Source organism: Cavia porcellus, unplaced genomic scaffold (assembly GCF_034190915.1).
Source record: "Cavia porcellus strain 051 isolate PalLab524CR breed Dunkin Hartley unplaced genomic scaffold, mCavPor4.1 scaffold_342, whole genome shotgun sequence".
NCBI lineage: Eukaryota > Metazoa > Chordata > Mammalia > Rodentia > Caviidae > Cavia > Cavia porcellus.
Window position 1 is genome coordinate 1,261 of NW_026947825.1, and position 72,089 is coordinate 73,349.

General features: G+C 40.9%; 2 protein-coding genes across 2 annotated transcripts; both read right to left on the minus strand.

Annotated features, from left to right (window-relative positions):
- Positions 1–954: 954 nt before the first annotated feature.
- On the minus strand, positions 955–25,757 carry LOC134475165 (protein mono-ADP-ribosyltransferase PARP14-like). The gene is made up of 11 exons (XM_063244591.1): positions 25,625–25,757; positions 21,667–23,915; positions 20,096–20,326; positions 19,376–19,597; positions 16,940–17,015; positions 7,710–7,859; positions 7,327–7,389; positions 6,820–6,987; positions 3,112–3,318; positions 2,434–3,030; positions 955–1,118 (listed from the first exon to the last, which is right to left on the minus strand). Exons 2-11 carry the CDS (start codon positions 23,872–23,874, stop codon positions 970–972), a joined length of 4,071 nt encoding a protein of 1,356 aa, XP_063100661.1. The 5' UTR covers positions 23,875–23,915; positions 25,625–25,757; the 3' UTR covers positions 955–969.
- LOC134475166 (protein mono-ADP-ribosyltransferase PARP14-like) lies at positions 25,729–38,927 on the minus strand. Its single transcript, XM_063244592.1, has 5 exons — positions 38,679–38,927; positions 34,369–34,502; positions 33,400–33,433; positions 27,894–28,097; positions 25,729–25,861 (listed from the first exon to the last, which is right to left on the minus strand). The coding sequence occupies exons 1-5, from the start codon at positions 38,878–38,880 to the stop codon at positions 25,806–25,808; spliced, it is 630 nt and encodes a 209-aa protein (XP_063100662.1). The 5' UTR covers positions 38,881–38,927; the 3' UTR covers positions 25,729–25,805.
- Between the last annotated feature and the right edge of the window lie 33,162 nt (positions 38,928–72,089).

Here is a 72,089-nt window from a genome sequence, read left to right on the forward strand (position 1 = left end):
AATCAGGCATGAGTTTTGCTCAACGCTTTTAAATTAAGGGATGTTTTTAAAAAGTGATATAAATTTCATACTGAATGTATTTGTAAAGATGGTGTTAAAGTTATTCTTCAGTACTTGGTCCACACAAGAACTGTCTTGAGGATCAATCTCAGTGTTGTAAAGAACTGAGTTTTCCTATCAAAGCTTTGCTTTTTCCTATTATGGACATTATGATTGTATGCTAGGTGTTTCCTTCTTTGCTTTGTGTACTAGGAAACTCAAGGACAAATGTACAACTGTGTAGGTCTTCATGCTGCATAATATGTAATACATATTTAACAGCTGCCAGTGATAATGAAAAGAAAATCAGATAAAAGGAAAACGAATGACATAGAAGTCAGAGAAGAACATAATTCTAAAAGGCAATATTAATAACATAAAATGGAAGATGTGAAAATAATTGAGATAAATAAGGAAAGAGCTATTAAATTTATGCAGGTAACAAGCACACAGGCCTGCGAATAGGAGACAGAAGAATAGAATCCAGATTAGGAGCCTCTAGGTGTCTCTTTGTTGTGCTTACTAATTATCAAACCCAACTGGGAACTCATGGCCTTGAGTTTTTGTTGGCTTGCTTTACAAAGTAAATAAGGCATATCTTTATTATTCTAAACACACTGCCATTGAAGATCATATTGTATAAAGGACACAAAAATCTTAATGTCGGGCTGGGGGTTTAGCTCAGCGGCATAAGCGCCTGCCTTGAAAGCAGGCAGTCGTGAGTTCGATCCCTGGTACCGGTAAAAAGGAAAAAGACCAAAAAAAAAAAAAAAAATCTTAATGTCTCAGCAGTTATAGTGATGATATAGAACCTACAATCTAATTACTACAAATATCTAATTCTATATAAAAAATTTATAGGCAGCATCTGAAAGATATTTATACAGGACTATGATATTACTTATTTCCACCATCAAGAAAGTCCATTGTTCACATGGGACTTACCTTCTCAATGACAAAATTTGGGCAAGTCTGTTTAAACTTTCCTGCCACAGTGATGAATTCCTGGTCCCAAGGCTGCAGCAGGACCACACAGAGATTCTGCTGATTCATGTCACTCCAGTACGCAGGAAGGGTAACTGCAAAGCAGACATGAGAGGACTCCCCTGTGTATTTCCAAACTGAAAAGCTGAGTCTCGTCTGTGTTGTGTTATAATCTCCTGATTCTCTATGCTCAGCAAGTTCCTTATCTTTCTAGCAGAATGTATTCCAAAGAGTGGACCACAGCACACCCATATCAGAATCAGCTGGAATGTTAGATTTTCAGAAGGAGGTTCTGGTGGCAGAGCTTGGTGGTGGAGTGTTTGTTGGGCAAGCACAAGGCCCCAGGTTTGGTGCCCAGAACCAAAAAAGAAAAAGACAATGTCACAGACATATTGAATCTGAGTCTCAGCGGGCTGGGGCCTGGGTATCTGTACCTTAAATCTGGATCCCACTACCATGGCACAGTACACCTCATCTAGATTTTCTGTTCAACCCCCACTCCCGTAATGTAACAAAACGTTATTTCCATGCCATGTTTTAAATAGTAGCTGCTGTTATGCTTATGCATGGGTTTTTGCCAGACTGCCTCGTTACCACCATCATTTATTACCATCATTTATCATTTATCTTCACAACCTCGTTGAGACATAGGAGGTTTTATGTAGGTTTTATTATGTGACACATTAAGGTGGCAGCTCTATCTCCTTCCTTGGTAAGCAGAATACTATAGACAATGTGATTTCCTCAAAACCTGAGAAGTTTGTTCCCACTGCTTTCACCAGAGATGAAAACAGTGTGTTGGAAACCAAGTCACTGATTTCCAGTAGGAGGCTTATGTGGTTTGCTGGAGGAATGGCAGCCTACACAAGGTAAGCTTTGCCTTCTTGGGGAGCAGATGCAATCATGGAATCTCAGGCTCCTCCCTGATGTTGTGCAAAGCAACTTGGCAGCAGCAGTGTGACTCCTGGAAGGACAATTTGGACCCTCTCTGGGTCATCAGTCACCCATACACAGAGGTCACTGGCCACAGCCTGACTTCTCTGCTTTGTCCATTTGTCCTTTTGTTTAAAATAAAAAACAACCTTGAGCCACTTTCTTCTAAGGCTACAGTTTTCCCTCCTCTGGCCGGAGGAGCTATTACTCCCGAACAGAACCGGCTCTGGAAAGCTTACAATGGGAACAAATGCAAGGCTTGGTTATTGTCATCAGGACCCTTGGGATGCTGAGTACATCCACGCTGTTTTCCTGGCCATACTGCAGGTTCTTGAACTCAGAGACCTGAATGTTCTAGTATGTCTTATTAAGATTCCTTGAGTTTTATCTACCTGAAAATTTGATGTATGCACAAGAGTTGTTAAGTCCAAAGTAGCTGTGAAATAATCAAATGACAAGCATGAAAATTTCACTCACCTTCGAATTTTGTGAGGCGCTTAACAGTGAAACTGTGTCCACCTTGACTTGTGGCAATGCAGGTCTCCAGGTCCACCGTGTAGCACTGATTGTTAATTTTGATATCGATGCTCTTGTTCTTTCTATTCCTTGCATCTTCCAATTGCAGATTGGTTATTTTGTCAAAAGGATGAGGAGTGTTATTGTCATCGTATTGCCATTCTATAAATTCACTAACACAGTCTGCCCTCTTTGCTTCTTCTCTGGCCAATCTTGCCTTCTTAATCATCTCCTCAATTTTATCTCTAGCCTCCATCACATCTCTACTAATTCCCGAAACCTCCATGAAAGGTCTCTTCTGGTCCAGAGCAATGATAATATTTAATCTCTTCTGCAGCTCAGTCAATTCGTTACACTCCTTTTCCTCAAAATCTCTGAGACACTCATCTGTGTTAGTGAAAGAATACTGCTCCTTTGTGATCAGGTCCTTTAACCACTGGACAGCTTGGTCCACGCAGCGTTGGCTGTCACCACACACCTGGAAGACCACCAATTCTGTTTTCTTTTCCAAAATCAAAGGTTTCTCTTGTGGGTGAGGTTTTGAAAAGCCTAAGCGGGCTAAAGAGAAAAAAGAAAATTAGCTGTTTCCTATATAAACTCAATATTTAAAAAGGTATTTCATAAAAACAAAGAACTCACAGAAAAATTTAGATAACATCGATGGTTGCTGAGAAGCCTGAGACCCTTCTCTGTTTTTCATGTTGGCATAAAACACATTTAGTAGCTGGGGCTGAAAGATAACAACTTTAACCTTCTTCACATGCTGAACTGATCCTTTCTGGACAAAGTCTTCAATGGCATCAAGTATAGCTTCGGCAACCTTATTATGGTCTTGTCCAGCATTTCCTGGAAAATTAAATAAGAAAAATGACTGGAGGACAAAACCCAACTGGAAATCCCAAAAGCAAATTAGGAATTCCAGTTCTTGAAAAACAAATGCCAGCATCCCAGCTCTTTCATCCATGTAAATTTTTCTAGTGATGTAAGCAAAAGCAGAGAGCTTTGACGTCCTAGGTGCGGTGAGGAGTTTTGTTCCAGGATGTCAGGAAGCCAACCGCCCAGCAAGGAACAAGGGCCCTGAATCCTGACTTCTGGTCTCTGACCTTCTCTGACGTTTGCCTGTTGATCTGATTCCATATCACTGTTTCCTTTCTTTAGTTACAGGATGCTGGTAACTTGTCTTCCTAGGTCACCAGTGTCCTCAAAAGAGCCATAAGAGGCAAAAGATGCTAATACGTGCTAACACAGATCCCAGGAGAGAAAAGCATGTTTTTCTTATGTCATTGTGTGATTTTATGTATCATTATTTTCCCAAGTAACTCTGGGGACCGGATTTAAACTCAAACAACATTGTTAGACATACAGAGTGGTAAGCTAATTGTTACCATCTCTGATCCTTTGGATGCAAGTTACACTTGAGATTTTAGCTGATCATCAGGTCTTGAGGTTGCCACGGAGCAGATGCTCTTGTGTCTCCTGCACATGCCATCTTGTTTCTCATGCTATGAAAGCCACTGCCCTGGCAAGTTCATGAAAGGTACCTTTCCAGCCAAGGAGGTGGTCCCACATGAATGGCAGTTGGCACAGTCACATGGTATATGACACAAAAGCTTCCCGGCCAAGCTGATACATTAGATTAAGAGCCCATTCAGAACAATGTATGTGCTTATCTATATAAAATATAGTTAAGACAGTTATACTACTAATTTCTCTGAGTTTATTGTCTCGTACCCTGGGTGACTGATTTGGGAAGCATAATGTGCAATCTATGTGCAGTTGTTCCAATTGTTGTGTTTTGAAAAAAAATTTTTTTCTCTTTGAAACACAATGGATTTGAAAAAAAAAAAAGCCCATTCAGGTTATCCCAGTACTGCAGTCAAGAGAGCAACCTGGCCATCTGCACAAGTGTGGGGATGCAGCAAACCCCATACAGAATTAGCCAAGAGGGTTTCTTCGGGTTTTTTGTTTTTTAAACTGATGAACAGAGAGCGAAATTCTCATTTACAAAGTGTGATTGTCCCATGATATTTGGAAGCCTTTAAATGGAAGTATCGGATCACTGGTGTGCTCTCTATAAACATCTGCCATTCCCCACCACACGGGCCACTCAGCCAGCACACAGCGGTAGGCAGGAGGGACAGGTGTCAACAGGTAAAGTACAGGGAACTGGAGGTGGGGCTCTGCAGAGAGGACTTTGTGTCACAGAAGCACATATTCAGACAGTCACGGACGGGGCCAACTGGTTTCTGAGAAACATGAATCTGATTGCTCCTCAGTCTTCTGTCTAGGATCAAGTGGGCAAAGATAAATCTGGAGGGCCACATTGGAGGACACACAAGCGGAGAATATGTCTGTAGTTAGGAGAGAGAGAGGCGGCTGGAATGAAGAGCCTGGTGCAGGAACTGAGGAGGCCTTTAGGGAGAAAAGTCGGGAGCACCTAGTGATGTGCCTTGTGCTCTGGACATTTTCCTTATCTTTCCATCTCTGGGCCTAAGTGCAAAAATATTGACTCTCATATTGAGGTAATGAGTTAATGAGCTAGTGAATGTAGGGTTAATAAAGAGGGTGGAGTCAAGGATGCCAGAGAAAAGTGATGGTTTTCACACGACTGGGGACATACGAAGAAGGATTGGATTTCCAGGGGAGAACAGTGAGACGTTGGGGTCTGCATTGGGTTTAAGCCGCCTGCAGCTGTTGTCGACCCCCCATTCCTCCCACCTTATGCGGGGTCTTTACAGGACAAGGCGCTGCCTCTACTCCCACGGGCTGTCTTCATCAGAGTCCTAATTGGGCTCGTAAACACCACTCGGGTGAGCACCTCCACCTGTGGCTTTAAAGGCCAGCTGAAGCGGTGACCACGATGGCCGAAAGGACAAGCAAGGAAAACCCACCAACCCTGCCTTGCCTGTGCAGGCCAGCGATGCGGCCAGGTCCACAGGAGCGGCCACGGGCAGGCAGCACCCCAGAAATGCTGGAAGGTGGGCTGAGGGGTGGCAGAGCACCTGCCAAAGTGAAAGCCACTTCCTTTCTGTCTTTTGCATTTTGACTCCACCCAAGACTACCTTAGAAAGATCTGTGCCACCCCAGGCATGCTGTTTCCTGGACTCAGAGTAATTTAAGACTAGGAACAGGACCAACAGCCCAGACAGGTGGGGACAGAGCCTGGGTGGCCATCAGTCTAGATAAGCAGGTGGCCAGAAACCTAGACAAAGGCTGATTGCTAGGAATGGATGATACCAGGAGGGGAATAAAACATGAAAGGATCATTAATTATACTTTTGGTGGGCCAGGGGTTTAGCTCAGCGGCATAGACGCCTGCCTGGGAAGCTCGAGGTTGTGACTGCAATCCCCAGCACCTAAATAAATAAATAGATTATACTTCTGGAAACTGAGCAGTAAGTGGATACACCATTCCTTCCAGGAGCATTAAGAATTACAGGGTGCAAAATATGAGTGAGAGGATGAGAAGGCCCAGAAAGTGACAAGGACGGCTACGTTTACTAAGACTGAACTTTCCAAGGCCTGGGGTGCTGGTCCACGAACTCAAGCTGAGGCTTCTGAGCAAGGGAACGCCAGCTCCCGCGCTGAGTCCTCCCTCGCAGGGCCACTCGGACCCACTGTCCTCCCGGCCTGCTTAGCTCCCTCCTCGCACACACAGCCCTGGTTCCTGGGGAGACAGCATCGAGAGCACCTGCTGACTGACGTTTACCTGAACACTACACTGACAGATGAGGAAGCACACAACCCAGTCGTCACATAGTTTGAGGAAAACAAACTCAAAAGCAGCAAGCAGCCCAAAACAGGAAGTTCTGACGTGCCAGGTTTGAGTGACTGAGAGGCCTCTACAATGCAGGTGATGTAGAGCTGGGGTTGCCATGATGCTCTTCATGGAGGACAGAGGAGGAGGTGGAGGGTTAAGTGATGGAAGTTGTACAGGGAAGAGAAAAGCAGATGAAGCGTGTGAGGGGAGTCTTGCATACCCCTCCCTTCCTTCTGTTGCCCTCCCTTGCTTTCGTTCCCCTCCCTAACAACCCACTCACTTTCCTCTTCCTCCTCCTCCTTTTTACGAAGTCTTGCTAAGTGACCCAGGATAGCCTAGAACACCTGGGCTCAAAGTACCTCCTGCTTCAGCCTCTCCAGTAGCTGGGACCACAGGCACACACCCACACCTAGTTCACTTTTTCTCCCTTTATTTAAACCACCCACAAGCTTCACTCACTATCTTAAGAATGAAAAAGCTGTCCACTCAGATAAACCAAGGACCCTCACTCAGATTCGGTGACACCCTCATTAAGCACCGAATCAACGCCTTCACATTTGGCCTTGACTTCCAAAGAGGCTACAAACCTGTCCCAATGGCTGGGAGGCAAATGGAGGAGTAATTCCGTTTCTCAGATTCTTGCAGAACGCAGGAAACTGATTTCTTGACATTATTTTCACCAACAACATGAATAATGTTCTTGCACATCAGTAATCCACCTTTAGTAACTATGTACTCTTGTTTGCCCTGTCGACCTGGAAAACACAGACAAAAAGACACAACATTGACTGCTTAATGTACTCTTTGTTTAGAAAGCAGACTGCTTGATTTGTCAGGGAAGCATTTTGTAAATAAGAAATTTCTGAAATTTTATCTTTGGTGAAATTGTTCTCTTTTAATTTAATTTCTCTTTTAATTGTGAGATTACTTTCCACTTCTAATTCTCTACAACTGGAAATTCGCTCATAAAATGTGTGATTATAAGATTAATGTGTTTGCCTTCCCAACCCCAGGACTGTCCTCAGTTTCTTCACAACTTCCCAATTCTAATTTCTACTTATCGTTTTTACTATCAACATAGTATTGGGTCTTACCTAGGACAGCACATTCCCATTCCACTGCTTGTCCTGCACATTCTAAAATTGCTCTGGAGACCCCTGGATGAGAAAATACCGATGGTAACAAACATGACTTTAAAAACGTTACTACAGTGCATTTGGGTCAATAGACTTCCTCATTATCTAAACCCATGTCCAGCACTGAAGGAATCCTACAGCCTGAGTACTGCTAATAACAAACAAGCAGCATTCATACGGTAACTGTTGGCAATTATAAGAAACACTGTACAAATCATGTTAACATTTTTAGTTAATATTAATGGGACAATTTGACCCAAACCAGTTTGGCTATAGACACACTCTTTTGCAGGGTCTATCATGTTAATTATTAACTAATCAAAATCATACAAGTGAAGTACCTGCTTTAAGATTAAATTTGCTGGATGTTGAATTTACAATCACATCTGCAGTTTCTTTAGTGATATCCCCAGAGGCCACCTGGAAGAGGATGGGGCCAATCTTCATTTCATGTACTCCCAAATTAGGGCTAGAAATAGTCCCATAGAAATCTGCAAAGAAAAAGCTCGAGTCAGTCACCCAAGTCAGCAAGAGCAACAGTGTCTCGGGTCTCTGGCATCTCAGTCTCTCAGTCTTTCTCTCTCGCTACCTCTCTCTGAGCGCTGCCCTCTAACTTGAGTCCCAGGAAGTGTTTGTTTCCAGTACAGGATTACAAAATACAGTAAAGATCAAATGTACTTTCAGGTGGCCGAGGTGAAGTCAGCCTCTATAGCCAACTTTCCCACAATTATAAACAAAACACAGTCAAATATAAAATGCCACCACCCAAGAACTCTGTCAACAGCATCAAGCAGATTAGGGGAAGGAGACACAACTTGAAGAAGCAATCTGGACAGGGGAGAATTTCCCATTAGGTTTTAACTTTAAAATTTTTGAGCCCAGTGTGGCCCCAGTCACAGACTGAGAAACAGATTGCACTCTCAGATAATACCTGTCCTTGTGGCCAGAGGGTTAGGAAAGGTCCCTGTGAGCTGAAGACCACGGGAGGGAATCCTTGGTTTCCCCAGATGTAAGCACACAGCATTTCCATTACTTGGTTTACACTTCCTTTTCTGGAAGGCAACTCTAGTGATGCATTGATAAGACAGTACATCAGGCCACTTCAATTCAGAAAAATCCCTGTCTCTGTGGTCAGAGAACCTGGAAAATGGGCTCTGGAAGTCAGAGAGTCAAGAGGAATCATAGAAAGGTGGGAGCTGAAGAAGAAGATCTTCTAATTCTACACATGAACTAGAAAAAGTCCTAAGGCCCCTGCTCCCCAAAACTGCATACACGTGTGACAGGCCCAGAGCATCACAGCCCTAATTCTAGACATGGATGCCATGGTAATGGGGACCTCCATAACCCACTGTCACACACAGATCAACTAGACAAAAAAATGAACAGAGAACTATTAGAGCTGAACCAAAGCTTTGAACAAATGGACTTAGTAGATATCTACAGAGTGTTCTACCTAATAACAGTAGAATACATGTTTTTCTAGCAGCACATGCACCAAAACACTACATACCAACCCACAAAACACACTAAAATAAATACAAAAGAATAGAAATTATCCCATGTGTATAATCAGATCATAGCCCAATGAAATTGGAAATGAATGGAAAAAGGTTCTGAGGACCAGCCTAATGCAGTGCAGAACAGGCAGTAATTGATATTAATAAACTGGCACAAGAATAAATTAAGAGTCTGTCCTAGTCCTACGTGAGTTGTGGTGAGACTTGTGGCTGGCTTATAGGCAGGTCAATCTTTAAATCGATGGCCAGACTGAAGACTGGAAAATGGTCTGTGAAGTTCTGGTGACTGAAGCAAGGCAGAATGGCAGCTGAGGACTTCAACTCTCACAAATTGCTTCTAGCTCAGTAGTTGGCAGACAATCAGGTCACTGATTAACCATGACCCGTTCCTCTGTGCTTTTCCAAAAATGCATTGTTCCTCAATTCTTGAACCTTGATTGCCTAAGCAGTTCACTTCCACCACTCTCTGCAGCCCAGCACACCCCTGAATCAAGTTTACCTAATAAAGACCAAGGACGCTGAGCCTCATGGTCTTAGTTCTTATTGGGCTGTGACCATCCTAGTGCCTTTGTAATTAATATATATAACTAATACCATTATGTTGCAATTAATATAATATATATAATGACTGTGTTTTATTCTGTCATCCCACCCCTGAGCATATCAGTGGTCTTAAGCCAGGGCCCTGATAAAAGTGGACCCCAAAAATGACATAAACACATGGAAATTAAATAATACCCCCCTGAACACCCAGGGGGTCACAGATAAAATTAAAGAAATTAGACAATTTCTATAACGAAAGAATAATGCCAATATGACATACTGGACCTTATGGGATGCGATGAAAGCAGTCTCATGAGTGACAATTATAGTAGTGAATTCCTACATTGAAAAACGGAGTGAGCTGAAATGAATAACCTAATTTTAACCTCAAGGTCCTAAAAGAGAAGAGCAAGTTAAACTCAAAGTTCATGTGAGGAAAAATGTAAAGAGAGCAGAAACTAATGCAATTCAGACTAACAAGACAGTACAAAGAATGAATGAATCAGAGATAGTTTTTTGAAAGCTTAAATAAAACAGACAAACCCTTAGCCAACTTTATTTTAAAAAGAAAACACTCAAATCCATGCTGTTAACAATGAAAAAGGTAAAATCACAAAAAATCCTCCAGACATCCAGAAGATCCTCAATATCTACTTTGAGAAGCAGTATTCTAACAAAATAGATAATTAAGAAGAAATGGAAAAATTCCTAGATACATGCAAATTACTAAAGATGAATCAAGAAGGTATAAAAAATTCTAACTACAATATAACTCAACATGTGGCAATGAAATTAAAAAAGAAATAAAAGACTTCTGGGAGAACATGGTGGACAGATAACAGCAGCTATGGAGGCTCTCTGAGATAGCCAGCTTAGAATCCAGGAATGGTGTGGTGTGAGGAGTCCTCAGCAAGGGGAGATATACCCTGCCGACCCAGGAACGAACTAAGCTGAGAGAAACCAACTGGAAATGCAATCCCGGTGCTATAACTGGAACAGATAAAATCTCAGCACCGAAGCTGGAACCTGCACTTCTGGAAGCTGCGATTTGAATTTCCTGCTGCTGCTGCTACATCTGAATTGGCACAGCAAGGATAGAGATGCAAAAGCTCTGAGAGTGGGAATCAGCAAAAGGAGTTGAGAGCAGGACTGGCAGGGAGCCCTGCATCAACCTGCAGTGAGTGAGAGGAACGGGGACCCTTCCATAGACTAGGAGGCTCCTGGACATTCTGGGACCGGGCAGACTAGCCAGAACAGGATGCTGCAGTGACTTTAGTCACATATTCCCCTCTCAAGCAGGTTGATGGGGAGCATTTGGCCTGTATGACGCCGCGGACTAAGACCCAGTAGGCTAGCCCAAACCAGGTCCCAGCGCCTGGCAGTGCACGCTAGCAATGAAACCTTCAGTAGATTGACCTGGAGGGGCAGGCCCAGCAGAGGCTGCCCAGGTCTGTGTCTCCCTAGTATACTGCAGTAGATGGGAACACTAGCCAGTGCCATTCAAACTAACTGTAACCAACAAGGAAGAAACTGGGCCTCCTATATACACCTGTATGGAAGGAACAAAAAATATGAGAAGAGGCAGCAGCAATAAGAAAGGGTCCTCAGCCCCCAATCCTGAGAACTGATCCAGGAAAGGTAAATGCAAAGGAGAACGAGGACAGAAAACATGCAATATCAGACACGGCACCTATAGACATCAAGCGGTATCTCCGGAGCCTCATAGACGAGTTCAAAAGTGAAGTATTTAATGAAGTAAAGCAAGATATAAGTAGAACAGTTAGAGAAATGCTAAGCACTGCCCAAGAAAAAACAGATGGTGGAATGGAAGAACAGAAAAAAGGAGACAATTGTTTGATGGAGAAAATAGAGAAAACATAGAATACGTGAAGCAGGCTCAAAGAGATTATCAGGAAACTAAAAACTCTATTGAAAACTGGCATAACAGCTTGAAAGAAACTAAGGATAGATGATCTGAACTGGAGGACAGAATTGTAATGTGGGAGCATAAAATGAAAAACTTCTTAAAGGAAACAAACAGCAATAATACAAAGGCTAGAAGATGATAAGAGCATCTATAACTTAAGAATTAAGAATGTAAAAGAAGAAGTAGGTACACAAACAAATGAACTACAAAGGCTATTCACAGAAATAATCCAGGAGAATTTTCCTAATTTAGCAAAAGGTAAAGATACTCAGATGTATGAGGCATTCAGGACCCCAGCCACCTACAACCCAAACAGAACTACATCCAGGCACAATAATCAAAATTCCAGAAATCCAATATAAGAACAGAATATTAAAAGCCATCAGAGACAAGAAACAGATCACTTACAAGAGAACACCCATCAGAATTACAGCAGACTTCTCGGCACAAACCATCAAATCATGAAGAGTGTGGGGGGAAATAATTCAAGCTTTGAAAGATAGTAACCTCCAGCCAAGATTGATATATCCTGCACAACTGTCCCTAGAAATTGATGGAAAAACAAGGTGCTTCCAGGTTAAAGAGGAACTAGGGGAATTTGCAACCACCAATTGAACTCTACAGAGAATACCGCAGGACATTCTAAAAAACAAAAATACTAAGATTCCAGAAATAGTGGCAGAGAGGCCACAATGAATAGTGCAGAAAGCAAAATGAAGAAGACAAACTGACAACTACTGACAGAAAAAGAGCTCAACAGAAATGAGGCAGAGAAGGTTGGATGATAGGAACAGCTACTTTGGAGAAAACAAGACATCATAATAGGTAGTGCTGATTTAATATCATCTTGTTTTGAAGTCCCATCCAAGCTTTTGTTCTTCTGTCTCGAATTGGTCTTAACATGTTGTATCTTACTGGATTTTATTATATGTGATAATATAAACAAAAAATTTATAGACAAGGAGATTATACAGAAACCATTGTTCATTTTCTGTTAGTTGATTCTAAATACCCTGTAATATTGTCATTCTCTTGAATGGTTTTACATTGTCTTGGTATGTTTGATGCTACAGTATTCGAAGTTATACTCAAAGATTTCAAGGAAAAAGACACTATGGTAACTACTTTTTGTCGGGATATCTGGTGGTGAAACACTATTTTGCTTAAATGGTTATATTTTGACCTGTGTTGTTTGGTTGTTATGTTCTCTTTTATCTCAATCTCCCTTTTTTATTATTTACTTTTTTATTTTTATTTTTTTAATTAAGGGAAAATAAATAAAAAATAGCAGGATATATTATAGTAACCCACTTTGATTTCTTATTAACTTGATTTGAAACCCTGTATTGCTCTCACCATCTTGTTTTGACTGATTTTCCTCTATTCTGTTTTGCTTGATAGTACCAAGTTTGAAAGTATAGGCAACAGCTGTGACAATAATAAGATTCATTATGACGTCCATTCTGGTTGACTATTATCTTCTTTTGAAGACCTGTAATGTCTCCACAATGTTTTGGTTTTATTGGTTTTGTTCTTTACTCTTTTGTTCAATTTTATTATAACTGATGATATAGACAATTCTTTTTAAGATAGCAAGAGGAATTATGGTAACCATTGTTGATCATCTTGTATTTTGCTTTTACATTATGTATTATGTCCATCCTTTTGATTTGACTGACTCTGTTTTGTTATATCACATTTGGTTTTATTCTCTTCAAAAAAAGTAATAAGAACTGTGGGAATAATAAAACACAAAATGTGTAATTGTCATTGTACAAAAGAGAGGAAAAGAAACTGATTTAAAGGATAAAACTGCATGTATATTTAAGTGTATACGATAGATAACCACATTACTGAGTTTTGTTGGATCATTGAACAGAACTGTTTGCAGTCTCACTGTTTGAACGTCCATTTTAAATGCTTTAATTTTGTAACTTGAACAACTATTTCTAAGATGACAATATGTAATCTATTAACTAGTGATTTCTTACTGTTTATTTTTTCTGAAATGCTGCATAACTTGTACCTTTTTTCTGTTCTTTTTTTTCTCCTTAAATAAAATTAAAACAAAAAAATAGAATATCTACCAACAAAAAATACCTAAGTTCTAATGGATTCACTGCTGGATTTTATAAAAATTTTAGAGATGACCTAATATCACTACTCCTCAAACTCTTCAATGAAATCAAAAGGGAAACAACACTTGCAAACTCATTGCTGGAAGCAAGCATTACCCTGATATAAAAACCAGAGAAGGATCCAACCAAAATGAGAACTGCAGGCCCATCATGAACATAGATGCAAAAATCCTCAATAAGATACTAGCAAAAACAATGTAGCAAATCACCAAAAATAATTATTCACCATAAGCAAGTAGGATTCATCCTAGAATGCAGGAATGGTTCAACATACACAAATCAAAAATCATAATCTATCACATTAAGAGAATCAAGGACAAAAACCATATGATCACCTCAATAGATAAAGGCATTTGACAAAGCCCAGAACTCATTCATGATAAAAAAAAAAACCTACAGGAAATTAGAATAACAAGTCTTATCTTAATCTGATAAAAGCCAGCTAGAACAAAACATCATCCCATATCATACTAAATGGACACAAACTGAAATCCTTCACTCTGAAATCAGAAACAAGACATGGATGCCCACTGTCAATACTCTTGTTCAGTATAGTTCTGGGAACATTAACCTGAGCAGTTAGACAAAAAAAATAAATAAATAAGAAGAATGTGGATAGGAAAGGAAGAAGTTAAATGATCATTATTTGTTGACCCCCAATACCTCCATCAAAAAATACCCCCAAAACTCCACCAAAAGACTTCTTAATTTAATAACCAAATTCAAGCACAGCAGAATACAAAGTCAACACTCAAAAATCAATAGCATTCCTGTACACAAATAACAAATTTTCAGACAGAAATTAGGGAAACAACTCTCACAATATCATCAAAAAATAATGAAGTATTTATGAATTAATCTACTGAAGGAGTAAAAGACCTCTACACTGAAAACTACAGTACTCTGACAAAGGAGATTAAAGATGATATCAGAAAATGGGTAGGAAGAATCAATATAGTACAAATGGCCAAACTTCCAAAGTTGTTATAAGATTTAATGCAATCCCAATCAAAATCCCAATACTATATGTCACGGGGCTAGTGAAAATAATCTTAAAATTCATATGGAGCCAGAAGAGACCTAGAACAGCAAAGAAATTCTGGGGAACAAAGACAAGACAGGGGACATCATCCTCAATTCAAAATTATACTACAAAGCAACCATGATAAAAACAGCACGGTACTGGCAAAAAAGAGACCTGAGGATCAATGCGATATATTAAAAGATGCAGAAACAATGGCAGGCATACTCCACTACTTCATCTCTGACAAACGAGCCAAATACATTCACTGGAAGAACGCTTCTTAACAAATCATGCTGGGAATACTGGATTTCCACACGCCAGAGAGTGAATCTATGCCAGTGGCGAAAAATATGCTGCAGTGGGCACACAGAATCCTCTCTGTTGCCACCACAGTGTGTTTTCTAACTAAAACTTCAGTATTAAAGATGTAACTGCAGTGTCGGCACTGCACACTAAATCAGTGGTTTTGACTTACAATTTGGACACTGAGTCTCAAAGTTTCACTGTCACTGTCCTGGACTCATCCCTTACCATGCGCTAAAATCAAAAGGGATGAAAGATGCAGATATGAATAGAGAAGTAAACTCCTGGAAGAGAGAATAGTAAAACTCTTGCAGAGATTCATAGAGGCCAAAGACTTTATGAACAAAACTGACTGCACAGGAAGTATTACAAAGAATCAACAGCTGGGATCACACCACAGTAAAAAGCATTTGCACAGCAAAAGAAACCACCAACAGAGTGGAGATAGCCTACAGAGTTGGAAAAAAATTTTTACCAGCTATTTTTCAGACACAGGGAAAATATATAAAGAACTCAAAAAACCCAGACGTGAATGCACTTCTCAGATGAAGAAGTGCATAGAGCAAAAAAACACATGGAAAAATGTTCAGTATCACTGGTCATTCAAAAACTGAAACTAAGATGACACTGAGCTTCCATCTTCCTCCAGAAAAAGTGGCTGTCATCAAGCAATCAACCAGTAACAAATGCTGTGGGAGAAATGGATGCCTTTTCCACTGGTGGTGTTAATTGGTACAAGCACCATAGAAATCAGTATGGAGATTCCTCAAACAACTGATACTGGAGGTTCCGTTTGAGCCAGTTAATGCCCTTCTAGGTATCTTCCCAAGAGAGTTACAAAGTATCATACCACAGTGACATATGCACATCCATATAGCTAAATCTCGGGAACAGATAAAGAAAGTGTGTTAATTATATACAATATGGTACTGCTGTGGCATAAAGAGACATAAATGAGTCATTTTAAAGTACAGGATGCACTTTGAGACCCTAATTTTGAGTGAAGTAAATCAGACACATGAGTGTGTCTTGCATGGTTTCTCTTGTGTGGGAAACCCAGAGGGCAAGTACGGAGCAAAACGGGATAGACACCGAGAAGCACGAAGAAGATGTTCAAGTGGGAAGAGGAGCAGCAGAGGAAAGAAAGGCAAAGGGACTGAAAGAGGAAAAATGGAAACAAAACCTTTGTAAATGAGGAGGGGAAGAAGGAGTAAAGGGAGAGGAGGAGGCTGAGAAAAAAGCACGGAGATGTATTGTGTATAGGTACAGATTCCCGGGGATGAGCATCACCATCATGTGTGGCAAATATGTAATACTAACACCCACACAAAACAGAATCAAATGGAGATTTTAGAATTTAAAAATGCACTATCTGCGTTTAAAATTTCACTGCTTGGGTTGAGTAGCATAACGGACACAGAGAAGACTTAGTGACCTTGAAGGTAAACCACTATAAATTTTTCATCAGAAGAAAAGAGAAAAACAGCTCCTCAGAGACAGTTTGGAAGGATTCTTGGGCACATGACCAGACTAGCAAAAGGAATCAGGAACCGGGAAAAATAAAAAAAAAGCATTTTGAGTAAGTCATACTTATAAATCTCCCCATTTGATAAAAGATGTGCATTTTTAGATTGGTGAAGACTCAGTAACGCTGGGCAATGTGATGCATGCTTGTCCTACGAGAACTCTAGGAGGTGGATGATGCAGAAGGATCAAATGTTCAAGGCCAGCCCTGGCAACACAGCAAGACACCCCGCCCCCCACCATCTTAAAAACACAACTTTAGGGAAGTCTAAACAGGACAAACTCAACAACAGCCACAGCAATTTTGACACAGAGACATTTACCTGGTACTTATCTCTCAATGTCTCTACTTTGGAAAATACACATTTTTATCCTTTGGAAGTTATGGTCTCACCACTATTTAAAAACCCAGTGTTTGATGATACAACTTGGTCTTTTGCCCTAGGTCATATAAATATGCTCAGGTATATGGAATATAATTTAGTACAATATTCATCACTTAATTTTTTTCAAAATCATCATCGCTCTCAACTTCTGTCATGAATACTTAGCAATGAGAAATCATTTATTTGTCAGTTTAAAAATTTTAGCAAACCTTGCTTAGCTTCAGCCTTGGGAATTTGGTCACTGAGATTTCCACTAGTCCTTCTGGCAAATTCATCTGAAAATGCCTAGAAACAAACACAATTTTATACTCCTCAGTTAATGAATGAATTAGACTCATCAGAGCTCTAGATCCTGTACACATAATTTAGAAAAAACCAAATTATATTTTGTATAATCCTATTTTTGAAAGGACACTTGTAGCAAAGACTGGGGTGAGAGGTAGCTAACGAATTTATGCATTTTTTGGCACTGTTCAAAGTCCCTGCAATGAAAATTAGTATTTTCACAATCAGTGAAAGCAAATAACTTGCCAATTGATTAAAAAAAAAAAACAGTATTAAGAGAAAGACGAGTGCAAGGTCCCACATGTTTGAGTCCCAGTGTGCCAGAAAATTGGAGTTTTTAGATCACATCATTTTTGGACACCTAGAGTTTTATGTAAAATTCAAATTTCTTTTTTTTTTTTTTTTTTTTTTTTTTTTGTATTTTTACCAGTACCAGGGATTGAACTCACAACCACGGGCTTGCAAGGCAGGCACTTATGCCACTGAGCTAAATCCCCAGCCCAAATTTGAATTTCTTAAGCATTAACAACTGATTTAAAAACCCTTGTTAAATAGCCCACACAACTCACATCTTGAAGGCATGTTGAGATCACCATTTTGTAAACTTCATTAGCCCCCACAGCTCAATAAGTTTTGCTAATCTTTAAAAACGTCTTCCATGTGTAATAACCACATATAGAGAAGTCATAGTACTTTTGAATGGCATTTGAGTGTCTATAAGAACCAATCTTTTTTTACAGAATACTTTCAGAGTACTCAGTGTTCAGGAAATAAAATGATGCCTGCTGCTCCCTAGAAAACAGATTCAAGGTTCAGGGCTGAGTCACAGAACACACCCCATCTCCCAGCCATTCATTCAAAAATGCTCAGCATTGCATTAGCTGCTTTGTGTGTACAAAGCTTAGCTCCCAAAGTAATTATGATTTGTAGGAGGGGAAAGTATGTGCTGCATTCTGGTGGGAGGAATCACATCACCGCACATAATGCCAGTCACAGGGAGATTGCTAAAACTCCTTTCCTGAGCAGAAGTAACGGTAATTACACAGGCCAAGTACATGGACTGCTTAGTTTTCTCAGGTGGTTTGGCGTCTGAGTAAGAAGGAGGCTCAATTTACTTTGCTTCCCAGGGACTTAAAGGTATTGTCTAGATTCCGAAAAAAAATAAAAGCATGACCTAAAAATTCAGATGATCCAATGAACTGATCCATGGACATCTTGGGCTGCTGGCTCCAATCTGTTAAATTTCTGCAGTATCATACAACTTTCCAAACATTCAATGCCATCTACTCTACTGAATTTTAAAGTTTGGAGGGTGGTGCTCCCATGATACCAACTCTAGTGGCATACCTATAACTGATATTCCAAAAACGTGAGCTGGCTTGACAGACTGGAGACGGTATTTCTGGTCCTAAGTCTCCTACTCACGTGGAGATGTGCACATTGATTCCAACCACATCCTTCGCTTATAATCTACTGCATTCCCAGCAATACAAACAGAAATCACTTGTATCCCATCTTGATGTTTTCCCATTCAAAGGGCTACAATTACATTTTTATAATATGTATTAAATTTTTTATGTTCATGTGAAAGTAAATCCTATACACGGAAAGTCTTAAGAAATATGTTGTCACTGGGCATAATACAACACACCTGTAATCCTAGCACTTGGGAGGCTGAGGCAGGAGGATCTCTGTGAGCTCAAGGCCAATTTGGGTGACCTAGTGGGTTCAAGGCCAGCCTGAACTACATAATGAGACCGTGTTTCAAAAACTAGCAACATAAACAGCAACAAAAATGTTGTCAAGTATGGTACTATACACCCTAAACCCAGTAACTGGGAGATTGAGGCAGGAGGATTGCCGTGAGTTTGAGACCAGCCTGAGCTACACAGTGCACAGTGAGTTAAAGGCCTACACAGGAAGACACTGTCTCAAAAGCTAAAAATAAAAAAAAAATAAAAAAAAAACTAAGAAAACTAAAAGAAGAAAAATGAGAAGAGGAGGAGGAGGAGAGGACAAGGAAGAGCTATGTCAACTTTATTAAGGCATGTAGGTCTAATTTGGAGACTGACTCTACACACATCTGTGAAGACAAAGTAGCACATTTATGAGATAACTGGAAATTTGAACACTGACTGTTATCAAAGGAATTTACTTTAGGTATGATACAGTATTATTTATGTTACTCATTAAAAAAACGATCCTGTTGCTTAAAATAAATTGCTAAATTGTATCTACTTTTGTGTGTGTTTGAAATTGGCTTGAAAAAGAAGTTAATTTTTTTCTACAAAGAAACATTTGACAAAATCAGGTTCCAAACTAAGGTTGCCAGAACAGTCAGAAATGAGCGCAGAGCTTACCTGAATACTTTCATGATCACTTGGGTGCAGCAGAAACTGAACCTCTTGTAAAGTTTTTAGCTGCTTTTTGCTACTAAATGTGAGTACTTCTGAAAGCAGTAATTCGGCAAACTCAGTCTTAGGAAATCCCAAATTTCCTGTTCCAATTGCTGGAAATGCAATTGATCGTGAAGACAGTTTCTCAGTAATCTCCAAACAGTCTCTGATTATTTCTTTCATGATCTGAAAAGCACAAAGCACACCCTTATACCTACTCCCCAGAAATGAGCCAGAACCAAAAGAACAAGAACTTAGCAACTTTTGCTGTGATCTCTGTCCACACCACTTCACTTTCTGTAGGGTTTAAAGGCGAGCAGTAAAAGAAAGAAACACACAGGAGAGAAGAAGAGAACATGAGGAGCGTCCCCAAAAAGGACTCGAACTCACTCCACCCCTCTATCACGCAGGACACGAGTGACAACCATTCTCTTCTTTCATTGTCTTCTAATCTCCGGCCCCCGAGTCACTTTCCTCACTGCAGTAGCCACCCTTCCCGACCCCCAGGCACCAAGAGTGCGACAATGCATCCATATTATTAGCTAGTCCCCCAGAGCCAGGGACAGCTCAAAAAAAGGGCCACGATGGTAGAATGCGCCAAAGAAACAGGTCCAAACTGTAGTACACAGAAAGAAGACTCCAAAGAGCTCCTCCATCCTCCGGAGAATTTAAAGCTAGCCCTACCTTTTGTGCATCTCCGGTTCCCCATGCTGGAGCCACCACGTGAAGCACATGGTCACACTGTAGATTGTAGCCACGGGTTTGGAGAACTGTGCCCACGTCGACAGCTACCCCTTGTAGAGCTGTGTTCAACTCCTGCTGGATCTCTGGTCCAGCTTTTTCCAAAATGGCCTGACAAAGGGGCCCACTGTTCAGCGCAAGATCCGAAGGAACGGAATTGACCACAACATGGGTCTTAAAGACAAAACCAAAGATTTGTTTCACACCAGGAATTCGTTCATCAATGACCACTACACGCGAGCTGCTGGGCTTGATGTATTTAGTTGAGAAACATTCAAGAGCAAAACAGAACTGCCCAAAATAAGTTCTAAATGGTATGGGAATCGCGAAGGAGTCCAGAGGAAAGTCGCACAGTAGCTGATGAAGATGCCACATGCACTGTGGGGCCTGAGAGATGGGAGTGGTTTCAGCACGCAGACAGCACCAGGCAAAAGTGTGAACACACAGTAGCCCGGGAGCAGTGAGCATATTAGTTTGACCAGATCAAGACTGTCTGCAGTAAAACGGTGCCAACTGGGCTAGACGTGATACCCTGGGTGGCATGTCAGGTGCCAAGCCCCTGGATGCCATGCAGACAGTGAGTGAGCAGCTGTAGAAGCTTTAGCATCAGAGAGCACACGAGCAGGTGAATCAGGCTGTGTTAGAGAATCCAGGAGAGGAGAATATGACACACCTCACAAGCCACCGAGGAGGAAGCACTGCAGTCCATTACTAACACCAGTGTGAATAATTCCCATCAACACACAGTGTCAGGGGATTAAGAATAGAACCCATTCAGAGCCGAGAATTTAGCTCAGCAGCATAAGCGTCTGCCTGGCAAGTGCAATGCCATGAGTTCGATTCCCAGCACTAAAAAAAAAGAATAGAACCCATTCCCGTTCCTGATCCTTGTTTAAAACAACATTTGATTTTATTTTTAAACATGAAAAACAAATTATTTTGATGTTTTAAATTAGGACAGTGGCCAAGAACCAGAATACATTCCAGTCCTCCCAACGGTTGGTTATGGGACTTGGGCAAATTAGCTAAAGCCTCTAACTCTCCTGCCCTCGCCGGTGTGTGAGGATGATCACCCCACAGTCTACTTCATGGCACCAAAGCATGCCAAGCACCCAGCACCATGCCTGGCACAAATAATAATCCACGTTAGCTGTGACTCTTGTAATTATTACTTAAGCTTCTTGTAATTCCAAATTGAATTGATCTTCTAGTTCACTAAACTAAGAAAAAGTACTTTTTAAGAAGTAATATCTTGTATAAAATAGGAGAAAACTTGCCCAGTAAAATAGGACAAAATATTTGCAACTCAGATATCTCTTTTAAAAAAAATACTCAAAATGTATATTGAACCCAATAACAAAGAAATCCCTCAATTTGAAAGCAGACAATCTAAACGGATGTTTCTTCAAAGAACACATACACACATCCAAAAGCACATGAAAAGATGTTCAACGTCATGAGCTACTGGGGAAATGCATCACAGTGCCTGGGGGGTCGAAGAGAAGGATGCTCACCGTAGCATCTTGCACGCCCTTTTTCACCAGCAGGATCTTCAAGCCTCCTGGGGCTGTCAGACAGGCCACTTCCTGTGACGTGACAGGTTTCGCTGCTGGTCCTCTAGGCAGGGAAGTTGTATCCGGCTTGGACACGCTGACTGACAGAGTGTCTTTAAATATAGTTTCCACAGCTTTAGCAAAAGCCTCTGCTGTCTTCTCCGATGAGTCCACAAGATAAATCTCTCTCAAGGTGCTCCCAACCTGCCTAAATTCCAAGCTTTCCTTGATGGACAGAACAATGGTCTCCACACACCGCTGTAAAGGGAAGCCAAAGACTCCAGAACTGATGGCGGGAATGGCTATGGATTGGCACTTGTGTTTTTCTGCTAAAAGAAGACTGTTTTCCACAGCTTTCTTTAACAGGTACACACACCTCGGGGCCTCAGATTCAGACCACTTGGGCCCCACCACGTGGATCGCATGGCGGCAGGGCGGGTTCCCCACCCTTGAGAGGATGGTGTCGCCTGGCAGGAGGCGGCCGTCCCTCTTCACGGCCTTCTCACCACAGTCCTCCTGCAGTTCCCGGCCAGCTGCTTTTGAGAGGGCACCAGCAAGACCGCCCAGATGCTTGAGGTCTTCATTTGCTGCATTCACCACCACATCGACTGGAAACTGAGTCAAGTCACCTTGCTGGGCAGTCAGACTGACACCAGGAGCCACCTGCCTCTGGATGAGGTACTTTGACCGATCAGCTGTGCCTCTTACCTGTTCCTTATTCTCCAGTTCAATGAAACAACCGTACTTCTTCCTAATCTCACCTCTGCAAAACTGTGCTTTGTCTTGGAAGAACTGCCTGGCTCCTGGCTTGTCAATAAAGACTCTTCTCACAAAGACAGACTTCACAATTTCCCTGACTGTGTCCACAGCATCTAGCACTTGGTCCTTGGGGCCAACTAGTAAAATGCCTTTGGGTTTGTTCTCTGGATTGAAAAGTATCTGCATATCTCCCTTATTTATTTTTGACCCGAGGAGCTTCTTGTCTTTTTTTAAGTAGTCTACAATCAAGGATGTCTCTACTTCAACCAACCTCTCTATTTTCATGTGTTTTTTCAAGAATTCAAGAACCAAGCGGACAACTTCACTTACTTCTTTTGCAAGACCTGCCACAATGACTTCACCTGGGCTGCCTGCAGTGGATTTATTGATTAGGATGTTTGTGGAAGCATAAAACTTTTTTTGGACATTGGCAATAAACTGTTCCCATTTGCCAGTAGTAAGAATTTCCTTGCCCTCAACGTCAATGTGTTTACAATCTAAGGCACTGAGCATTTGTTTTTCAGCTTCTGCCAGGACTTCAGAAGAACAGCTGGTTAGGAGGACAGTGGTACCCTTGAGTTCATAAACTGTAAGATTCTTTTGTGCTATAAAAAAGGACTCAGAGAATTTTTTCGAGTTACCTTGCAGTAAAAACTGGAAGACCTCAGGAGAGACCTCAATGCTTTTCTGAGCCATAGTGTGCACTTTTTTCTGAATTTCACGCTTCGCTTTGTACACATCGATGTGGGGTCCTTTAAGGCACAGGTTCTGAGCATTCGCATCATAACGAACCTCCATGTCTGGGCATTCTGTGCACATACACTCCAGAACACCACTGTGGTGCAAAAGAAAATACTGTTCTGAAGAAATGGCCACTTTTTCCTTCAGACTTTGCTCTTCCTTTTGAATTTTTTGAGTAGTCTTTTCTATTAATTCCTTGAATTGTGGACTAACATTTTGGATATCGTCTGATTTTCCTGTTAAGGTTACAATCTCCTTAGAGGTATCAAACTCGATCAAAATCCTATCATCTTCTAAGTCGTTTTTTATGACGTCCCACACTCTTGCAGTCACGTTAAGTGAAGTGACTGTATATTTAGAGCTGAGGCCAGAGAGTGCTGACGAAGCATCTGTCTGCCATGTCTTGATTTTGGGTCTTCCTTGATTGACTAAGGTGGCTGCAGGTCTGATGGTAACTTTATTGTCCACTTGGGACCATGTTAGCGAACAGTGATGCTGTGCCATTTCATCATCCAGCTCTTTTCTCAGATGGGTCTTTTTCTGCAAGAAGTTCCACAAAGGCAGCACCAACGACTCTTGAAATGGTGCTGGCAGCTTGATGAGAGGCTGTTCCTTTCCGTACAAGGCTGTCCCCAAAGAGTGATAGTAGGGGAAGACAGAGAGCGGCATCTTATTGAAGTTGTGTTTCTTGGTCAGGATGGTGTCTAACACTTCAAAAGCAAAAGAAATTTTAAAAAGTGAAAATAAGGTGACTGTAATAATATATGCTTTAAAGTAAAACAAGACTATCCCATTCTACAGGGAAATAAATCTTAATGTTTGTAGAACGTCGATGACATATTTTTAAAAGGCAGCTCTACTTCCAAAGTGCTCAAATGTAGTCACAGATAGCCTCTAGTTAGTGCAATAATTACTTTAGAGCCAAGTCAAGTTAAAATTCTGTTTTCTGTTTTCCTGATAGCATGACTATATTGCTACCACACTAAGAAATACGAGTTTGGTCAAAGTCATGGAAATGATGTTCGCTACTGTGTAAACAGTATTTTGGTGTTCAAAGTGAAGCTTGTTTGAGCAGCAACCTGTTTTTTTCTTCTCCATTCCCACAATTTTAGCTTCAATAGTCAACTTACATTCCATTAGCATCTTCACAAGGAGGATAACTGCAATAGCTTCCCATGTACCAGACACCACTGTAAGTGCTTCACACAGATTCAACTCACTTAATACTTACAACAACCCTTTGCAGTAGGGAGCTATGAGTATGATCCTTTTTGATAAAATGATAAAACAGAGGCTGAAGAGCTTAAATTTGGTTCCATATCTGAGCTCAGATTTATCATCTGTGAGCTCCAAAGTTCACATTCTTCCAGCCTACCAAATGAAAACCATCCTCACAGTCCTCCGGGGCCCAGCCCATAGGCTACACCTCCCTCTGTCCCTCTACAATCCCCTTCTGCAGCATGTACTGAGACGGCCCCTCGCACATCTATGTGTGTGTCTGTGTGCTCTTCTCCTCCTCGGAGGCCCTCTTCATTTTGTTAGGCAGGTACACGGGACAGCATCGGGAAGGGAATCAGAATGAGGAACACTAACAAGCTGGATTAAAATAGTGTCCGTGGTGAAAAAGTTGTTAAACATAACTGCATTGTGTGTGATTCCTCAGGCTAGTGTCAGGCATGATGCAAAGCATGTGACCAAAAATATAAACCCAATTTCTCCCTACAGTCCTTAGGGGCTCTGCGGCTGGGCAATACCAGTGACCACTAGTACATTTTCGGCACCGATGCCAAGCACTTTGCATCTGTTACCTCACAATATTCTTGCAAGGTAACTAGAAATGTCATACCTAATATATGATAACAAATCAGAGGGTTTGGTGGGTTAAAGTAACTTACCCAAGACCACAAACCCAGTAAGCACCAAAACCAGAATTCGAACTTTTGTTGAACTAAGAACTATTGAAGATGTCAGCTGAAATGCCTGTCCCGGCTGTAAAGAACATGCCCTGAATGAGGACCCTGCAGATGAAGGGGAGTGGAGGAGCACTTCATAGGAGCCTGGTGTGTTTCTGAGTATGTCTTTACCGAAACTTGCTGAAATTAACTTGAAATGAATGTGAATGGCTAAGATACAGATCACCTCTTTCTAAATACGGTATTTGAAAGTGTTCAAGAATGCTATTTTTCAGTGCACTGTAGGTAGACTCGTGAGAGAATCTCCTTAATGTTTCTAAACCTTGAGAACTTCTCCAGAGTGTGAATCACTGACCTCATTAAGCATCATATTCCAGAAGGACAAGTAATTAACTCCATTTCCAGTCATGAATAAGCAAAGAAAGCACATCAGAATCTAACCAACGGCCAGGATCTGCATCACATGGTCTAGATTACGCCTGGTACACTAGGCTAAGAGATGTTACCTTTTCTGTCACAAAATTCAACCAGAGCTGAACTCTCTTCAGGAAAACACTCAATGTGGGCCACTCTTCCTCCTCCATGCAAAGGATTTTCAAAGAAAATTTGTAGCTGGTAGTCATCAACATCAGGGGGCACGTTTTCAACCCGGACTGTTTTTGTTTCTTCTAGAAGTCTTGGAGACAACTAAAGTCCTTCACTCAAATCATGACTGGCACAGTCAGAAACAAATTTCATAGTGTCTACAAAACAAAGAACATTAGGAAATTACTTGAGGTGTTTTTTTGTCCGTGGATGAATAGGGCTGGCAGACACAAAGGGCAGGGCCCTGAGGAGACAGCCTTTACAGGAGCGAGCTGAGGCCACTCGATTCGGTCCCCTTTCCTCCCCTTTCCCGTAGCTTGTGGCTCACAGCTGAGGGAGCCAGCTTTTCCCCTTTCACCTTCATTATTCCTATACAGAGGCTTGAGGTTCTCCAGAGCAGGAGCTGCAACTTATGCATGCTCACACCCCAGCGCCTAGATCAGTGCTTGGAGCACACAGCAGTGGGTTCTACAGTTGGGATCTGCATGTCCCCCAAAGCCCATGTGCTAACGGCTTGGCCCCCAGTTTGGCGTGATTGAGAGGTGGCAGAACCTTTAAGAAGTGGAGCCTAAGAAGAAGTTTTCCAGTCACTGTGTGGGGCGAAAGGGGACAGTGGGATTCTAACCTCCTCTTCTCTCTCTTTTGGCCACGAGGTGGACAGTTTTATCGTGCTGCCAACAAAGTGTGCTGCTCAGCCACAAGCCTTAAAGCAACAGGGCCAACTGACCATGGACTTATCCCCCAAAACTGTGAGCTAAAATAATCCTTTTCTTCTGATATGTTGACTGTCTCAGGTATTTGTGACAGTAATTGAAAGCTGGTTAAAATATTAGGTGTTCAAGGTATTTGACCAGTGAACAAGAGCAAAGCCATTTAGATTCCCCTTATAAGAATAATAATAAAGTTGTCAAATGTGATGGTGCACACCTGTAATTCTAGCACTCAGGAGGCTGAGACAGGAGAGTCACAGGTGTGAGGCAACAGTCATAAGTATCCCAGCCTGGGCTACATGTGAGTTCGAGGCCATCCTGGACTACATAACAAGACCCTGACTCAAAAACTAAAATAACAATAAGACAACAATATCAATAATAACAATAATAGCAAAAAACTTGAAATAAGAATAACTATTAAATCCTTACCATGTCTCAGGCACTATGCTAAATGCCTTTTAAACATTACCTACTATTTCATTGTGATGCTGGGGATAAAACCCGGGGCCTCTTACCTGCTGGGCAACTGCTCTGCCATTGAGCTCCCTCCCCAGGCTACCCCCATATTGTAGGCAAAGGACACGAGGTGCAGAGAGGAGAGTACCTTAGTCAGCCTTGTATAACTAGTTCAGTGGCAGAGCTGGAATTTTGACTCCAGGATCTCCGTTCTTGACTGACCATTACATAGCCATGACTGTGGACTGAGGCCTCAGAACTGGAAAACTTCCTGGTTTTAGGTGAGGATAATTCCTCTCCTGACAATGACCCTTAAGAATGCTTATTCACTGCATTACATGCACTTTCTCATTCCTGTGTATGTGAATGACCCTCAAAGTACTAAAGAGAAAAATGGTCAACTGGATAAGAGAACAGAACGTAGGCTGCTTGGATTCAGACCCAGATTTTCACTAACTGGAACCTCTGTGCCTCTCTCAACCTCCCGTGTATACTGCGGGTAATAAGAGTAACCTCATAATCTCACAAGGTTGTTGAAGGGAAGAAATAATTCAATACAGGTAAAAGGCTGAGCATAGTACCTGATTTACTATAACCACTATGTGTTTTTTGTTATCATTATTTTCCAGTAAATCCAGTTCGGAAACATCAATAGTTACTTCTCCCAGTGAGATAATACATGAAAATGTCTACTCCAAAGAAAGACTTATTCTGTCTGTCTTTCTGCCTCTCTGTCTCTGTCTCTGTCTCTCTGTCTCTCTCTCTCTCTCTCTCTCTCTCTGACACACACACACACACACACACACACACACTCACACGCTAAAGTTCAATCCATTAAACAATTAAAATTGGTGAGAATTTATTTTCAAAACTTAGGTACTTTTCTTCTAAACAGAGAAAGAAAAGCATCTATATTAGCTCTTTTACTGCCACCACAAAAAGCTGGACGTTCCTCGATGTTCTGCTGCTGAGTATCCCAAACCCAAGGTGCGGTGCAAGAGGAAATGTCACTCGCGCTTACCTGTGTGCTTTTTAAAGGCAACCACAGCAACAGCAAAATCTCGTATTATTTCCACCTCGAAGTCATCACTGGTCAGGCCAGTTACGTTCTCCACTAACAAGGTTAACATCATGTCAGTCACATTCGTGTGGAGGTTTTCAAATGCCACCAAACTGGGAACATGTTCACATTCTCTTGGGATATCTTCCACCTCTTCTGACACACCTAATGTTAGGCGGACAAAAAAGAGATACGAGATGTTCTTTATCCACCATAGTCTTAGCAAAGTAAATAATCACTAGGCATGCCCGTTTCTTTCCAGACATCTTGGCCAACTCAACTAAAAATCAAGCCTTAGGTGGGTTTTCCTTCATTTAGTTAGAAATGAAATGTGATATCCCACTGTCCACTGTTTGCAGCTCAGGTGTATCACATCCTTTCCTGCCTTGTGTGTCTGACGAACCTACCTTATCCTTCTTAGCACTTGACACATGCCCCTATCACAGCTCTACATTAAAATGATTAAACTAAGCTTCTCAAAAGCGAGGTAGCGCCGACTCGTCCTTGCATTGCTGGCCCATGGCACACAGCTGAAACTCAGGAAAGGTTTGCTGAACTGGAGATGACTGCTTGGCTCTCTGGAGGAAAACAAAAGTATCCAATCACACACACACATGCCAAACACAAGACAGTTTAAGGGTTCAAGAACAACACAGCATTAAAGAAATAACTATGAACAAAAAGAGTGGGTACTGGGCTGTGATGAGTGATGTGTGATTGATCTCTGAGTGCCACTCTACCACACGAGACCACGGACAAGTGTTTTCACAGTAAAATGAAAGTGCTGGCCTGTGTGAACTACACAGTAAGTCACTCCAGCAGCACAGTTTTATAACACTGTGATCAGCAGCTTCATCCTGAAAGAAGTGTGGTGAACTGATAAAGAGCATCCAGGAGCATTTCAGGAGCCCAAGAAATTTACAGAAGGCTGGTGTGGAAAGGCTTCTGTGAAGAGGAAAGGGTACAGATCGTGAAAGATCTGTACCTTTGTAGAATTGGGGAAACAAGCCAGGTAAAAGGTTTGCTAACCACTCAATAGAAGACCTCTTCTTCCTCTCTTAAAGGAGCCAACATAAAGGTCTATGTAAGACTACCTATTTAAATCCACCTAAGTTCCTAGATGCTTGCTATCTTTGGAGTCTGGGTCAGATAAAAACAGGTTAGAAAATGGGTCTAAAATCTTCATTGTTGGTGAGTGGCTAGGTGGATCTCCCTGACAATATAATTTGAATTTTAAGCAAATTTGCAAGAATGCTTAGTAAATCAGTTAAGACAAAGTTATGGTAAAATTTATGAAACCATGAAAAACAAACCCTTCATTAAATTTTCGATCTAATATCCTGCAGAAATCCACAAGATCATTAATACCTAATTTGAGAAGCTGTACTCTGATAAGGTAGAAAACACAGAAGAAATGGGCAGATTCCTAGATTCATGAGTTACCAAAGCTGAATCAAGAAGGTATAAAATTTCTAAATAATCCAATATCAGTTAATGAAACTGAAGAAGTAATTTTAAAATTGCCAACAAAGAAAAGCCAAGGAACTGATAGATTCACTCCTGAATTTTGCAAGAATTTAAAAGAAGACCTAATGCCACTACGCCTCAAACTAAAAAAATGAAATTGAAAGAGAAGCAACACTCCCAAACTCACTCCTGGAAGCAAGAATTACCTGATACAAAAACAAGAGAAGGAGCCAACTAAAAAAAAAGAGAACTACAGGCCAAGAAGGAACATAGATGCAAAAATCTTTAGTCAGATACTGGCAAACAGAATGTAGCAAATAATCAAGACGATTATCACAATGACCAAATAGGATTTATCCCATATATGCAAAGATGGTTCAACATGCACAATAAGTTTAATACATCACATGTACAGGACTATGGACAAAAACCATATGATCATCTCAATGGGTGCAGAAAAACCGTTTGACAAAGTCCAATACCCATTCATGCTAAAAATCTGACAGAAAATGATAATGGAAGGGTTTTACCTCAATCTGATAACAGCCATCTATGACAAACCAATAGCCAAAATCATACTAAAAGGACAAAAACTGAAAGCTTTCACTCAAAAATCAGGAACAAGACAAAGATGACCAGTATCATCATTACTACTCAACATAGTCCTGGAAACTTTATCCAGACCAATTAGACAAGAAAAAAAAAAAACGATTAAGAAGAAGAAGAAGTTAAATTATCATTATTTGCTTATTACATGATACTCTATATAGAAAGATCTCAAAAACTTCACCAAGAGACTTCTAGATTTAATAAGCAGGATACAATGTCAACACTCCAAAATCAATAGCGTCCCCACACACAAATAGAAAATTCACTGAGAGAAAAATTAGGGAAACAATACCTTTCACAATAGTAGCAAGAAAAATGAAATACATGGAATCAATCTAATAATAATAATGATGAAATATCTATAGATTCAAAACTACAATACTCTCAAAACAGGAAACTAAGTAAGATATAAAGAAATAGAAGGCCCAGGGATATAGCCCAGTGGCACAAGCACCTGCCTGGCAAGCACTGGTCCTGAGTTCAATTCCTGGTACCAAAAAAAAGAAAGAAAGAAATAGAAATAGATATCATTTTCTTGGATAGCCACAATAAATTTAATGCAATCCCAACCAAAATACCAATAGCATACCTCACAGAACTAGGAAAATAATCCTAAAATTCATTTGGAACTAGATGAAATCTCCAATAGCAAAAGCAATTCTGGGTAACAAAGGCAAGGCAGAGGCATCACAACCCCCATCTTGAAATTATACTACAAAACTACAGTGGTAAAAACAGCAAGGATCCTTGGGTCTAGTTTGCGTTTTTTTTTTTTATTGTTGTTTGTCTGTTTTGTTTTGTTTTGTTTTTATAGCAATCTTGTTTTGGACAAAGGTACCAAACACCTTCACTGGAAGAAAGATAGCCTCTTAAATAAACTGTGCTGGGAAAATTGGATTTCCACATGACAAAGATTAACGTAGATCCACATCTGTCACCCTACACTAAACTAAAATTGAAATGGATCAAACAGATAAATATTAAAACAGAAACATTTAATCTCCTGGAAGATAAAAGAGATAAAACACTTGAAGAAATAGGTATAGGAAAAGACTTTATGAACAAAATCCAAATAACACAGGAAATATTACAAAGAATTGAAAACTGAGATCTCACCATCTCACCATAAAAAGTCTTTGAACATCAAAAGAAACTGCCAACAGAGTGAAAACATAACCCACAGAAAGGGAAAAAATTTTTACTAGTTGCTCTTCAGACAAAGAAGTAATAACTAGAATATATAAAGCATTCAAAGCACCCAACTCCCCCAAATTTAAAGTCCCAGTCAAAAAAATGAGCATGGAAAATGAAGAGACACTTCTCAGATGAAGAAGCACAAACAGCAAATAAATACATGAAAAAAATGTTCAACTTCACTGGTCATTCATGAGATGCAAATTAAAATGACACTGAGATTTCATCTCACCCAAGAAAAAATGACTACATTAAAGAAATCAGCCAATAACAAATGCTGGCAAGAAGGCTGTAAGGAAAAAGGACCCTTTGCCATTGTGGGTGGGAGGGTAGACTGGTACAACCAGTGTGGAGAGTCCTTGAAAAACTGAAACTATACGTTGCATTTGACCCAATTATTCTCCTTCTAGCATCATGGCATAGGAATATACGCACACCCACGTATATAGCACCACAGTGTGGAACAGCTAAATCTGGGAAACAGACCTGATGCCCATTAGCAGATGAGTGAGTAAGAATATATGGTTTTTATATACAATGGAGTGCTACACCATAAAGGATACACTTGAGACATTTTTAGGTAAATGGACGAATCTTAAGACCGTACTCTTTAAGTGAAATAAATTGGACACAGATGTTTAAATATCAGTGTTTTCCTTGTGGGAGAAACCAAAGCACACATGACACACACTGGGAAGCAGGAAGGAAGTGTTCAAGTGGGAGAGGACCTAGGAAGGGGGAGGAGGAGGGAAGGAAGGCAAAAGGAAAGAAGAGAACAGAAGGCAAAAACAGAAGCAAAGCTTTTGCAAATAAGGAGGGTAAGAAGGGGTGAAGGGAGGGAGGGGAATGGGGAGAAAAGAAGCATGATCCGTCCTGTCCGGGTACAAACTCCCTGTGAGGAATGCAGTCATTATGTGTGTCATCATGTATACCGATAAAATCAATTAAAAAATACATTTTAGATCCAGGATATACAATAGTAGGAGTATACATATACAAATAGCTACTTCCTCTGAAACTGAGCTTGATTCTACAGAAGTTAAGGCAATTTCTCAGAAAATAATAAGGCTTTAAGAGATCACAATAATAAACACCAGGATTTGAATAAACAGTAATGAGCCAATTTCAGATCTGAAAGATGGAAAGCAAGAATTAATCCAAGCACACAAAAAGATTCCTATTTCATAAGAATCTTAAGCTTTTTATAAAAGGTGCTTATTGGATTCTATAATGGAATTGTAAATTCACATCAGGTGAAAACAGTCTGCATGTTCCTAACCACTAATTAGTCATTTTTCTAGGTAATGGAAGCTCTCATTCTCATGCTACTTAAAAATCAACAAATAAACAAAAAGAAGGCTGCAGGAAACTACCATTCTTGTGACCAGGACAATGTTTTTTCCAGATCTCTTTTTCCCAAAGATGTGGGTACTTGTGTCACTGTTTCTTTCTTGCTAGGTTCACTTAGCATAGTTTCTCATTTAGCAGCAAGCTTAATCACGTGAACGTGCTGCTGCTTTGATCAGGCAGCACCACAGACTAAGGCACGATAGTGTGTTCAGCAGCAGAGTCCACGCCATCTAGTTGTCTGCTGGCTTTTCCTACAGCAGGAGATCAGAAGAGCTCCTGCCTTTGGGAAGACGGGACCTTCCCTCACAGGCCACCACCTCAGGGAAGCTGTGGCCCACAGAGAAGTCACGCCTCCCTGAAGCAGGTCCAGAGGACAGGTCTGCACACACAGGGCTCACTGCGCAGTGCTGACTGACTGACCACGCACGGCGCCCACAAACACGACATGCTTGTCCTTGTTTCTCACTGGGCAGTTGGGCACACGTGGGCTTGAGAGTTCAGTTCATTGCCACTGCCCCGGGAGTCTTCTGTTCTACCCTCACTGCAACACATTACTGTCTCCAGAGGGAACTGTGCCCATCCTGTGAACCAACCTCTGAGAGCTCAAGGAGTTCTCATTGCCCAAGTATGAGGATCATGCATCGCATGGCAGCTCCTAGGTGGGCAAACTCTGTTGTGTATGTCACAAAGACAGGATAGGTCCTCCAGGTGTCTGTCTGTCTCTCTCTCTCTCTCTCTCTCTCTCTCTCTTTCTCTTTATTAATTAACTTTATTGATCTCAAGTGTCTTATTTAATCAAAACAAAATTGTCTGGTGAAGGTCAGAGTCATTTCAACTGATATTTTACCTGGTTCTTTGACATCTTCTTTGGTCTTGGATTCCTGAAACCCAGACAATAAAGTAACATTAATATAGGGCTAATAATTTCTTTACATTAAGAAGATGACCCTAGGATCACCCTGGAGATGCAGAGAACATAGAAACCCAAACAGGAAAGCTCCAGTGACGGGGCTCTTGACTGCATCTGGGGCCGCATGTCAGAGCTTATCTCCTTACTAGTCACAATAATCATTGTTGAAAATGAGACGCAAACAAAAGAAATCCCAGTGTACATCAACTGGGATTTTATTTTTGTGTTTTGAGACAGGATCTCCCTAAGTAACTGAGGCTGGCCTAGAAATCACCATCCTTCTACCTCAGCGTCTCACTTGCTTGGATTATGAGCATGCACCCCTGCACCAAGCTCTGCACCCAGTGTCAGGGGCTCGGGGTAAAACCTAAGTCAGACAAAGAGCTTAGCTCATGATGTCTTTCCACTTAACATTTACTGTTTACTATACAAGCAGAAAGGTTCCGGGTCTTCAAAGCAGTCATTGCACTAAATCCTCACAAGAATCTGACAATCTCCCTTACAGTTAAGGAAAGATTACCTGCAGTACGAACCACTGTCCCCTCAAGATGATGTAAAGGCAAAAAGAAAATAGCAAGCTGCAAATTACAAAACAGCCAAGGCCAACAGATTCAAAATTTACATCCTAAACCAGTGGTGGTGACATTTTTAGAGCTTTCAATGATGCAAACAGCTCGCAGGGCACACGTGCCGGAGGTTCACCGCCCCCACCCTGACCGTCCTGGGGACTCTCACATCCTGCCTTTTCAAGTGTCTAAAGTCAAACAAAGCGCTTCCCTCTTCATCACTCTATGTGGCCCCCGCACTGCCTTTGCTCCTGCGCATGTGCAGCCTACTTTTCTCACTCCACTGTGATGAATGCTTTACCTCCTCTGCTCAGATGCCTGGATCCCTTTGTTTACTTACAAAACGTGTTGGAATTTTCTCCTTAGAATCTGGGACTTCATCCGGAGTGGTGGGCAGCTGGACTGTTAACTGGTACGTCCCTTTTCCTGGCAAGACTAACTCGTGATTTGGTTTTTGCAGAACTGTCTGTCGAACTGAAATGTCAAAAAAAATATGAAAATAAAGCCAAGTGACAAGCAGCTGTCATTTATATAAGTATCCCATGGTGTCCGTTGGTTTCGTCACTCTGTCAATAGTTGAGCTAGTTTCTCAAGAGACGCTATCCATAGTACACAGAGGGAAACTTTAGAAGCAGATGTGAATTTGCAGTGCATCCTCCAATATATTTTAAAATAAATAATGCTAGAGTTTGGACATGGAACATCCCTCAAGGGCCCAGCACTGAAATACTAGTTTCCAGCCTCTGAACCAACAGCAAGTGATAGAACCTCTAAGCGGCAGAGCCTGGTGGGAGCGAGGTAGGTCACATGCACCAACCCTTAAAGGGAAAAGGGGACCCTTCCCCTTCCTCTTCCTCCCTTTTCGCCTTCCCACCATGAGAAGAGGGCTTCCTCTTCAACTACGCCCGCTATGATGTACAGCCTTGCTGAGGACCCAGAAGCAAGAGGCCAACTGATGCAGGACTGACCCCTCCAAAACTATTGAGCAGAACTACACCTTAAAAATTGCGAATCTCAGGTATTTTGTCACATTAATGGTAAGTTGATTACAAACACATTTAGTGTATTATTCAATAGGCGTTGCTAAAAAATCCTGTCTTTTTTTTTTTTTTCATTTTTATTGGTACCAGGGATCGAACTCAAGACTGCCTGCTTGCAAGGCAGGTGCTTATGCCACTGACCTAAATCTCCAGCCCCCAAAATGCTGTCCTTTTATTAATGAGGCTAGTGGAAATTTTTTTGTACCAGTTTAGTTTAAACTGAAGAAAAACTGTAAAGAACCACAGTGCCTGTCACAAAGACATCAAAAAGGTGATGATTTTCATTCTACACTAATGTGACATAATGAAAGCAACCCTCCTGTAGAGCCAGGGCAGACTTGGTGCCTGGGACATGACGTGATCAAAGCCACATTTTCTGAAGGGATTCAGGTGGCCACGAGCAAAATGACCAGGAGCCTAAACAGAAAGCTGTTTCAGCCAATTTGTTAACCTGTGATGATAAGAGCCTCCCATCTGTTAGTAAAGGGAGTGCAAAATGAAAGAATGAGGGCCAGAGATTCAGCTCAGGGGCACAAGTACCTGCCTGGCAAGCATGAGGTTACGAGTTTGATCCCCAATACAAAAAAAAGAAGAACAAGAAGAAGAAAAAGAGGAAGAAGAAGAAGAAGAAGAAGAAGAAGAAGAAGAAGAAGAAGAAGAAGAAGAAGAAGAAGAAAGGAAGAGTGATACTTGCAAATATAAAATCAAAAATAATTAGCACTTCAGGAGAATGGCAGCAGTAAACAAACTGAAGAGCGGACAAAAGAGTCCAAAGACCCGAATTCGAGTCCACAGGTTTAGCTCAGTGGCACAAGTGCCTGCCTGGCAGGCCCAACGTCATGAGTTTGATTCCCGGTACAAAAAAAAAAAGACCTAAATTCGACCTTCAACTCTGCCACAAACTAGCAAAGTGACTCACGGCAATGCTTTAACTCCTCTAAAATCTGTTTCCTCATTCAGAGTGGGGAAAGCATTACCAGTAAGCTGCAAAAGTTATCGTATCAGAAACTGAGACAACAGCCTCCTAAAACAATTCAAATTCTACCTTAATTGAACTATGCAGGTTGATCCTTGTTCACCTCATTCTCCCTGCATTTTGCAGAGATGATTTTTCCCCACCTGGCCAGCCAGCTCAAGTCACCCACCATCCTCACTGTCACTGATCCTTGAGCCACTTGCTTCTTCACAACATAATAAATACTTGGAGGGGCCTTGGATCCAGGCCTTTGTCCACACATCTTCACCTGGTTGGGCTTAGGACCCCGACTGCCCTTAACTTTGACTATGTCGCCGTGTCTCTACTCTTGCTATGGGTTACACTGAGGTGGTAGATTGGAATTAACTTGCCGGGATTCCAATAACATTTCAATGGGATTACAAATACAACTTTCTGGATTGTGAGGGTTGGTGAAGGGATTATAATACTCAGATTTTTACTATATTCAATACTTGGGTTACAACAAAGCTCAGATCATCTATGTTTAATTTTACTTAAGTAGATAGGTTTCCTCACCCCAAGGTGTCTGAGACAATCAGCAGGAGCTCAATTATGACCAGAAAGGATGACAAAATGTATACACCCAAAACAAGGTTTAACATGGGGTGGGGATGTGGCTCAGTGGTACAGTTCTTGCCTTGAATGCACAGGACTGCATTTCACCCCCAGTACCACCACCAAAAAAAAAAATTTTTAAGTAAATAAAGAAAACATGAGGTCCAGGGCTGATGGTATAGACAGCTCAGTGTGAGAGCACTTGCCTAACATGCATGAGGCCCTGAGGGCATCCCCAGCCCAGAAAAAGAAAAAGAAGGAAGAGGAGGAGAAGAAAGAGGAGCAGGAATTGGGGGAATAACCAGCTTTTCTCAACAAAATCATGTAACTATGAAAGCCGGATTATCACTTCCTACTCATTCCTATTTGCTGTGTGCCACTCTCTGCAGAGGAGCACTGGTGCCTCGTCTCTATTCTTCTGCCACTGGCATGAGGTCATGTTTCACGGCGGGCCTACACCTGGCAGGGCCACTGCCTGCCATGGAGGGTGGGCAGACGGCAACAGTGTGCTCTCTTTGGACACCCTGCCCCGCAGGAATGCCAGGACTGGCTGTTTATTGTCAGAGAATTCTGGAAGACTCCATACTTACGAAAGTGGTTCCCAAGAAGGAAACTGAAACTGAAAAAGGACTTTCCCCACCCTGAGAACTTTGCCCATAAACAGCTCCCAGAGGTTTTGAGTTCCTTAGCTGAGGGGTAAGGGAAAAGGGGGCACTGGACCCTCTGAGGTGCAGGGAGCCTGCAGCTGTGAAGAAGAAAGCCTCACAGGGAAGCTGCTTGTACTCAGCCTGCTGAAAATTTGTATGATGATTTCCATTTTCCTTCATTTTGTGTTATTAGCAGACCCCAGAGATTCTCCAAGTTCAGGCACTGAGGTCACCCCAGGGGCTGATTCCCACCCACCCACACTCACTTTGGGACTCTCTCCAACAGTTGCCCAGGTCCCTTGCTCACTGCCCTCTGGGAATTCAGAGGAAAGTCAGAGCCCACAATTAGAGCACTACTGCTGAGACTGACAGGACCCTCAGAAAAGCAATCCCTAAGGGGTTTTGATGTTGACAGCTGGAATCCAACTGAGCAAGTGACTGGCTGGACAATGACTCAGCTGCCCAGCCAGCCTTCCAGATAGTCACTCATGGAGGCAGTCCTTGGCAGAGACTATCCTTGGTTTTTCATAAACAAGGGTCTTCTGTCCTCTTCCACACTCACTTCCTGCACACCCATCTGTATGCCTTTCTCTTTCTGAGCCATTCCCCCAGGCTGGATCCCTGCTGGGCCATTCCAGCTGCCTGGTTCTCTAGGCCTCCCTGCCTCTCCTCTGGCCCAAAAGCTTCTAGGCCAATCCTTCACCGCGAGGCCCATAGGGCTTGTCTGCATCCTAAGCCATGAGACCGGGCCTTGCTTCCCAGGTAGGACCGCAGCTGGGAAGCCATGCTGGGAGAACTCAGCCCTGCAAGCCCAAGAGAAGGAAACTTTCCAACCCAGCATCACCTCTGAGCACCATTCGAGCTGTCACTCTGCAGCCACCCTGAGAGGAGGAGGAAACAACAGAGGTGGAGGAAGTCTCCAACGAAGTGTGTTGTTGATCTGTGGCGCCTGGCCTTCCCCTCCCAGCGCGGACCACAGCGAAGCCTGTATTTACACCTAGACCAGGTGCCTTTGGGTAGCACCACTGCCCCTCTCTAAATGACCCTGGACAAAGTCTAGAAGCCCTGGGAATCCCGCGACCCGGGAGGAATTACTAGGAGTTCTCATTTTTCTTAGCGTCCCCCCTAACAGCAACGGGGAGGGAGGGCAGCGGTGGGAAGGACAGGGACTATCTATCCATTGGCTGTTTTGGCCACAGCTCCCCAGCCCAGCGGACCGCGCAGGGGCGCAGCGCGCAGAGGACCGGCCGCGTCGGGGCGGGCGCGCTCCAGCTCTGCCTCACCTCCAGCTCCTCGGACGCCACCGCTGGGCGGGGCGGACCTGCACCCGCGGCCAGGACCCCGATCCCCCGGGGAAGGAGCGGGTGGCCGCCCCAGCCCGCCCCGCTCGCCCTCGCCGTGCGCCCCTCACCGTCCTCGGAGAAGAGCACCAGGAAGCGCCCCGGGCTCTCGGGGTCTCTGCGGACCTCACACTCCCCGCCGCCTCCGGAGCGCTTGCGGCTCTGGAAATAGGACTGCAGCTTGGTGCTCAGATTCTTGGGAGGGTCGCGGCCCCAGGATCCCTCGACCAGCAACGGGAAGGCCCGAGACGCGGCCATCCCGGGCTTAGCCATCCCCAGACTGGGCGGCCTGGCTGCTCGGGGAAGTTAACTTTGCCTCTTTCGGTTTCCTAGAAATAACCCTGGGGGCCTGACTTTCTTCTGTCTGCAGCTGAGCCGCCCAGGAAGAAGCACACCCTCTCCTCTGGCCACAGCAAGGGCAAGGACCACTTGAGCAGAGGCCAGCACTGCTGGACTGAGGACACAGGGATGGGTTCCTGTTTGAAACGCCAGAAGCCGACATTTTACCAGGGCATAAGTGGGCCAGCAAACTGGGACGCTCTTAAGACCTTCATTTGGAAGTAAGATCCACAATCAATGGACTTATGACTTTCCTTCCTATGAGTTTTGCTTTCCGACTGTCAATATTACGTGTCTAGAATCGTGAGCGAAAGGACAGCTCGAAGAATTTTGGAGGGGCCAAGTGGAAGGACACAGTCGCAGGCCAGCAGTGTGGGAGACCCCGGAGGATGACCTTGCAGGGCTTAGAAGGGGAGAGGGAGAGAGGCCAGCCCAGCTGGAGACTGAAGGCTGGGCTTGCTGTGCTGGAGAGCTCCTCTGAGGATGGCCTTAGCAAGTGGCTGGAAGGTGGTATCCAGTGGGGTGGGCAGAGAGGAGGAAGAGAAGCTGACATATGTATCCTTGCCCCCCCCCCCCCACCGTGATAAAAGTGTTTCAAGTCAGGGGGAGCTGCCCGCACTTCAGAGCTGCCAGGACAGAAGTGACTGTGGCCAAAGCAGCCTGGTTTGGGGGTGTGGGGGTGACAGGAAGGAGCAAAGGAAGCTGAGGCAGTGAAGGCAGCCCGCCCAGTAGCTTGACTGTAAAGAGAAAGGAGCTGGCAGTAGCTAGGCGGCTACATGATCCGGGAGGTGTTGTTTTCGGCTTTCCTGGCCCTAAGTATTGGTAAACGGGGAACATCTTAGGGAAATCACGGAGAGGGGAGATGGTGGAAGGGCTTCCCAGTGCCACTGGGAGCTGGACACCTTCCCTGGGGGCCAGCAGCGGGAACAGAGCAAGCAGCAGGTCCTTCTCAGTGTGCACTGAGCAGAGAGACTCTGCGCCTCTGTGGGAGAGCGGTGAGGCCCCCTCGGACCCACCAAAATCAGAGCTGCTCTTCTCTGCAGAGAAGCACATTGTACATTGTTGGTTGGTCAAGATGAAGCTGAATGTCAGGAGGAAGCGACTCAGAGCCATGCCAAAGAAGCTTCCTAGTCTTTTACTTCTGATCTATGAGGTGTGATCGAATGTTCAAAAATTACTGTAAAAGATATGTGGCCCTTGACTTCCCTTAAAATACTCCTCTGTGATTTAAATGTATTACCCCATCATTCTTACCATTTTCTGAAGCAGTTCTACAAGTCCACCTTGGCGAGGATCTTCAGTTGTTCTGTGGTGGCCACCTCGGTGTCCTGAATTGATGTGAAGCGTTTACTTTTCATTTTTACTTGGAGGAAGAGCTGGAAGTCCCATCTCCAGTGAACAATTTGGATGAAGACACAGTGGCATGTTGTGAGAAGCTTGCATTTCCATCGGATGACACTGCAGCAGCATTCACTGTGTATTTTAGCAGACCTGGTAAAGTCACTCGTGAAAGGGGACTTCGGAAACTGCATCAGAAAGCAAAAAGAACAATGTGGTCAAAGTGCGGGGGAGTATGCTGAAGGAACTTAATGAGACTTTACTGTAATTGTTTTTTTTTTTTTTTTTTTTTTTTTTTTTTGTCTTTTTATCAGTACCGGGGATCGAACACAGGACTGCCTGCTTGTAAGGCAGGCGCTTATGCCGCTGAGCTAAATCCTCAGCCCCATTGCAATTGTTTTTAAATATCTTGTTTTTCTGATGACACTGTACAATAGTGCTGAACAGTATCCTACTGTCTTCAGCTACCCCACCCTGGACCCCCACAGGAAATGGAGAGAATACTACAGGGCAGGGCAGATCCTGGCCAAACATGCAGAACTCTCCCAGGGCTTCCCCTCTGTCTCACCTCAAAACACAACAAAAAATCAGCAACCCCTTCCTCCGAGTTGGGGGCCAGATGCTTAGGCAAGTGTTTTCTTTAGCATCCTCGCAGCCACATGTTGTAAGAAGTGAGTTTTAGCCAGCATTTTGGGATTGCTTTATTAGCAAGGGGATTCCTGCTTTAGCAACGTGCCTCACTGCTGGAGCTCCGCTGATCACTCCTGGGTGGACTGATGAGAAGCCATCGGAGGGCAGGATAGCAGGCCTCGAAAGCCACGTTGTTAGGCATGTTATTAAACATTAGGGCCTGATGGACAAGGGAGGGGTCCAAAATAGCGAAATATCTTTGCCAGTTACAGAAACAAAGACTTCAGTGTATTCTCAGTGTAGTCTCAGACCCAATGTGATCCCACAGAGCACTAGGACCTGTTAGGTCATACATTGTGTGCAGCCTGGCCACCTCTCTCTCACACCGAGGCCCTCTACGTTCTCTGGTATCATGGTCCATATTCAAGGATATCAGAAAGGGGAACTTTCTTTAAAGACCGTCCCACCGAGGGCTGAGAACTGATTTAAATTCTTACATGATGAAGGCCTCTGAGGAAACACTGACGATGTAGATGGAATAGTGAAGTCACCTTCAAGATGCCAACATTCCAGAGTAACCTCTGATAAGTGTTAACCACATAAATCTGCCATATCCTCATGGAAGAGGTTCAACATGGTGAGGAGACCATGAAAGGCACCTTACCAGTTTGCTTCCTCTGTACCACAAACCCCAAAATAGGCTTCCTCTCTTTTCTTCCCGTAGGTGCCAAGGATTTCCCAGTCCCTAACCTGCACATACTAACACGTAGCAATAATCCATCACTGTCAACTAACTAACTGGTTAGCTAACCCTCGCCAAAAGGTCATTTTTATAAGCAACCCCCAATCCTTTGTCCACTGAGTGAGCTCCCACATTCTCAGTGTGTGTATCTCATTAAAGGTCTTTTTGTTCTTTGTCTTCCTGTTATTTCTGCACCTTCAGATTGTCAAAAATAATCACTCTAAGGGAAATGTTGATAAGCATTATAACCATCATAGTTCCTTGAATACCAGGAATAATTTTTGTGTGCGTAAAAAGATATCTAAACTCTCAATGAATCCCTTGGTGGCCCTGTGTGGCTTCTCTCTTGACGGTTTAGCTCTGTATCTACTTTACAACAACTTCTGCCTGTGCTCCTGCATGGTCACCTGTGTGTTTCACTGAATTCTTTCAAGGGCAGGAAGAACTGAGGACCATCACGGTGAGGGGCCTGCTCCTCTCTGCATCGGGACCCAGCTTCCCAGTGACAGTGGAAAGAAGATTTTAGAAGGAGCAAACTGTTGAACATCATTGGCTCCTGTGGGACTTTGTCTACTAAGTTATTTTCATTCTACCCAAACCCTTCTTTCTCCCCTCGGGTGCTTATCCTCTCTCCACTCTGAGTCTCCCACGGGTGTCTGATCCTAAAACCACCTTCCTCCCTAGGAAGCAGTGTCACCTGAGGACCTGGGAGCAGGGATGGGAGTGGAGGGGTGGCTTTCCAAGGCAGAATTGGTTATGTTCATGTCATTTTTCCTTGGTTCTCCTGCCTCACAGCCACAGCAGTGTCAGAATAATAGCCCCTGTGTGCATTTGGGGTTGAATTTCCATTTGCCTACTTCATCTAAATGCCACCGCTCAGCTTCTCTCCAAACTTCTATAACCGACCACCAAGCTACTTTCAACTTGCCTACAACAGGCACCAGGCCTCCCCTGCTCCAGGAGTGATGTAGGTTTCCCTGATACTATGGTTAGCTGGTGGTAGAAAGTGTTAATGTCTTTCCTGGCTATCCAGTTAACCACTGAATCAGACTCACAGGCATACAAGACAAGCATTTAACTCCCAGAGAGCACAAGCTAATTTTTATTTTTAAAAAGAATAACACACACATGCATGATCTCCACACTGATATTGTTAATTATTGAACAGTCAGCTTTTTGGGAGTAAATGTTTGCATAACCTGGGTATGATGGGTATGATGGTGTAGTTCCAGCAGTCTACTAGACTGAGGCAGGAGAAGTGAAGCCCAGCCCAACTTAGTGGCTTAGTAAGACCCTGTCTCAAAATTTAAAAAAAAAAATTTTAAGGATGCAACTCAGTAGAAAAGTCCTGGGCTTAAGCTTCAGTGCTGGAAAAAAGAAGTATGTGTAAGTATGTTATAAATTTTACAGATATAGGGCTGGGGGGGTTAGCTCAACAGCACAAGCACCTGCCTGGCAAGTGCAAGGTCCTGAGTGTGATCCTCCATACCAAAAAAAATTAAACCAAATTTTATAGGTATGATTGCCTGTAAAATAATTAATAAACAATAATAAAATATATAACACTTTGCTGTAATTTTCAGATAGCCATTGGGTTCTTGAAGTACGTTTCCAAGATTTTTGTTAAATCATCTGTAGCCTATCTATGGTTGCAAATGATGGATAAATGTCATTCTGCTGAAAATGCTGGTTGACTTTTCATTTGCATGAACAAACAAGATGCCGATGAAACAATGAAAGTAAGTCAGAACTCTTATTGGCCTGACTCCCTTATTACTGAATAGGATACTAGAGTCAAGTACTGGGAGAATAATTCTTTGATTGCATTTTTTTGATGTAATAATACAGGCATGGTATGCATTTAAGCATTCTGCCATGTGAGCATACTCTCCATTATCTTCCAAAATGTAGATAATATTCAAAACAGCTGAGCCCTGATTTGTAGTGTTTGGAAATTCAATGATACAAATATTCCTACTATGTCTGATTAAATTTCTGGTGTGATATCACTGAACACAGAGTTGGGAAGAGATAATAAGCAGGAAATCCACTCTTTGTACCACACACACATAAGGCATATACCACAATAACACAGGTAGGAGCTGTTATGGGTGTGTCTAGACGTCCCCACAAAGCCTCGTGTACTTTTAGATGGGCTTTTTGGAGACAGCTGACTCTCAAGTTTGTGATTGACTCATGGTTCAGTACTGGGATTAAGGCTGAGTGATCACTGGATCAGCAGCTGGTTGGATCGGCACCACCCTAATCCTAGTAGTCTGGGTGAGATAAAAGGAGCAGAGAGAGATTTACTTCCCTGCTCTGGTTTGATTTGCTGTTTTCTGCTGCCATGAACTGTTCTGCTCTCCCAAGCCACGTGCCGTGGAGCAGCCAGTTATGGACTGAAAGCTCTACAAATTGTGAGTTACATAAACATTTTCTTCCTCGATTTTGAGCATTGGGTATTTTGTCTCACCAAGAAAAGTAACTAAAATGGGAGCAAAGTGTAATCAAATAATTAGGAAGTGATACATTCTCAGTATTTATTATCTTTCAAAAATGTAACCTAAGTCAAGCATGGTATCATGCATCTGCTATCCAGCTGTAGAAGGGGGAGAAGACAAGAGCATCAAAAGTTTGAGCCCAACCTGGGCAGCTCAGCAAACTAACAAGAACTTGTCTCAGTAAAGTAATTTAAAAATAAAAGGAGTGTGAATGTAAGCCAGGACACAGGCCGTGGGTTCAATCCCCAATGCCACAAAATAAATAAATACATCTATCTATTTTGATGGCACTTTACACAGTGTGATGCTAATAACTGTCTCATAAAATTCCTGAAAATGTAACCATCAGCTCTAATGAACTAGTATAAACCAGGTCCAGCAAAAATTGGTTTCCTAGCAAAATTAATACTACTAGATAGAACAGCATGGGGCCACCCTATACCTAGGGCCGTTGTATAAACATTCTCCTGGTCCCATAGATTATAAAGCTGACTTTTCCATTGCCAGTTAGTCATATAAACATTTATTACTCTATTTATTACTTTTGAGAAATCTACTCAGGAAGAAATAATAAAAGCAGTGATGTAAACTATAAAACAAGGACAAATGTGGTAAAGTTGAAGTATAATTAATACTGACATCGTGATCAGAAACAAATAAACAACAAGGATAGCACAGAAGTGGATGTCGGCCCCCAGCCCGTGTCACCCTCTTTCACTCCAGTGGTTACTCCATAGTAGGAATCAGATATTCTTTATCCAAAGCGCCACGTCCTAGGTCCATCAAAGCTGAGGTAGAAAGCTAATATATTGGAGTATTGAGGGCAGGACACATATCTAAATCATCAATGTGGGGACCAAATATAAAGGAAACAACTACAAAAGCTAATAGAATTCAATATGAAAATCAAAAGAATTTTCAGGTTTGGGGTCAATTTCCAGGAAGTTATTCATATTTACCACTGTTAAGTTCTTGAATAATAAAGACAGAAAGATATTTCAGAAGTTCTACTAAAACATCTCAGATCATGCAACTCAAGGAAATAATGTATTTATTTTACTATTATACTACCAGCAAAGGGACTTCCTTTACAGCTAAAATAAAAACTTTAGCAACAGAATAAAAACACAAAATGAAGATTATGAACAATAAATAAGACTGACACTAAAATGCAGCCTTCTGAACTGAGTTCTAAATTCAATGATGAAAAAATAATAAATTCAATGATAACAGGGTTCTCTTTCTGATTTTCCATATCCGTGTTCCTCTTATCTCACAGTTTTCATTTTGTTCCTCAACAAAGTCACCATATTGACTCATTTTTGCAATCTCTCACTACACACAAAATTGGAATTTGGAATTCGAATTGCATTTCTGTCAACACGTTCTTGTCCCTAGTGTGTCTCTTGTACAAATGATGTAATTTGAAGATGTTAGTGGATAACAAAGTTGGTGTTTGTTTTGTTTGATATCTTTGTTTGATTTTAAACGGAGAAAATAAAAAGGTCACACTTCCTTTTCTTTTCTGTTTCTTTGCAGTGTTGCTACCAGTGTGCTCAGTGACAGACAGCAGAGAGCCACGGCATAGTGCGCTGTATTGCTTAGCTGACAAAGCTGCTTTTGAACGCTGCTGGTTCTATTCCTTTGACACTGGGCACTTTTACACTATGTGTTAATGCTGCATGACAAAATGCTCTGATTCCTAGTGCCAAAGGTCCAATTCAGTGTATATAACTGAGCACACTCATCCATTTGTAAACTTTTTAATCAGTGCTTAAAGAGCCCACCCTTTGCAAGTCATCCATGTTGTTCCTTAGACAGTTTGTCTTTGCTCAGATTGCTGAACAATGGTGAATTGCTGCATGGTTTCTGTATTTTTGTCTAATGAATGTTTTAATCTGATATATGCAATGCATTGTGTAGCCACAGTTTTCTGGAAAAGTCAGTCTTTTTGGAATTGTTTTACAGATCTTTAATAATCTTTTTCTTTAAATTTCAGAAAAATACTTTTCCTTCTTTATGTTTTTTATTTGTAAGACATACAATCAGAGTCACTGTTTCTGTTCAGATTTAATTTTAGAGTTTCTTCTCATCCTCTTGACATTATTACCTTTTAAGAAATGTAAAACTTTAATATTTGATTTTTTGGCTCATATATTCAGAGAGGTCAGATTCTTTTAACCCATCACTATCACCTCTGAAGGTCATTAGATAACCATATTATTAGTTCCTGGAATAACCTTCCAAGTGTATCTCTGTGCTGTGGAGAGGCGTGTGTGTGTATGACTTTTCCCTTTTTTTATATAAAAGCTAGCATACTGTACATGTGATCTGTACCTCCATGTTGATAAACAATCTACCCAAACAAAAGAAGTTCCTCCAAAAAGTCTTCTTCTTCTTCCCTGATTGCCCTCTGAAAATTCCCTTCCCGTATGATCACCTAGGGGACCAAGAGAGGGGGCCAGAGGGAGGGCTGTATAATTATATGCTATGACAACTGGACTTGGTTTACAAATACTAAATATATATGAAAACAGGAAAACAAAAGAACATAAAAATAGGAAAATAAAAAATGAAAATAGGAAAAAAGGAAAGTAAAAGTTTAAAAAATAGGAAAAGAAAATAAAAGTAAGAATTCAAATTAAAAAAAGAAAAGAGAGAGAAAGCTATAAACAACAAAAGTCAAGCCAGCAAGCTGAGGCAAAGTGGGACAAATTTATCAGGAAAAAGGATCTGCCATCTTCAGAAAGGCTTAAGCACGAGTACATGAACCCAAAACTACAAATCTTAAAAGAGCATCTCCAATCTGTCCTTTGATTTTTCTTACTCTTTTCTCTAGCGCTCGGAAAGTTAAGAGGTAAGCACTTCAGCTTCTTTGATTAGGGATTTAAACTGCTATTTGGCGATGCAGTGGGAGTTAATCATGGGTCTTGTCTTTGGAGACACTTTCAGAAGGAGTGGAGATCACACTCACAAAGCTTTTGGTTTGGATGCTTTTCTGCCCTCACATTGTAAGTATTTATTTCTCAGGCTCCCAGAGGTTCTCTTCTTTGAGGCTGTTGCATTCTCCGACCAGTTTCTCCCTCCCTGTGACCCTGAAGGTCACCTCACTTCCAGGCTGTGTTCTTAAAAACTGGTCTGGATTTGACCCTCAGACTCTGGAAGAATAATGTAAATGCTTTAGTCCAAATCCATCAGCCTTGCTACCCTTAGACAGTGCTGAAAGTTAACTCCTTTCATTTGTCTCTTCTTTCTAAAATGCTATTCCACAAGGCAAACTCACTGGTTTTTATGATACAAATAGATCCATTGATAAAACAAAAAGTATCCCTAGGGATCCTTACGAATTTATTAACAGTTTTAAACAGAAATAGGTCTGTTCCAATAATACACACCATCAGCCTAAATCCCTTCTTAATAACAGTCTTTGCTTTCATGGGCATAAAAGGGTTTTTTCCTTCTCACTCTATTACAAAAGATCTCTGCTAATTGATGACCTATAGGGAAAATTCTGACCAGACTGCTTATAGTTCCATTAATACGTTTAGCAATGTTTATCGAGGTGTGTGTCCCGCAAGGCTATGGGAATTATGGGCCCATTATTGAATAAAGGGTGGAGTAAATGTTCCCAGGGAGCTGCCTCTAATATGTTTCTATTGGGTATCATCAAAAGGTCAGGTTTTCTGTGGGTAAAACAATAAGGTTTTCATCTTAAAAGATGCTCTTGGTACAAAATTAAATTAAGAGGCGAAGGTTTCCATACAGCTGATGCACTTTGTTATTGCGGATTTCATGGTGTTCCAAGTACATTCATGATTTCTAGGTGTGCAGATCGTCAGAGATGTAAAACTAGGGTTGTTTACAGTGATAAATTTTGCTTTTAGACTCAGATATTTGCCTTTCTCTTATTTCTGTTCCAGCTACCGGTGATAAGAGATGCATGTCAAGCCAACATGAGACCATCAGCAACCAAATGATAGTTTTTAAGAGCTTATATAGTGTCTTCAGACATTTGAGATGCTCAGGCACTAAGCACTCAAGACAACGTCACACACTAAAAATAATAGGATAGACATTAAAAGCTCCTAAAGTACATTATAGACACTACTGAAGGGTAAATTAGGTGAGAATTTCTTGGTATCATTTAATGTCTTGTGATCAGATAGAGACGATTGACTAAAAAGGCCATTCTCTATTGGGCATTTAATTGTGTTTCAAAGACAAGGTCATCATGCTAAATACTATGTGTGGTTCTTTTTTTTTTCCCCCTCTTTGGTACTGGGAATTGAACTCAGGACCTTGTACTTGCCAAGTAGATTCTGTGCCACTGAGCTATTTCCCAAGGCCCCTATGTGTGGCTCTTGATCTCAAGTTTTCTTCATTAAACTTTATAATTGTTATCTGTTAACATTATGCAGGGATTAAACTTCTAAAACAACCATGATTGGTGAAAAATAATAGTCCTCAGTGTGTACTTTATATTTCAAAGTGCTTGATAGGCAGATGACATTCTGATATTTAAGTTCACTGCTCTCACTTCAGTACTGACCTTCTGGGTATTCAACAACTAAGGTTTAAAGACAAAAGTTAAGTACCTGAAAAGGTAGCCAATATTTTTGCTGCAGCCCTCCAAGGTCAACAAGGACTGGTGACATGAGGAAACCTCTTTACAGGATGCTATAACTTTGGTGAGTCACCCAACCCCCTAAACAAGGATATCGTCATACTCCAGAGAACAGGAGACAAAACACGGTGTGCTAGAAAGGAGAGTCACCAAAGATGAAGAGTTTGCCATGCTTTCGCAAGAAGCTGCGTGGTCCTGGTGGATGACACTGCCAGAAGAGCTGAGAGGCTCCACATGTGGCTGTATTAGTGTTATCAGTTGTGATGGGTGATCTAAAGTAATTGTCTTTGGTTCTGATTTAAAGGTTAAGGTTTTTGTTGTTGTTTGGTTGGTTTTTTCGTCTTTTTGAGACAAGCTTTCACTATGCAGTTCAGGCTGGCTTTGAACTCACTTTGTAGCCGAGGCTGACCTCAGACCTTAAGCAATCCTCATATCTCGACCCCCCCAAGTACTGGGATTACAGGTGTACACCACCACACTCAGTAAAAGGTTAAATTTTCTATGTCCAAAACAACACAGTTTTCTAAAAATACTAAGATGCTACACTTATAAAACTAAATTTAAAAGCAAAGGTTCTGTGTTTTACTCAAATTTTTCTTACATTTTTATCATTAGGCTTTTAATCATTAAAAAGCGAGCTTTGAGCGGGGGTTATAGCTCAGCAGTCCAGCCCTGCCTAGCAAGTGTGAGGCTGTGGGTTCTATTCCCATTACCAAAAAGACAAACAAACAAAAAAAGTGAGATTTAAGAATTATAGAATATCTAATAAATGTACTTAGTGTTGAAAAAAAGAGTTTAAAATATTTAAATATTAATCTGTAAAATGCTTTCAATAATCTGTTCACAATTGATTAAATAAATAATTATTGTCTTAGTTTATGACCTAATTTACAAATGTGAACATATGTGTGTATGAAGCTAAAAACAAGCTCTGCTGTGAGTCTAAGCATTAAAATTAAGTTCATGGAGTTAGGAACACTTGTTAAATACATATGAAGTAACTAATAGGTCTAGACATACATGGTATTCAAACTTTGACATCTCTTTAAATTTGGTGCTGACATTTAAAGTTGATCCACATCTATTGACTTTGGTTAAATAAATATTTTGCTATTTTATAAAGGAGAAATGCTTGTATATTAGGTAATAACTTTATTTTCAGTGATTAACACAATTTCCTAAATTTATCAGAGCTATAAAAATGTCCTTAATTCTTGTCAATATAGTTACACATTATAAAATATGGTAATGGAAACTAAATTTTGTCTTAACCATAGAGACTAAATATATGTGAAGATTTCTAAATAGCTGTGATGCCAATCATTGCTAATCTCATAGTAAATTGAGTTTTATATTTGTGCTTCCCAAGTGTGCAGTGCTTCAAAAAACGTTGAAAAAAAACCAAAACCTTCTTATCACATGGTTGACTTACGGTGATAATTTTTTTTAGGTTCAAGCATCTCACTTGGGTTTCAGCTATTTCTGATGAAATATGCATGACAATCTGGCATGATATAACCAGCCAGATGACACAAATATTTTTCCATGTTTTTATTTATGTGATTGTTATGCGATTATCTTATCACGGTTAAAGATACCAAAACATGGCCCAATCTAGGAAGTGTCCTCTCTAGAAATTAAAAGATTAGAAGTATATAACATAGAAAATACATATACAAACAAGTACATTCTCCTCAAATGATATTCTATTAAGAGGTAACATATTTAGATAACAGTTTATAACTTTTAATATCTTGAAATTAGATCAAGAAAACTAACTAAAAATTTATTCTATACTAAGATAAATTCTTAAATGTGTTTCCGAGATAATAAAATCTAATTGTTCAAATATAATTCCATCATGATTTTTATGTTACAATATTATGCTGCCTTCTATTGCAAGTTTTCTCTGTGAAACTTTGTAGTTATTATCTGTTAGCATTTTTCAGGAATTTAACTTCTAAAACAGTTCTGCTGGATGAAATCTACTCAGGCAAGAGTCAATCTCATGGATTAAAGGCAATTAAGCTTGACAAATGGACATGACTCACTACATGAAAAGATTTTGCACTAGACAGGACATTGCGGCGGTGGGAGGCGAGGCAAAGGGACCGTTTGCCTTGAGGTCACTTTCTCCTCCCCTATGCAACCTACCTGTGGCACGAAAAGAGTCCCAATCAGCTACTCGCGCATCAGCAATGCCGCCGTTAAGCAGTGGAAACTGTATGTATGCCCCCCACACCGTGTTTCCAGCAGAGAAAGCCAGGCCCCGGGGTCATGGAGTTTCTCTCTGTGCTCTTAGAATAAAGGCCATTTTTACTTCATACTCTCTCTCTTTTACCACACCAAAAATCCTATCATTTGGCTCCCTGACCGGGAGTACAGGCTCATCATGCCAAGAAAGAAGCTGCCCAGAAGGTGGGCGCTGTTGCTGCTGCTACCTGTCACACAAGGAAAGCATGATTCAAAAGCCTAATAATCTCTCATGGAATTGAGCTCAAGGTTTGAAGACTCCCCAGTTGAGTCCCCTTGCCAATTCATGGACCGGACCGCATCTTGGATTAATTCCTCATTTCTCAACACACAGGAGCTGCTCAACTTTTCGCCATCAGCCTGCAAACAACACCAGCCTAATTCATTTACCTCAGGAGAGCCACTCTCCGGCCTAGGGTTACTCCGTGGTCGTGGGCTGGGCTCACACCTGATTACCCACTCTGTCCCTGGACTGAGGTAGCAGTTCTCACGTTCCTTGAACAGTCCGAGGCACAGCTGTTACAATGGTCTTCTGGGATCCCACCGGTGCCTTTTGGTAATGGCCACTGGGTACGAGTTGGAGCTGTTCCTTTAACTGCGCTTCCAAAATAGGTGAGATCTCTTTTGGTCAGGTGTGGTCCGGGCAAAATTGTCCCTTTTGGTTGACTTTTAATTTGGTCATGGGATATACTTTTTTCTCTCCCCAAAAAAACACACTTCTGGGATGCCTGGTTTGTAACCTTGGTACCTTGGCCTAAAGAAAACCATTGTAGAATTATGTCTTTTGTTACACCGGTGACAAGTTAGCAGAAATTCCGTAGGTACAGGCTTTCCTTACCCTATGAATGTGCTCTTCTCTCATTAAATCATGTGCACCTGCTCAAATATTTTTAGGTAACTCTCCTGCACTATCCTCTTCTCTTCCTTCCCCTAGGGTCTCTATAATCCTTCCCCCAGGGTCTCTAATCCTTCCCCCAGGGTCTCTAATCCTTCCCCTAGGGTCTCTAATGCTTCCCCTAGGATCTCTAATCCTTCCCCCAGGGTCTCTAATCCTTCCCCTAGGGTCTCTAATCCTTACCTTAGGGTCTCTAATCCTTCCCCCAGGGTCTCTAATCCTTCCCCCAGGGTCTCTAATCCTTACCCTAGGGTCTCTAATCCTTACGCTAGGGTCTCTAATCCTTCCCCTAGGGTCTCTAATCCTTCCCCTAGGGTCTCTAATCCTTCCCCCAGGATCTCTAATCCTTCCCCCAGGGTCTCTAATCCTTACCCTAGGGTCTCTAATCCTTACGCTAGGGTCTCTAATCCTTCCCCCCGGATCTCTAATCCTTCCCCCAGGGTCTCTAATCCTTCCCCTAGGGTCTCTCTAATCCTTCCCCCAGGGTCTCTAATCCTTCCCCTAGGGTCTCTCTAATCCTTCCCCTAGGGTCTCTAATCCTTCCCCTAGGGTCTCTAATCCTTCCCCTAGGGTCTCTAATCCTTCCCTTAGCATTTCTCTTCAGTCTCCAACTTCTCAATCTGCCCCCCCCCCGCCCAAGCCATCTGTCTTGTCTCAGGATTCTTTGTCTCTTTCCTCTGTGTCGCCATGTTCTCCGCCAGCTCACCATACTCAGTCTCAGGCATTCCAGCCCTCTGGCAGGCCACATGATTGCCAGCAGCCATCTTGATTGCCCACCATGCCTGCCAGATGGATCTCTACTCCTGCTTTGGAAACAGGCTGGCCCCAAAAGATTATGCTTTTTAACTTTCTGAGCTATCTCAGATTAGCCATAAATTAGGTCCTTTTTCTGGTATTATTTCAAGAGAGCTCTATTAATTAATCTACAAGAAGGTTCACATTAGTCATATTTATTACAGTTCAAATTGGCCAAATATACTTGAGTGCACTCTAATTTTACAAGATGATTATCATTTATATATTTGTTGTCTGTTTGTCCATTTGCCTGCTCTGTAAATAACTGTTTCTTTTTATTTGAGCTCAACAATTTTCTTCCTTTTTTATATTTTCAGATCATGTAATCAAGGTTTATTTGGGTTATAGATTTTAAAAACATGCTTCCACCTATGTTGCCAGCTGGTCAAAATGATGCTAAAATTGGTTCAACAAAATCCCTTGAGGTGAGGAGACATTGGACAGGACTCCAACTGATAAACAAGAAAGTGGCCACCTGGTAACTTTAACCAGCTCTTGTTCATTAATTGGAGGCCCAAATAATATCCATAGCCTTGTGGGAGACACCTCAACTACAGTTCATATGACTAAGACAATTCATTGTTGCTGATCTGATGGTATATCTATACCTTCAGATATAAAATTAGGATTGTTTATGATAACAAATATTTTCTTTCAGATCCAGACATCTGCTGTCTTTTTCTTGTGTTCCAGCCAGGAGATTCAGATCAGACCAACATCAGGTCACTAGTCAAATAATAATTTTTAGACAAAAATTTATGTAATGTATATGTTATGCTTAGAGGTGTTTAAATAGTGAGCAGTCCAAACAATGTCACAAATTTATTCAGTGCTCAAATGTTAAAACACCCATGGTTAACAGAAAATAATAGTTCCATTTAATGTTCTACATTAAGCTTACTGCCTATACTGCACTGTACTGTTATCAATCTTCTAGATGTTCAACAACTAAAATTAAGAGATAATTATAAATTCCTTTTGGATTCCTGTTTTGGGATCACCAGATCTTTTCCAGAAAAAAAAAAGGTTATATGATGCAGGGGGTGACAGAGCAATGAAACTGGCACTGGGGCTGAGGCTGGGGCAGGGGCCAGGTCTGAGCCTGTCCCAGCCCATCCCCCGGCCCTGGCTCAGCCCTCTGCTGACCGGGCATATTGGGACCATACTTAACTATACTCCACTGGCATTAAATGACACCATAGCTGATATCTCTCCTAAATAAAAAGATAAAATTAATAAAACAGGCCATCCTCCAAAAACCAGATGGCATTAGACATTTTAACAGCATAAGAGGTACTTATACAATCGTAAAACCTAAATGTGTATATGACAAATGAATGACATGTCAGTTTCTAAAATTCCCTGGACCTTATCCTCCTTATGGAAAGCCATTGCTGAAGTTATAATCATAAATACCCTGTTGATTGTATTATTTGTCTCCTGCATACTTAATTGATTCTTTGCCTTTGTCTTCTTTATACTTAAATCTGTACACCTACCCAAGATAAAAACCAGATGTCTTGTGACTGTGAAAGAGACAGATACCTTTCACTGTGGGCCAGCTCCCAAGACAAAAGGCTTATCTTGGCCCTCAAACCCCCCAGGAGATCTTCTTAATATGGCTTTTCATGTGTTCAACAACAGAGATAAAAATCAAAAGGAAAAGTAACAATCTGATCTTTTAGCAGTGATGCTTGGAGCTCTGAGACAAGTAAACCGACACAAGGTGGAGCTGCCTGAGCCCCTTCTGGACCATGCTTCAAGTGCAGCAAAAAAAAAAGACATTTGGCAAGAGAGTGCCCCAACCCTGGCATTCCATTGGGGCCTTGCCCCTATTGCAATCTCAAAGGCCACTGGAAGAGCAACTGCCACAGCTGTCAGAGAGTGGGTAAGTCATCCTCTCACTCCTTGCCCTCACAGGAGACTCTGTTACCACCAGATTCATCATTGACTGATCTACTCGGACTTGCTGCTGAAGATTGATGGGGTTTGGGGCCCATAGCCCCCATTAAGGTGTCCTCAGAGCCCCAAGTCCCACTGGAGGTCTCAGGTAAGACAATCTCTGTACTTGTGGATATAGAGGCCATATATAGTGTTCTTCCTGAGTTTTCAGGCTGCTATATTAAGTCCTCAGTCTCTACAGTGAGTGTTGATGGCCACCCTATCCAGCCTTTGCAGACATGGCCTATTCCATGCAGGTTCCAGACTCACTTCTTCTCTAGCTGATCCCATAGTTTCAGATACCACCAATCTCCCCTTTGCTACCCATGCCATGCTTATTTTAATTCATCTCAGGGATCCTTCAATTTTTCCTTGTGTTCCCCAATATCCCATAGCTCCCAAACATTTAAAGGGACTTAAATCTATAATTAAGTGCCTTTTAGACAGTGGTTTTCTTAAACCTACCCATTCACCTTATAATACTCCCATTCTCCTGGTACTCAAGCCTGATGGGTCTTACAGTCTAGTACAGGACCTTCGGGTAATCAATAGTGCTGTTACCCCAATCCACCCAGTGGTGCCAAACCTTGCTGTCTCATATCCACCCTCCACCACTCACCTTATAGTCATACATCTTAAGAATGCCCTTTTTTATTCCTTTGTGTTTGTGCAGACTGATCCAGACACTCTGGGGTCTCAACAACTTACACCTGTTATCTCCATAGTTCAAGCTCTGGGACACATAGCACCCCTTTCCTTTCCTGTTCATCAATTTCTCAGACACAGCCCTGTTCAGGGGCTATCATATGTTCAGGGATATCATATGGGGGTTCAGGAGGATCAACAGAATGATGGTTGATGGCTGTGTAGAAGCTGGTACCAACTTTCTCAGCCCAGACAAGGAGTTCATCATTGGTGAATGCTTATATACTGGATTGGAGAATTAGAAAGGCAAGATGCTAAAAGGAGGCAGGTCATAACTAAAGGACCTACGAGAGATAGAAGCAAATTGCCCATTCTTGTAGTCCAAAAATGAGCCCCTTACACCCCCAACCTCAAGTCAAAAATGGAGCAAGACATGTTTTTAAAAAGCAGTGCTGATTTATTTTATCCTGGGCCCAACGACACAGTGCAGTTGGAGTTTGCAAAAGCTGTGTGTCTCCCTCAAAACCTTCCAGACTTTTTGTAGAAAGCACAGTTTACAAAGTAAGGGGTTATGGGCATGGATCAGGAAATGAAAGATCCTTGATCTGCTAAGGAATGAGGAAGACCTTTGTTTCCCATTGCAGAGGACAGAGAAGTCTCCAAGGAATGAACAATCCTTTGTCAACTTATTTTAGCACTCAATATTAGATAACATCTGTGGTTTGCAGAGAGCAGCAATGGTTAACATATCAATTAGGTCAGATTCCCAGGGATTTACTGTTCTTTACAGAGGGGAGCATTGATTAACATATCAATTAGATCACTCAGAAAAATGATGCATACAGAACAGTATGACAGCGTTACAGGTATTTTGGTCATATAACTTAGGCATAACACAAACATAACAAAGCTCTTTTTGTGAGTGTACAGCACTCATGATCTGAATATTGCTTTACCATGCCCATGGTGAGGAACAATACCTATTGCTTAACTGACAGGTCAGCAATTACTCCATTTTAGTTGGGTTTTCCCTTATCCCAGTTTGGGCATAAGCTCTAAGATGACATTAGGGAATCTGAAAAATAAGCATGGATCTGGGAGAAGTGAAGTTAGAGGAGGAAATTATTCCCCCATCTGAAAGGGTAAAGGTAAAAATGTAGGTAAGACTTGTCCTTGGTCCAGGGATTGAGCTAGAGAGAGTGGGAAGCATGAGAAACATAAGGCCTGACAGCTGAATCATGTTTGGAAAATTAGAGACTATATTGCTGCTTTAATCTTTAAAATTTGCTGTCTTCTATGAGCTTTGGGGTTGACTTGCTCTTCCTTTTCTAGAGGCTTGAGAAGTAGCATTAGGTTATTTATTGATGCTCATTCAGTTTCCTTGATGTGACTATTTATTGCTATATATTTCCCTCTTAGGACTGCTTTCATCACATTCCATGGGTTATGGTATATTATATCTGCATTTTCATTGTATTGTAGGTATTGTTTTGCTTCCTCTTTAATTTCATCAGTGACCCATTGGTTATTCAGAAGATTGTTATTAATTTCCATGTATTTATGCAGATTTTGCAGGCTTTTTGCCATTGATTTCCAATTTTAATGCACTGTGGTCAGATATTATGCATGGGATAATTTCACTCTCTTTGCATTTAGTTAAGAATGCTTTATGGGTTAATATATGGTCTATTTTGGAGACTGTCCCATGTGCACCTGAGAAGAATGTATATTCTGATGTGGTTGGGTGGAACACTCTGTAAACATTCACTAAGTCCATTCGCTCACAGGTATGATTCAGTTCTGTTATTTCTTTGCTGATTTTTTATCTAGGTGATCTATTTCTTTGTGACAGTGGGGTGTTAAGGTCTCCTATCACATTTGGGTTCTTGTGTATTTGGTTTTTCATGTCCATTAGTATTTGTCTTATATAATTGTGTGCTCCTGTATTTGGTACATATATAGTTATAATTGTTACTTCTTCCTCTTGTAGTTTTCCACTTACAAGTATGCAGTGGCCTTCTTTATCTCTTTTAATCATTTTAGGCTTGAAGTTCATTTTGTCTGCAAACAGAATAGCTACCCCTGCTTTTTTCTGGGTTTCTGTTTCATGGAATACTGTTTTCCATCCTTTGACTTTTAATCTGTGAGTTTCTTTTTGAGTCACATGTGTTTCTTGTGTACAGCATATTGTGGGATCCTGTTTCTTGAATCATTCTATCAACCTGTTTATTTTGATAGGTGAATTGAGCCTATTTACATTTATGGGTATCACTGATATGTACTGGCTTGCCTTTGCCATGTTGTGTCCATGTTGTTGGTTTCCTGCTTTTCTCCCTTGTTTAATTTCATGTTCAGCATGGTGGTTTTCTATTGTTGTTCTGAATATTGTAGTCATTTTTATCTCTACCTAGCATGTCTTTCAATAGTTTTTCTAGGGTTGGTTTGGAGGACATACATTTCTTCAGTTGTTTTTTGTCATGGAAGTATCTTGTTTCTCCATTAAATTTGAAAGACAGTTTTTCTGGGTACATCAGTCTGGGTTGAAAGTTGTTTTCTTTTAGGGCTTGAAATACTTCACTCCAAGCTCATCTTAACCTGAAAGTTTGAGCTGAAAAGTCTACTGTGATTGTATTAGGCTTCCCTTGATAGGTGAGCTGTGTCTTTTCTCTAACAGCTTTTAGTATCCTGTTTTTATGCTGTGTGTCTGGGATCTTAATTATTATATTTCTGGGAGTAGATTTATGTTAGTTGTGACTTTTTGGTGTTCTATATGCCTCACTTATTTGTATATGAGATTTTTCCCCACATTTGGGAAATTTTCTACTATTACTTCTGTGAATAGTTTAGTTATGTCATTTGCATTGACTCCTGCATCTTCACTGATGCCTATTAGTATTATATTGTTTCTTGTTTCTCTTGGCATCATCTTGAAGGTGCTGGATTATCATTTCATACTGCTTTGTTGTTTTTATAAGTTCTACCCTTTCATGATTGTTATCTGTGATCTTTTCTTCAAGGTCTGAAATTCTTCCCTCAGCTTCATTTAAACAGTTTTGCTAGCTTTTAATATAATTTTTTTGTTTCTTGGGTATCTCTTAGAATTTGTTTCATGGATTCTGCTTGTTTTCTTCATTGTTCATTCAAAGTTTCAATCAATTTCCCATGCTCCTGTATTTTTTTTAATCTATTTGTTCTCTAGCTATGTTGGGCAACTGAGGTTCACTAAGGTTGTTATTTCTGTCTTTATGTGAGATATTATTTCTAATTTGATTTTTCTCTATAGCCTCATAGATTTGTTTCTTTATCTCATTTGCTATCTTTTCAGAAATTTCTGATGTATGACTTTTAAAGTCTGCTATTTCACTTTCACCTGTACTTGCTCCTGATGGGCTATATGTTAGAGATTGCATTTTACGTTTTTTGTTTTGTCATGTTCACCTTTTGGGTAAATATTTGGTCTTTCAATCCCAATATTCTCAACTGTCAGTAGTGTGAATTTTAGGGTCCTACTGTGTGGTTGATGTTTGTCCAATTGCTGAGTACCACAATGAGGAAAAGAGCCAGTCACCTGAATTCCTCCTGCAGGGCCTGTTGGATGAGTCCTATATTCTTAGTGGGCTAGCTAGCCTAGAATTATTGATGTAGGTCAACTCTTAGTTTCTGCTGTTGCTGTCTTCAAGTTGTTACATGTCACCAGATCTCCCTGTCTATAGTGTTTGTGTCAACTGAGGCCCTACTGTGTCACTGGGTGTCTCATAAGCTCTTTTAATTTTCTCCAAGTTGGGGGGGGGGCTTATTGGCAAACTCTTCAACCTATCTGATATTCTCTGTGTGGAGGAGGGGATTGCCCACTCTCTTGCCAGGTTCACCAAGTTCTTAGGAGGATTGTAGAATAGGAATGGCTGGCCATAGATAAGTTTAAAAGAGCCTAAAAGGTAGAAGCCCAGGGAAGTGCTCTGACTTTGGCTAAGGCTAGGGGAATAAGTTGAGCCCAAGGTTGGTGTAGTTCTAAAATGAGTTTTGTTTGATGTGTTTGGAAGATGAAAGCCAAGAGGAGGGAGAATGCAAAGGAAAAGTTAATCTTTTGCGGAAGATCTCTACCTAAAATGGGTGTGGAACACATTGGTATTACCAGAAAGCTATGGGTGAAGAAGAGAGTTTAGAACCTGCATGGAATGGGCCCTACTTGAAGAGGCTGTGTAGGTTGTCAACATCCATTACAGAGACTGAGGATTCAATACAATGGCCTGAAAACTCAGGAAGAACAGTGTATATGGACTCTGCATCTACGAGTATAGAGAGTATCTTCCCTTTGATCTCCAGTGAGACCCAGGGCTCCAAGAAGGACACCTTAGTGGAGATTGTGGACCCTGAACCCCATCAATCTTCTACAGCAGCAAGTCCAAGTAGATCAGCCAGCAATGAATCCATTGGTGACAAGATCTCCTGTGAGGGCAAGGAATTAAAGGATGGCCTCCTGCTCTCTGGTGACTAGGGCAGTCACTCTTGCAATGGCCCTTGAGATTGCAGAGGGGGCAGGGCCCTAGAGAAAGTTGTGAGTTGGGGCATTCTCTTGCCTAGTCCCCTTTCTTGTCTCACTTGAAGCATGGTCCAGGAAGGGCTCAGGCCACTCTGCCTTTTTTCAGTTTACCTGTGTCAGAAAAGCCAAGTGCCACTGCTAAAAGATCAGATTGATATTTAGAAAGTTTCTTTTATATGCCTCTTTTTCCTCCTTTGAGATTTATCTCTATTGTTGAAAACATGAAAAGCTATATTAAGAAGCTTCCACTGTGGGGTTTGAGAGCCAAGTTCAGCCTTTTGTAGTTTCACATGAATGTTAGTGGCAGACTGAGAAATAAAATAAGAGCTAGTAAGAATTGTCCCTAGAGAATGTTAATGAAGTTACATGTTTTACACAGAAAATTAGAAATCAAAGTCATACCTAATATTATAGTATGACAATTATGATATTTTGTAACATATTCAAATGTGTATTTTTGATATAAGATATCCCTTTTTGGTCAATCATCTCTATCTAATACATAAGAAGCTTTCATGTAATTTACCCTTTAATAGGATGTCACTGAAGAAATTTGTGACATGGTTTGTACTGCTCAGTGTTTAAGCATCTCTAGGTATTGTGACACACATATAACATATATATTACATAAATTTTTGTTTTAAAAAATTATTTACCAATGATGTCTTATTGGTTTGACTTGAATCTCCTAAATGGATCACAAGAAAAAGACAGATGTCTGGATTTGAAATAAAATGTTTATCATCATATATTTTAGATTTGTGTACTTAAAGGTATGAATATATTTAATATACCAAAGATCAGCAATATTGAATTGTCTAGCCATATGAAACTTTTGTATTAGCATTTTTAACTAAAAATCCTTAATCTATTTTTAGTTGAGGTGTCTCCCATAAGGGTATAAAGATCACTGGGGCCTCTGACTAATGAATAAAAATTGGTTAAAAAATGTTACCTGGCAGTTGCTTTCTTATTCATCAATTTCAGTCTTATCCAACAATTCCAACCCTAAGGGATTTTGTTTAATTATCTCATTAAGTTTTGATGGCTTATGAAAAACCCAATCATAACATTTAGTGCATTAACTTTTGAACAATGAGATACTCAATTCAATAATAAACAACAATATATATAAACATTTTGTGACCAGCTGGAAACACAGATAGAAGCATGCTTTTTAAATCTGTAACCCATAAAAACTTTGATTAAATGATCTGAAAACGCAAAAAAAAAAAAAGGAAAAGAGAAAAGATTGTTGAGCTCAAATAAGAAAGAATGGCTGTTTGTGGTTATGACAAAGAAACATATATAGATGATCTGTACAAATTGGAAATGGAAACACAGATTAACAGATACATACCTTACACAATCATTCTATTTGAATTATTATAACTTATAGTTTTTACATTTGTAAGTATAAATAGACTAATGAAAATCTTTCTGTAGATCAATTAACAGAGCACTCAATATAAGAAAAGCAGATACAAGGTCATTTTTAGTAGTACTTATTGTCTATGATTGGCTTTGGAGCTTCTTGACATAATTAAGCTTGCTTTTGTGAGCTAAGGATGGTGTTCAGAATCATATACACATGCTTGAAATGTAAATCATAACAGTTATAAATTTAAACTCTCTAATATACGTTTTTAGGTCAACATAAGGAACCTAATTTATGGTTAATCTGAGATAAGTCAGTGAGTGAAAAAGAAACATGAATACAAACTAGTCCCACATGACCAGCCTGTTCCCAAAGAAGAAATAGGGCTTGCGGCTGAGAAGGCTGTGGAGTGTGATGTAGAGATGGCCACAGAGTAGCTAACCACCCAGCAGGTGTCTGTGGGCAGTTATAGGATGATCAACCATAAGATTGCTGCTTGTTACCATGTGACAGGTAAGCACAAGATGATAAGTGGTTACCATGTAACCCACAAGATGGCAGCAGACTGTCACATGGTGGAGGACCTCAAGATGACAGCTGTCCTCCATGTAAGCTGCAGCAAGATGGCTGCTGAGGACATGGCATGGGATTGCAAGGTGAAGCTCAAATACATGGTTTGTTAGGTAGCTAAAATATGTGAGACCAAGTATGGTGAGGTGGCAGGGAGAATGGCAATGCCAGACCAGGGGGGAAAGAAGAAGAGGAGCTGTCCAATGGTATACATGACTTAGGTTGAGGGCAATGAAGAGTCTGTGAGAGGAAGTAAGGGAAGCATTAAAGGCCACTGGGGGTGAAGAAAGGAGAGAGGGTGAAACAGGAGCTAGAAACCCTGGTTGAGAAGGCCAATGGGTTTGGCCTTGGGATATAGGGGGTGTGTGAAAACAGGAGGCATCATTTGGTGGTGGGGAAGGGAGAGGTCCTAGTGGAGCAGGGTGAGTCAAAAGTACTTGAGCTGTCTTACATGGCTAAAAGAGAAGGACATGTCCTCAGAGTGAAAAAGACCTGTACATAAGGGAGTTCTACCACCTTGTCATCACCATGACAAAATTGTATAAATCTTGAAGGATTTTTCTTTTTGTGGTCTTCCTGAGGCCAAGAGCACCAAAGTTATAAAGGAAGTACCCTAGACATGTGTTTTTTTGGGAGGGAGGAGATAGGAAACAATACGCCTCATAGTGACCAAATTAGAGGTGAGCACTAGACTGGTCTCTGCAGGTTTCACGGCCTAGCTAGGCCACACCCAGCAACCTTCTTTCAATCCTGAGAACTGGGGCTGCCCTAGGTGAGTTCCAGCACACCAGCACCAGCCCAGGTAGAGTTTAAGATCATCACTCCCAGTGGTTAAGGATCCACCCAGCTTCCAGCCACACTAGACTGGGCTCTGCAGGTTTCACCATCTGGCTGCACCATGCCCAGTGACTTTCTTTCAATCTGGAGAACTGGGGCTGTGTGACATGAGTTCCAGCACACCAGCATAAGCCTAGAGAGAGTTTAAAATCATTGCTCCCAGTGGTAAAGTGCCCACCCAGTTTCCAGCCACACTGGACTAGGCTTGGAGGTTTCTCAGGCTGGACTGGACCATGCCCAGTGACTTTCTTAATCAGGGGAGCTGAGGGCACATGAGGTGAGTTCCAGTGCATTGGTGCTAGCCCAGGAAGAGCTGTGGACATCACCTACAGTGGTTAGGAGCCCACTCAGCTTCCTGGAAAACCAAAGGTGGCATGGGAGGTCCTGTGTGCCTGACTGAACCATGCTCAGCAACCTCCAATCAGTTCCAGGAGCAGAGGGCATAGGAGGCAATTTCCAACATGCCCAGGGGAAGCTTTGAAACATCACTTGAAACATCAAAATAGAGGCAAATGACAATACCAAAGACCAAAATGCAATCTCAAACATCCAGTCCATTCCAAGAAACCCTAGGAGCCATGTACATAGAAGAAATATATGCACACACCTGAAATACCTGAAATAATAGCAACTGAAATAAAGAAGCAAATCTGAGGAGCTTTAAAGGAATTCAAATTAGAAATAGTCTCCCAGATAAAAGAAGAAATGATAAAAGTAATGAAAGAAATGCTGAACACATCTAAAGAGGACACAGTTAAGAAATTAGAGGAACAAAACAAAAACATACAATCCCTTGATGAACAATATACCAAAAAAAAAACCCAGAATACATGAAGCAGATTCAAAGAGATATACAGGAAATCAAAAATTGCATTGAAAGTAGTCAAAACCACCTCAACAAAACTGAAGATAGAATTTCAGACCTCAAAGACAAGATTACAACTAGTGAAGAGGAAAGGAAAGATCTTTTTAAAATAACAAGGAATCAGGAAATAACAATTCAACAGCTGCAAGATGATTCAAAGAAAAACAACATAAGATTGATAGGGATAAATGAAAAAGAAGAGGACAACACAAATGATATCAAGAGACTATTTACAGAAGTAATAGCTGGAAATTTCCCAAACATGAGAATGGAAACTGACATTAGGGTTAGTGAAGCATATAGAACTCCCAATAACCATAACCAAAATAAAACTGCACCCAAACATATAATACTCACCATCCCAGAAATCCAACATAAGTATACAATATTAAAAGCTGTCAGAGGGCCTGGGGATTTAGCTCAGCAGCATAAGCACCTGCCTTGCAAGTGTGTGGTCATGAGATCCCTGGTACCAATAAAAAGAAGCAAAAGACCAAAAAAAATTTTCAAAAAAGCTGTCAGAGAGAAAAGACAGATCACCTATAAAAGGAAACCTATCAGAATCACAGTAGACTTGTCAACACAAACAATGACATCAAGAAGAGCATGGAGTGAAGTATTTCAGGTCCTAAAGGAAAACGACTTCCAATGTAGACTGATATACCCTGCTAAACTTTCTTTCAAAAATGGATGGAGAAATAAGATACTCCCATGATAAACAATAGATGAAAAACTTCATGATAACCAAGCCAACCCTGCAAAGTGGAAAGATCTTCTAGATAAATATAGGAAAAACCCACTAAGCAAGGCACACAGTTAACAGAATGGAAAGATGCAACAGCAGAAAATAACATGTCAACAATAAATCAACATATAACAGTTATAACCATTAATGTAAATGGTCTCAATGCACCAATTAAAAGAAACAGACTGGCGGAGGAGGGTCAAAATGGCGGCTGGCTAGGGGATTGAGCGAAGAGTCTCTCCGGAGAATTCATACTAGAAGCTAAAAAAAGACAACATGGAGAGGGCCAGACAAATCGATAGCGATTCTTATTAACCAAGACAGTACAGCTGGAGGATTTAAAGTCGTGCTAAGACCTTGAACGCTGATAACGGGAGGCTGCAAATCCCGCGCCTTTAAATCAACAAACTGACCCATGGACCCAGCAGGAAAAGCTGAGTTGCATTTGAGGACTGCGGGAAACTGAGACCTGGGCCGGGTATCCAAGTAGCAGCCAGGACTGCACCGCTGCACCAGAGCGGATGTACAAAGCTCTGGCATTTCAAATCTAAACGGTGCACAGATATCTGACCGGTCAGTGCTGTGCCAGGAGCGCATGCTGTGCACCATTCCGCGCTGTGCCGGGAGTGCGGGAAAGGTGGGCAGCTTGGTGTGCGGTGGTCCCAGAATGAGGACTTGCACCGGACTCTGGTGAGTACCGGGAACCCCGCGGCTGCTGGGGTTGGCCAGAGAACAGCTGGCCCGCCACCACGGGGAAATCAATAACACAGAGTCTGGTGCAGACATATTAGCCTAGCGGCAGAAACTGCAGCTTGGTGACATCACCAGGTCCCCCTGTAGGGAGGGTTGGTGGAAGACATCTTGAATCCTGGCAGAGCCTGATTACTTGCTGGCTTCAGCTCCACACAGAGAACTTAGTGGGAGACATCTTAGTTTTGGGCGGATCTGCTATTCTGGTACTCCTGTCACAGAGAGGTTTGGAAGAGAACGGCTGGGATTTGGGCAGAACCCTGTGCCATAGTGACATTACTCAGCTGCTTATGGTACAAAGAGAACTGGCAGGAGCTACTGGGACTAAACCAAGCCTCTGCTTGGGGCCCAATAAGCGGATACAAAATAGTCACAACTCAGTGACAACCAGAAAGTACAGCCTAATTTATGAACTAACTGACACAGAGGCTAGAGACTAGCCTGTACCGCCCCTGCATCCCAGCCTACCCCAGATAACAGTAAATTGGGGAGGACAGCAAAAACTCAAGCCAGCACGCTTCTGAAAGGCCCTAAGCAATTCGGAGAGGGCCAGAGAACTCCAGGACAGTCTGAAAGAAACCAGAAACATGACAAGAGATAAAAATTTTAAAAAATCTCCAGCTGCTCAACAGGAGAAAATAAGCCCAGGAGAACTAAACACTGAAGAGAACAAGCACAGTAACCATCCATTACTCGACACAGCATCAGCCGAAATTAAAAAGTACCTACATGATCTCATAGACGAATTTAAAGCTGTACTCCTGATCCAAGTGAGGCAAGATATAAAGAGATTAATTAAAGAAATGACAAGCCCCGCCCAAGAGAACACAGATGGAAGAACTGAGGAAATCAGAAAAGAAAGAGAAGCATCTGAAGAAGAATTTAAGCATAACTTAGAATACATGAAACAGATCCAAAGAGAATATCAGGAAACTAAAAACTCCATTGAATATTGGCAAAATGCCTTGACAGAAACTAAAGACAGCCTTCTGAAACTTGAAGAGAGATTTAGGGCATATGAACGTGAAAGAAAAAGCCTCTTAAAAATAACAAGGAACCAGAAAGAAGCAATTCTAAAACTGGAAGATGACAAAAAGATACATAACCTAAGAATAAAGAATGTGAGTGAGGAAGCAGGAACATCCAAAAATGAAATACAAAAAATATTCACAGATATATTAAAGCAAAATTTCCCATGTATAGCAAAAAGAAATGATATCCAGATAAAAGAAGCATACAGAATGCCAGCTACCTACAACCAAAACAGATCTACGCCTAGACATATAATAATCAAGATCCCAGAAATCCACCAAAAAAACAGAATATTAAAAGCAGCCAGAGAAAAGATGCAGGTTACCTATAACGGGAAATCTATCAAAATAACAGCAGACTTATCAACACAAACTCTTAAGTCAAGAAGGGAGTGGGGAGAAATATTCCAAGTCCTGAAGGAAAAAAATATGCAACCAAAGTTCATATATCCATCAAAACTCTCTCTAAAAATTAATGAAGAAATAAGATACTTTCAAGACAAGGAGGAACTGTGGGAGTTCATGGCCACCAATCCAACCCTACAGAGAGCGCTGAAGGACATTACAGAGAAAGAGAGGAAGAGATATCAGGATTCCAGCTACAGTGGCAGAGAGGCCTCAGTGAACGGGGCAGACAATGGAATGAGGGAATAAGGTGGACAAATTATAGCAGAAAAGTGGAGTAGCAGAAATGAGGCAGAGATGGTAAGCTACTCTTTAGTACAGACAGCTCTGAAACTATATTTTAAAAAAAAGCAGAGGTCATTGCTAATGGTGTATAATGATTTAAAAGACAAAGTAGTCCTAGTGCCATATTTAGATTGAATTTAATTTGTTCTGGTCTGTCCACTCATGTCAGATTCAAGGACACAGACCTCTAGAACCAAAAATAGCAGGTTATACCATGGTAACTATCCTTACTTACCTATTGACTTAGGCTGAAATCCTGTATTACTTACATTGTCTTACTATGACTGATCTTAATTGTATCTGAATCATAAGACTATTGGTGGGCCTTGACTGATTCTATTTGAAATTGGTATGCTTGTTAGAATCAACCCTAAAAGTAGAGGAAACTACTCTGAGCATGACAAGATGTAAAGGATATCCATACTGGTATGAATCAGTAACAGCTCTCAAATACTACAATGCAGTCAAAGTTTAGTTTTTATAAAAATAGGTGATAGTATGTTTAACTATAATAAGCCAGTGTTGTGAACAAATCTATTGAAAATAACAAGAGAAAACATAGTAGCTACGGAAGATCATGTATATTGTAGTTTTATATGTCTTATTCATTGCATGATTTTCTAGGAAATTGTTTTGCTGTCTTGTTATGACTTGGTTTTCCCTATAATACAGAGAGGATAGATATATAGGTAGAAATTCACACATGGGTTTTTTTGTTTGTTTGTTTGTTTTCTTCTTTTTTTCTTAAATTATTTATGGGAACAGATTATATAATGCAAGATGTAAGGAACAAATACTCTGAGGAAGAGACGCTGAGAAACCCGAGGCTTATTTTGTAGCATTATAATATAAATTCTAGCAATCTATTGTTTGCTGATTAGAATGACATTGGACTGGTTTCTTCAGCTCAACTTCAGCATATGCAGAGATGGGGACGGCTATCACAAAGAGAATGAGAGATACAATGGTAGTTGCTATTGTCTTCCCTAATTTGGAACTTGAGGACCTAAAAAGACTTCATCATCCTGTAATGATTTGATTAGTTCTATAATATGCAATAAGTATATAAAGTGGGTGAAGTTAGGGACAACTATTTGTAAGAAGCTAGAGACAGTTAGATAATGAAGATCTCCAGTGGACTTGCTTTGAAATCTGTATTTCTTTAAATTGTTTTTTATTTTTTTTTAAATGTTCTGTTCTGTTTTGATATGGTTAATCTTACCCTCTTAGAGATGTAAAACAAATGTGTAGGACTGATAATCATATTACGGAACTTTTGTTCGATCATAGAGCAGAATGGTTTGTAGGGTCACTTTTTTGAATGTCATTCTAAATACTTTAATTCTATAACCTGAACAGCTATTTTGAAGATGACAATTTGTAACTTATCAACCAGCAATTTCTTACCTTTTGTTTGTCTGTAATTTTGTATTATTTCTACCTTTTTTTTATCTCCATGTATTTTTTTTGTTTCCTTTTCTTTAAATAAAAAAAAAAAGAAACAGACTGGCATAATGGATCAAGAAACAACATCCAACCATATGCTGTCTACAAGAAACACATCTAACCCAAAAGGAAACTCACAGACTGAAAGTCAAAGGATGGAAAACAATACTATATGTAACAGGAACCTACTTAAAGCAGTGGGGGTAACTATTCTGTTTGAAGACGATGTGAATTTCAAACCAAGAATGATCCTAAGAAATAAAGAAGGTCATTACATACTATTTAGGGAAAAACTTCAAGAGGAAGACACAACAATCTTAAATAGATATGCAACAAATTTCAGAACACCCAGTTATACAAAGCAAGTATTAAAAGAAATGAAAAATCAAATAAGCAATAACAGAATTGTAACAGGAGACCTTTACACACCATTGACACCAAGGGACAGATCAACCAGACAGAAAATCAGCAAAGAAATAACAGAATTGAATCATACCTGTGAACAAATCAACTTGATAGACATATACAGAGTGTTCCACCCAATGACATCAGAATATACATTCTTCTCAGCAGTCCATGGGACATTCTCTAAAATAGACCATATATTTGCCCACAGAAAGTAAATGCAAAAGAGTTGAAATTATCCCATGCATGTTATTGATTCATAGCACCATGAAACTAGAAATTAATGAGAAAAGAAACTACAAGAATCCCACAAACACATGGAAATTGAATGATACACTTTTGAGCAATCAGTGGGTCACATGGGAAATTAAAGAAGAGATTAAAGAATACCTACAAGCAAACGAAAATACAAATACAACTTACTGGAATCTGTGGAATGCAATGCAAGCAGTCCTCAGAGGAGAATTTATTGCACTGAGTTTGCACATCAGGAAAACATAACAAGCACAAATAAACAACCTGATGCTACACCTCAAACATCTAGGAAAACAAGAGCAAGTCAAGCCTAAAGCCAAAAGAAGAGAGGAAATTATAAAAATCAGAGCAGAAAGTAGTACAATAAAGACCAAGAAACCAATCCAAAGAATCAATGAATCAAAGAATTGGTTCTTTGAAAGAATAAATAAAATAGATAAGCCCCTAGCCAGCCTTATTTTAAAAAGAAAAGAAAAAACTCAAATTCATGCAATAAGGAATGAAAAAAGTGAAATCACTACAGACTCTCTGGAACTACAGAAGATCATCAATACCTATTTCAAAAACCTCTACTCTCAAAAATTTGATAGCACAGAAGAAATGGGCAGATTTCTAGAAACATATGAACTATCAAAGCTGAGTCAAGAAGATGTAAAACTGCTGACTAAATCAATTTCTATTAATGAAATTGAAAATGTAATTAAGTCCTTACCTACAAAGAAGAGCCCAGGCTCAGACGGATTCACTGCAGAATTCTACAAGAAATACAAAAAAGACTTAATGCCAACATTCCTCAAACTCTTCAATGAAATAGAAAGGCAAGCAATTCTTCCTAAGTCATTTCTGGAAGCAAATATTACTCTAGTACCAAAACCTGGGAAAGGCCCAACTAAAAAACAGAACTACAGGCCAATCTCCCTACGAACATAGGTGCAAAAATCCTCAATAAAATACTGGCAAACAGGATGCAGTAAATCATCTGTAAGATTATATACCACGACCAAGTGAGATTCATCCCAGGCATGCATGATTGTTCAACATACATAAATCAAGAAATGTAATCCGCCATATCAATAGAGCCAAAGTAAGAATTACATGATCATTTCCATAGATGCAGAAAAAGCTTTTGATAAGGTCCAACACTCATTCATGATAAGAACCTTACAGAAAATTGAAATAGATGGTCTTTACCTCAATATAATAAAGGCCATCTATGACAAACCAACAGCCAGCATACATTAAATGGCCAAAAACTGAAGGCCTTTACCTTAAAATCAGGCACAAGACAAGGATTTGCCTTATCACCACTCCATTCTACATAGAACCTGAAATACTAGCCAGTGCAATTAGACAAGAGAGAGAATAAAAGGAGTAAGATAGGAAAAGAGGAAGTAAAATTATCATTATTTGCAGATAACATGATATTCTACATAGAAGATCCCTAAAACTCCATTGACAGATTCCTAGATATAATAAATCAATTCAGCAATAAAGCTGGATACAAAGTCAACACTCAAAAATCAATAGCATTCCTATACACTAACAACAAAATTACGGAGAGGGAAATAAGAGAAGCCACACTCATCACAGTAGCAACCAAAAAAATGAAATACTTAGGAATTAATTTAATGAAAGAAGTAAAATATCTATGGAGGGATAATTATAATACCCTGAAAAAGAAATCAAAGAGGATCTCGGAAAACAGAAAGACATCTCTTGTTCATGGATAGGAAGAATAAATATTGTGAAAATGGCCATTCTCCTAAAACTGCTATACAGTTTCAATGCAATCCCAATGAAAATTCCATCAACATACCTCATAGATCTAGAGAAATAACTCCTAAAATTAATCTGGAACCAGATGAGATCTAGAATAGCAAAGGCAATTCTAAGCAGCAAAGGCAAGGCAGGAGGCATCACAATCCCTGACTTGAAGTTATACTACAAAGGTACTTAATAAAATTAACATGGTACTTGAATAAAAACAGAGCCAAAGATCAATGGAATAGATTAGAAGATACAACCACAACTACAATCACACTCAACCATCTTATCTTTGATAAAGGGGCCAAATATGTTTCCTGGAAGAACAACAATCTCTTTAATAAATGGTGCTGGAAAAACCGGCTCTCCATATGCCGAAAACTAAAATGAGACCCATGCCTGTCACTAGGTGCTAAACTAAAATTTAAATTTGGATCAAAGATCTAAATGTTAAAATAGAAACACTAAATCTATTGGAAGACAAATTAGTTAAACATATTGAAGACATAGGGGTAGGTAGAGAATTCATGAACAGGAATCAAACTGCACGGGAAATACTTCCCAGAATCAATAACTGGGATCACATCTTATTAAAAGTTCTGCATGTAAAAAGAAATCTCCAGCATAGTGAAACTAAAACCAATAAACTTGGAAAAAATCTTAGTGAACTGTCCCTCAGACAAAGGACTTCTGTGTAAAATATATAAAGAAATTTAAAAAATCAGACCCCAAAATTCAAAGACTGAATCCAAAAATGGGCATCTGAGATGCATACACACTTCCCAGATAAAGAAATACAAATGGCAAATAAATACATGAAAAAAATGTTTATCATCATTAGTCATTAGAGAAATGCAAATTAAAACCACACTGAGATTCCATCTCACTCCTGAAAGAATGGCCAGCATCAAGAAAACTACCAACAACAAATGCTGGAGAGTCTGTGGGGAAAAAGAAACTCTCCTGCACTGTGGGTGGGAGTGTAGACTGGTGAAACCACTGTGGAGGTCAGTCTGGAGATTTCTCAAAAACCTGGGATTGAAAGTCCCATTTCACCCAGCTGTTCCACTTCTAGGCATATTCCCAGAACTGAAAACATCATACCACAGTGATTTGAAATGGGAGTGTTTCAAGGGGAAATTTACAGATTGAATACAAAATCCAGAGCCCTGAATGTTTCCTAAAGTGAAGGACTTGGGTTCCTGTCCCCACCAACATAAAAAACCACAATCAAGGTTTGAGGTGTTTACCTTCTGGGTTCCATATTAGCTAAACAGACTTAGAGCCTGCATCTTTGGAGTTTTACTTTTAAAGGATCAGAAGACTTTTTGATAGTTCACTTAGCTGATGTCTCTGGTACTGTGGGCTTGAAGTAATGAATCCAATGGCGCTTTCTGGCAACCTGGGAGTACTCAAGGTGACTGTATAGAGTCCTTCCCTGTGGGCGCCTAGGGATGTGGGCTGTCTCCTGATATAAATTTGATCATCAGTTTGAGCTGCCAA

What these genes read in the sequence shown, in the direction of transcription:
- LOC134475165 (XM_063244591.1), bottom strand. Translation starts at nt 23,874, where the DNA reads ATGCCGCTCTCTGTCTTCCCCTACTATCACTCTTTGGGGACAGCCTTG. An exon ending in CAAATTTAATCTTAAAGCAG is followed by an intron (nt 7,390 to 7,709) that starts GTACTTCACTTG and finishes TTTCTCATCCAG; the next exon opens with GGGTCTCCAGAGCAATTTTA. An exon ending in CCTCCCAGCCATTGGGACAG is followed by an intron (nt 3,319 to 6,819) that starts GTTTGTAGCCTC and finishes TTAATTTTCCAG; the next exon opens with GAAATGCTGGACAAGACCAT.
- LOC134475166 (XM_063244592.1), bottom strand. Translation starts at nt 38,880, where the DNA reads ATGGCTAAGCCCGGGATGGCCGCGTCTCGGGCCTTCCCGTTGCTGGTC. An exon ending in AGAAAATTCCAACACGTTTT is followed by an intron (nt 33,434 to 34,368) that starts GTAAGTAAACAA and finishes TCTGGGTTTCAG; the next exon opens with GAATCCAAGACCAAAGAAGA. An exon ending in AGAAGATGTCAAAGAACCAG is followed by an intron (nt 28,098 to 33,399) that starts GTAAAATATCAG and finishes GCCTAACATTAG; the next exon opens with GTGTGTCAGAAGAGGTGGAA.